The sequence below is a fragment of the Motacilla alba genome, chromosome 2, assembly GCF_015832195.1.
Source record: "Motacilla alba alba isolate MOTALB_02 chromosome 2, Motacilla_alba_V1.0_pri, whole genome shotgun sequence".
Classification (NCBI taxonomy): domain Eukaryota; kingdom Metazoa; phylum Chordata; class Aves; order Passeriformes; family Motacillidae; genus Motacilla; species Motacilla alba.
Window position 1 is genome coordinate 42146858 of NC_052017.1, and position 72089 is coordinate 42218946.

General features: G+C 40.1%; 1 protein-coding gene across 1 annotated transcript; it reads right to left on the reverse strand.

The window, feature by feature from the left end:
* Window positions 1-4359: 4359 nt before the first annotated feature.
* On the reverse strand, window positions 4360-57676 carry ZNRF2 (zinc and ring finger 2). The gene is made up of 5 exons (XM_038126714.1): window positions 56798-57676; window positions 26685-26780; window positions 6904-7009; window positions 6108-6185; window positions 4360-4995 (listed from the first exon to the last, which is right to left on the reverse strand). Exons 1-4 carry the CDS (start codon window positions 57270-57272, stop codon window positions 6128-6130), a joined length of 735 nt encoding a protein of 244 aa, XP_037982642.1. The 5' UTR covers window positions 57273-57676; the 3' UTR covers window positions 4360-4995; window positions 6108-6127.
* Window positions 57677-72089: the final 14413 nt, after the last annotated feature.

The window sequence follows — 72089 nt, forward strand, 5'->3', positions numbered from 1 at the left end:
CTCAAACAAACACACATAGATTAAAAGCTGCCAGAAAGATCAGTGAGTGGGCTGGCTGCCTTCTACTTCTTGTACACTGGCAACTTATTAGATCCAAGACAGAACCAAGTCCAGCCTTTTTCAGGTGCAGGATATTCCTTTTTCAGGTGCAGGATACTCCTATGGTGGTTTACCTGAGCAAGTCTTCAACAGCTAATAATGCCCCACAGTGAGGTCATTTTACAGCTTATCCCATCATCAGCTCTGATGTACTAATTGAGACATGACTTGACAGAGCACAAGCAGCTTGGAAAGCCAGCCTATAATTGTGGAGTAAGATAACCAAATGTAATTTGAGAGTATGGACTGGGTTGGTTTTTTTAACCCTCCAACAGGGTAAACCATCTCCAACTTGATTTTAGAAGCATGTTACTTATGTGGAGAAACAGAAACATCACAGATTTTTCATTCAGGAAACAAATCCTGGACATAGTTCTCTTGCGAATTTCTCACGCAGAGTATTTTGAATGACAAAAAGTTAAGTGGTAGGAGCTCCATGAAAATAAAAACACATTTGGCTGGATTGTAGGAAATCCATAAGAAGCCTTCTCTTACCGTTACAATCTCTTACATCACTTCTGCTGATGCCAATGGAAAGCCTATTCACAAAGGAATATGGCCTAACATATACCTCATCTTCAGCTATGTGGAGAAGAAATTGATACTAAAATTACTTCTAAGCTTGGAAGGGTGGAAAGTGAATCATCAAATATAGCAGTCATGAAAAAGAGATAATCCTCCACTACCAAAGGTGAGCTGCAAGATCCCATAGTAGCACTTCTGCACTCCCAGGCGTGTGGTAGTCTCTCAGCAGGAAAACCCTAACTGCTCAGCAGAGTTAGTACCAAATTTGCACACAAATACCCCTTCAATATGGCTAAAAGCCACAAGAAACTCGGAGAGATCACTGCCTGTATCAAAACCGTTTTGCCACCATTTACAAAGAGAGAATAGTAACATTCAAGTGCCAAGTTCCTTGCTTTTGGTGGAACATGGAAGAAATGGAGCAAGTTTCAGAGAAGGCAGTGCACTAAAAGCGTTCTTAAGCACACCTCACATATTAGACATATCCCTCCAGAGACACTAAAGATCCACATTTCTGAATGAAAATTATATTTCCCATATTTACTGAGATTTCAGTTTCCTGGGAGTCTGTTGTACCAGCTCTCCAGCCTTTCAGCAAGGCTCAATTAAAAACCCAGTGCTCCTGAAATTAAGAAGTAGGATAAATGTATAAATCTTGAGATTCGGTCATAAACTCCCTTGACATCATAAGGGGGGAAGCAGGGAACAAACCAAGGTCACAAGTATCCACCCACATTTCTGTACATCGCCTACGTGTTTTCCATTCCAAAATACCCCCGTACACTTACCCTTGATTATCACAGCTAACCTGACTACAAATAAGACCATCTGTTTTTGGCTTTATCCCTCCCAAAAATAAAATACCAATAATTTGTGGTGTGCTTCCTATTTTTGCTTTTACATCCCACTCAACTCATTGCTGAATGTACACACTGAAAGCAAATGAGCTACCTCCTTCCAAAGGGAAGAATTATTATAGACATCCTGACTCGTAAGAGCCAGGACAAAGGGTGCCCTGTGCTGACAGCACTCTTGACTCCCTTGTTATTGTACGGGGTACGGTTAAATACAAACCAACTCACAGCCACCTCCACTATGAACTTCAAAACACGAGCTGCTACTGAAGAGACATGGGTATGTTACAAGTTCAGAAAAATCGCACATTTCAAGACAGTGTCAAATCTACTCTTCCCCTGCTGGCAAGCAGCATGTTTATGGCAGACCTGAGTATGGGAATTATTTCACACCCTTACATACTTAGGGAAGATATAGGCCAGATGACAGAAAATACTCTGAAACAGCATAGGATTGGCAATCTCAAGATATTTACAGGCAAAGAAGCATATCGCACCGAAATTGAAGTTATTGCTTCTTGTGGACAAGTGTGGTGTTCCTTGTTTGAGACACAGGACTTGTTTGGTGTTTATTTTTCCCTTCTGAAGCACAATGAGTTGACATCCCTGTGAGGACATTTTCAAAATGAAGGTGTTGTCTGTGACTAGAGCTGTGCCTACAGCATGGTCATCACCAGCTGATGGTGACAGAAAGCTTATCTAGGTGAGTTTCCACTGGTGTTTTCAAACCCAAGCATCACTCTCATGCTTCCAGGGTCATTCCAGGCTTGGTCTATGTTGCAGGTTTCGATACTAGAAAACCTCCCATTGTCTTTCAGAAGAGATTTATGGATACCAAGAACATCAAACTAAAGCTGACCTTGTATCAGTTCCTCAAATAATCCAAGGAACTGCTGCTCTACTCTGCTGTTGGAAGCAGCAATGGACTCTTGCCTGCAAAAGCATCACCAGTGCGATGGCTAGTGACCTGCTTTTCCAATACTGTTCCTAAACATGGGACAATAGTCCCAACTGCTGGGTCTTTCAATCAGCTACTTCCATCTCAATACAGAAGATGAAGGGTTTTGAGGAAACAGTAAGTGAACTAGAAGTATCAACTACCAAAACTGAGTTCAAGTTGTACACAGATTTATGTTTCTTGTATTTACGTACTTAACCCTCAAGCCAAAGACTATCTATGACCTCAGAGCACAGGACATCAAAACACTGACCTACCCCCTTTACATGACTACTGGTGAGTTTCTGCAGGCATGAAGCCAACAGTAAACATTAAATCAATGCAAATGGAAAAGTTTTACTTTCAGAAGATATCAGGAGTTTAAAACATTGGGAAAATGGGCCTGCAGGCAACACCACTATTTGAGTATCACAGGTGCTGTAATTCCTCATCCCCTCCCTCCCTCCCTCCCCCAAGATAATACAAGGCAACACAAATATTCTCGTTGAAAAAGGACTCTGTACAGGGAATGACTGTACATTTGATGTGATTACAGAATCGAACGTGTGACAAAATGATCCTGCTCCCACTGAAAAAGAGAACTCAACAGGGCCCCATAGCTTACAGGTTCAGCTGAAACCAGTGATGCAAGCCCAAAAGTATAGAAACTGCACTGGCAATTACAACAATTATCTAGTTTGGACTCCTTTAGATTTGCAGCTTAACAAAGGCATTTTGCAGAGCAACATTCAGGAGAAAATGTTATCCAGGGAAGAACTGCTCTTCAAGCAAGATGGGAGAGTTCAGGAACATGAACTGCACTTCTTCTCCAGATAGCAGTAGTTGCTCCTGTTCTTTGCCCCTTTTGATATAAATCACAGCAGCAACAGAGAGAAATGTGTACTTAAACAAAACAAAGAAAAAAAACCCAAAAACCCAACCAGAATTATTTATGTACAAGAAAAAAAGTCTGAAATGTTGTGCAACTTATTTTAACTATTGAAACTCACTAAGAACACTGTTGCTAATTAAGTATTCATAAACTCTTCCCTGTGTTGTGAAATTCAGAAACTAATACAATTAATTCTAGATATAAAAAGTATGCTTCTAAACCCTGATATCTGTTCCAGTTCATTGTCTTTTTAAAAAAAAAATTATTTTAACTGTGATACTTTGTGGGAACTAATACATATCCACAGTTTTACTCGGTGTACCCACCCAGAGACATCCTATGTTTTGTGGAGCTCTGGTATACCAATATAATACAGTAAAATAATAATAAATTAAACAAATGCAGATGAATTAAAGAAAGAAAGAAAGAAAGAAAGAAAGAAAGAAAGAAAGAAAGAAAGAAAGAAAGAAAGAAAGAAAGAAAGAAAGAAAGAAAGAAAGAAAGAAAGAAAGAAAGAAAGAAAGAAAGAAAGAAAGAAAGAACGAACCCAAACTAAATGAAAACCACACTGTCAAATGCTGGTCTCCACATGAAGACACCAAGGGTTTAGATGCAATGTACTACAGATCCTGTGACCAAAAACACATTCAAACAAGGAAACATGAACTTGTGCATGTTCGAAAAATAAACACAAATCCCACCTCGATGTAATCTCGCCCATGCCTATGAAAACCTCTCCCTGTGCCCACACTTGCAGTTATTCATTTACACCTCAGGAGGCAGCCTGGAGATGAGAGTAGTACAATAAAATAATTACCTGAAACATCTTTAAAAAAATACCCGTTAAACAAATTACCTTAACTGGCAGCACTTAAAATTGGTAATTCTTTTCTTTTTCCTATTTTAAAAAAAGTTGCATAGCTGTAAGATTTTGCTTTGCTGCATTTCTTTCTGTCGTTTTGACTCATGAGCAATAAAAGAGACATTTTAGTTACTTAAATAGCAATACAATGTGCAGATTTCAACAATCTCTATAGCTTGATCAATATAAATTAGTTACCTGTCTTGGTTTTACTCTTTGGACTGCATTGTGACAAAGGTTTAGTTACAAAACTTTGAAATACAGTATATCCTACACAGAGCGGGTTATGTTTTCTGTTCTTGAAAAAAGTGAAGAACGTAAAACAGGGTGTGAATTCAGTAAATTAAGGTCACACTGTTAGATTTTATTTAGTTTGCCATTTACTGTTCTTCAGCCAACGAGAAGGTGAAAACGTTCCCACTCCGATCTGGGGCCGTCCCCTTGCAAGGGTCTCAGATAGCACGTATCGAACGTCTCCGCTTCCACTGGAGGCAGTAGGAAACATGTCCAATAACTCGCTTCTTCACAGAACCAGAAGTTAGGCTGAAATTTGGAACTTTGGCCTTCGATACAAAACAGTGTCAGTAATGTCTCTGGGGAGTCGATTGTTACGGGATGTGCAGCATTTTCAAAATCCCTGTGTGTCCTTTGCATGAGTGTTTGGTATTCTGAGCACTACTGTCAAGTAATGGTGTCTGCAACGCTTTCTCCGTGTCACTGTCCATCTTTGCCTTTTTCAGCCACAAAGAACTAAGTCTCAAGCCAGGCACGCTGTGTTCAGCAAGAGAACCTCACATCTCCTATGTTTTCTGATCAGTGGAAGCAGCTGTTGGAAAAGCAGGGGAGAAAATACCGTTATTTCAGTACAGAAACCATTCAAACAGCATGAGCACAACAACTGAGTTTTCCTTCCCCTTTTTTCCTAAGCTCCTAGTTATCACCATCCCTGCTGTGGAAAAAGCAAATAGAATTTAATGTGAGGCTAGACAGCCATGAGCATGTACAGAGGTGTTCATGAACTGCATGCAGCCTTTTGCCACAACCAGAGATTGGGGGCAATATAGGAGATGTGTTTGTTTATTAATTTTGGCTAACACTGCCCTGAGAGTAAAACAATTATCTCAGTAGCAGGATATCTTCCTTGAGGTTTTCTTTGCTACCCCTACAACACAGACACGTGAAGCAACAGGAAACAAATGCACAAATAAATGCTAGTCATGAATACTTCAGATTTTTTTTTTTATTTCCATCAAAACAACAAAACCAAACTCTCAGCTACCAGAGAGAATTTCAGCTATCTCTATTTCTCTAAGAATTATGGTTGTTGGTGTGCTTCGCAATGCTTAGGGGCAATTATTTAATGTAAGATAAAGTTTCTGAGTCAGTCAAGAAAATAATAAAACTCTCCTTTAAACTTTTAACACAGATTGCAGATCTGCAACCATTAACACAAAACATAAGCTGGAAAAAAATACAAACTTCTGTGAAATGGGATAGAAACATGTCCACATTTTTTATTTATGTGCTTTAAACATTCTGGAATGCATAACATTAAGGTAGTTTTGAAAATACCTAGCTTCAACCTTTTCATATGATTCCAAAAGCCTTCTGTCAGAAATACATGCCAGTACTCACAGAACAATCCAAAATGACACAATTGCATTATTTTAATTTTGTTTCATTTCTATGGAAAAATACTTTTAGATAGTTAATGGTAAAGGTTTCTTGACACTGACTTGCCATTTTCCAGTACTAAAACTGGAAAGACCACGCCATGCAAGGATGTAGAAACCTTCTGCCTATATTGCAATCTACATCAACCCTTACTGATTAATATTGTAGTTCTGAGACACAGTAGTAAATTCACAATTAAAAAGAAATAGTACAGTTATTTCAGGTAATCAAGATATTTATTGTTGGAACATAAATAAACATTACCTAAAAATATGAATCTTGTCTTAATCTGATGGATGCTCAGGGCAAGATCTATTTACTTCAAACCATTCATCTATGCAGCTGTTGGATACAAGACAAAAAATGAGAGAATTGACATGAACACCAGTAATATTTAGCAGTAGGATATGAATATAAATTGGTTTCTCCATTTCAATGACAAATAGAATTTTATATTACTCGAAGAAGTATACGCATATACACACATCACTGGAAAAATTAGTAACCCCAAACCACAGTAATATTTGGGTATTAAACACTGTTGAAAACCTAAATTTCTTAAGTGTTAAAATTTTCTAAGGAAGCATTTTACAAATTACAGATTTTATACACAGGTTAATTAGCGACTAACATTATCATCTTGATTATATCATTCACTGACATTTTACTTTCTGTAAAGTACAGACACCTATGAAAAAAACCCTATGAAACAGGTTAAAAAACCATTCCCCCCTCTCCCTACCTAACTCTATTAGCATTTGACAAAACTTAAGCCCACACGACCTAACTCCTCAGCCATGATACGCATTCCTTCCCCACCCAGGTGATTTTCCAAGAATGAGAAGCTTGTAGCAGGGAAAATTAACTTCAAATACATTTTGTAGAGATGCAGAAAGATGTAATTTTAAAAAACACCTTTAAGGCTGCTACTGCTATTTCTTTATTATTTTTAAATGCAAAAAGCAACTAAGTTTAAGCATTTCTTCAAGCACCCCTTAAGAAGAGTTACCCCATAAATGCAACCTTGTGAAATTTTACATCCATCCTAAGGAATACTTGCCCTTTATGATATATGCAGAGGCAAGGCAGCCGTGCTATAGTATCTCCTTGCTGCAGCTCTTCCAGGCATATTGCACACTCCCCAGCATCTTTACTCAGCACATCCTCTGAGGAAAGAGCACAAAGTGAAATGGTTAAGAATCAGACTACTACAAGCAAAATGCTCTTTATTCAGAACACCAAGGACAGCTATAGAAGAAGGTATTTTTTGTCCTGCAGAAAGGTAAGGAACAGTGACACACCAACTGACTGAAGATTCATGATGAGAACCCATGCTCAGTCTTTAACGTGGAAGTTAAGTTCAAGCTTGAATGTAACATTTCTCTGACAAGGCACTGTAGGTAAATAACTAGGTGAAGTTCATCCTAGCTTCTAAACATTTAGCCTGTCATTTGATTTTTCTACTCTCCTACTCATCTCTCTTGTATACATCTGGCTTTCTTCCACCAGCCTTGCTGGTAACTCATATTTCACACCTTCAACTTCTTCTCACCAAGCTAGCATGTTCTACATCCCATCCACCTTTTTCTCAGTGTAAAGTATGAAACTGCCAACTGTAGCAATGTGAGATTTCCATGAAGGAAAGGTCATTGCTTTATAGTTCCAATGAGTCCTGGAGACTGAATTTTTGGCAGTATTACCAAGTCCGAGAACAAAGGAGGAAAAGTAAATTACTAGGAATGCAAAAGCGTTGGCTTTCACTAAGAATTTTCTGGGAAAACATATTATTTTTAATAAAAACCGTCTCTCTTCGACACTTCTATTAGCCAGAATGTGGGATGCAGAATTCAGTTTTAGCACAAAGAGAAGATCACATAAGGCCCTGTTTGCCAGATACAGATTAGAAGTCCCCGTTAGACACAACCTCACGCTCCACAGGGCACTCCCAACAAGAGACCACGTAGCAACCAGACTGGCAGATCAGAAAGGTGTACACTTGGCAAAGTCAGTCCACATGTTCAAGTTTCCATGGTTTCACGGGAAAAGCTTCCTCTTCACTGCAAAAAGGCACCACGAGTGATTGCTTATGGAGAGTACCTTTTGCAGCTATGACTGAGAAACCAGCAGCTCTATGCTGTTCTCTCCTGTGGCTCCATCACCACTGGCATTCCAAACACAGAGAATGACAGACTACTAAAAAGCTCCCTTGGCAGCAAGAAAGTAAAAGGAAATTAGGTCTACATTGTTTACATTAAATGACAGTCAGCTGTCTTGCAGGTGCTTGGGTTTCTAAAGCAGTGCTTATTTCAGTCTCCACTACATTCACTGGTCATGCTAAAAATACTGTATAATGCCACCTGTGTAGCACCTTCTTGGAGATGTGAAAAATATCTAGCATGAAGTGAACTATTATAAAGAAAAATATTCAAAACAAAATAATAAACAATATACATCCACCACAACAAAGAAAATTTTTAAATGTATTTTATGCACAGTAAAGTCCTGTTGTTCGATCAGAAACTGTAAGCTTCTCAGAACATTAGAGATACTAGGGAGACAAAGTAATTTAAAACAATAGAAAATATTTTAAGAACTCTTACCTGTCAACTTGCCCAGAAGAGGGTGCTAAGGATAAATACTTCCTTGAGGTTGGATTTTGTTATTTGGTTGTTTGGTTTTTTTTTTTTAATACGAAGGTATTCTAATATCTGACCAGGAGGCAAATACTCTCCAGACATTGCCTGGCTAGAGAGATATCAGTCTTTGTCTGATGCTGTCAGACTTCATCCTTCTAGACCACCTCTTTGCAAAACTTTACAAGAACTTCTGTGAGCAGTTCTCTTCTCACAGTTAGGTTGTAGGAAGCAGCACCATTAATAATTCAAGCAGGTATCATACATACAGAGTATACTTAATAAAAGTAACTTTTTGCAGAGTCCCTTTATCAGATCAGCAGCTGCTATCCAAACAAAAATGGGACTAAGATACCTCTAGTGAATTAAATCCCAGTCTCACTCCCTCAAGCACTCTCAAGGGGGAAGCCTTTAGTCAAGCTTTGATGAGAGAAATTGAAAAGCTGTCCGATAAAAACACAGTTTATAAAAGAAAGCATTCCTGTGAACAGCTTTCCCATCGTTCTCTATTGTACATGTCTGGCTTATCCTGCACTCCCCAGACTGCACAATGCCTGGGTCTGAACTCCCACTGAGCAATTTAACAAGGCTCTGCACCTTTTGCTAACATTAGGGCATGATGCCAATTCAAACATTTGTACCTCCCACCAGCCCTGGCGTAAGTGTCTGACACTCCTTTTATTTTCCCTCCAGTAAGTACTGGCCCTACCGCACAAGACCCTGGCAAACAGCTTGCTGCCCTCCCTGGCTTCACCCCAGGCTTTCCAACTGGCACGAGGAACCCAGGCACACACTGGGCTTTGCCCAGTCATGCCAGGGGGAGCTGGTGCGAATGATGGCTGGCACGGACCGGACCTCAGAAACATGGTGCAGTTCTGCCATCCCTGCAGGAGAAGCTATGTTAAGAGGTCTCAGTGCTCCTCTTCCTCTGGAAAAATGAGGAATCAGCATTCCCTACTTGCGTAAACCTCATGTATGAGTGCAAAAAACAACTGCTCTAAATGCCCATGTGTAACTTGCACGTTAACATACTCCAAACCCATATAACTAAGCTTATAATTAAATACGTACAGTGATGACAGCAAAACCAATCCTTCACAGACTTATGACACCTTGGATCTGACTACCTTTTGACCATTTTAGGTGATTTGGATCATCAATCTCAGGCAAAGAAAAATGAATGAATAATCCAGTTAGACCTGGATCCGGTCAGAATTTGTTCTGTACTTGTTTTATACAGCACTCTCCTACACCAACACTGGCTTGTATCAGATGGAAGTCAGTTTAAGGGCCATTTAACAATGACTTTTAAACATACTTGTTACAGAAAAATCTGCATATCATTTTGCACAGAACCACTGCAGTCTGAAGAGGTTTTTTGTTTTCACCTTTTCCTGCAGCAGAGTGATTCAGCAGATACATTGTATTTTAAATTTTTTTCATTAAAAAACCCAAACCAACAACAAAACACACAAACCAAAAGGAGTAAAGCAGCTTAAAACTTCATCAATGTTATGATTAAAACATTTATATCAGTGTATTACCTAAATGGAAGTGGGAAGAGGAAATAAGCAACATTTTTCCATTTCGCCCACATGTGGGTACATACACAAATACCACACCCCCACATCCAAGTGCACTGCCCCTAACAGGAGGTAAACACTTCTCCACCTTCCCAGCTATTTGAGCAAGTACTCACTAGCCAAAGACTGGTGTCAAAGATGAAATCTTGCAAAAGAGCATAGTATTTCCCTCCTGAGTCTGCTCAAATACCTCCTCTTCTTCTCTATCCCTGGTTATACTGTTTTAACTTTGGGCTGTCAGTAATTTTTCCTCCTAAACTTCTGCTTTTATCTTTACTGGAAAATAAATTCTACGGCATTTCTGCACTTATAACAAAATAAGTAGTAGAGGATTAAAAAACAGGCATTCTGGCAATTTTGCACATACTTTACCAATTAAAAACTTTTCTTAGAACTTTTGAAAATACATCTAATAATTATGAAAGCCACTAACTCAGCCATGATTAGGATTATAGGCAATATCTGTGATTAAAGTGTCTTTAAACTGAGGACTGCAAAAGCATATGCACTGCATACCTTCTGGATAAGGTAATTAAAATCTGTTCTGATGCTTTTTGTTTTGCCTTTTAAAACACAGGCAGATATAGCCCTAGGCTCAAGAAACTTGAAGTCACAAATCATGGAGATGTCAATATATTTTGGGAGCTATCACTTTATAGCTGCAGGGTTTTACTTCACTCTGGGCATTCACTGGAAACAGAACACTAAGTTAGAAACACCTTGACCCAATTCAGACTGACAACTTTTCAAAATGTCTGTATTTTTCCTAAAATTTGAAACCTTAAATGTCCATGGAAGCTGCCATCACAACTAGCTTACTAGTGAAGGACACCACAAAGGTCAACTCTTTCAGGAACACAACTGAAACTTAATTGAAACATACCTTTTGAACAGTATTGGCACTCAAACTGGTAAAACATCAGCCATTAAAAATATTGATGAAACTTTATTAAATACTATGTATCGCCAAGTATTCGTTACACATTCATTTAATTTTGGAGCTGATGACAAAAACTGTCTTAATAAAGTACTAGAGACTGTCTCTGCTTGTTTTTAAATGGAATATGCAGAGCTCTAGACATCTAGAAACCAGTATATTTGTTCACATGTAGAGCATGAATTCATCCATATTGCAGAATTTACTCTACATTTTTACTGCTATCACCTTTGCTGATATCACAAGAAGTCAAGGAGGACCTACATGTTTCCACAGGTACCTTACTATTCAGCAGCCAGGAAGCATGTGTGTATGTGATTACACACTTATTAAATGTTACTGACTTCATTTACTAAATCTTTATGGCTTCTGTCACATCTGTTTTTCTCCCCCTCCATTTCTTTCTGGCTGTTTCTTACTATACTTTCCTCCTCTTCACACTCATTTTCCCTGAAATGTGTTCTCTCTAGACCTGGATTTTCTACCACTCCTCCCGCCCTCCATCACCTCATTTCATTTTCTGCTGCAAAGGAGGCACTGGAGGAAGGAGGAAGAGAGAAATATTTAAAACTATCTGATACAAATAATATGGACAGCCTTCTTATATGGGGTTAATGTCCTTGGGAGAAGTAGACACCAGAATGGAATGAAAACTATTATGCACAGGAAGTGCTTTTCTCATGTAGCTCAGTGACTGAGCTTTGCAAACTGGTATTGACTGCAAGTAAAACCTGTCTTTCCCAGTCCATCCTAAGCACAAGGAGAGCCACCAGTTTATTTGACAATACAGCTGGTTTTCAGTATTCTGGCTGCCACAAGAGGAATACTCTTGATTCTGTAGGGATCATTCTTGGATGACCCGGTCAGCCATCCACTGCTGCTCAAAAGTTGAGGCAGAAAGAAACTCTGAAGGAAAGATGATTCTTAAGTGCTCAGAGCTCCCAAAAGAAGAAGGAACATCATTCAGTTGTCACTGCAGATGCTTATTTTGCCACTCAGCTTTCACAGCTACAAGGTCCGTCAGCAGATTGAGCAAGGCAGAGCTGAAGCCATTAGCTTAGTTCACCTATGAAGATTGTGCCTTCACAGCCAGAAGTGGAACTTCACTACCCTCAGCAGGGTACTAAAGCAGTGGGTTCCTAACTAAAGATTTCTCTTTGCTCTAGTATAAGCCACCTCCTCTGGATCAAATTTAAAAGGGAACATATTTAACATCCAATATTTTAACCTGTACCACAGCTAAGCAGTTTTCAGGATTCCCAACACCACAAAGTTGAGCATGTGAATAACTTAAATCCAAATTCCCCTGAACTACTTAAACCCAAATTCCTTTCTATGCTGCTGGAAAAAAAAAAAACAATACCCTTGTGCTAATCAAGCAAGCACAGGTGGTAACTTTTTGTGCATACAATTACCCCTAACACCACTGCATGACTCATGTGGTAATACCTAGAACTGAAGCAAGCCACAAATACCCTCCTAGCCACAATATACAAAAACTAAACCTCTCCAAAGCAAGCTATCAAGCTGCAACAAATGTGACACTTCATCAAATACTGACAAAGTACTTGATGAATTGCTGGGTTGGGGGGGTGTGGTGATATTTTTCGGCATCTCACTCTTCAGCCCTTGCAAAACAGCAGCCCATTACAATTCCCTACTCCAAGTCTAAGCATTATCCTTGTTTTCCCCATCCCTCTCATGTTGCTCAGTGTTGGTCCAGGACTGAGATAGCTATGCACAAACAGATACCCATCATGAAAGACTTCCTGCACACACATTGTCTACAGTCTTTGGTGCTCCCTCCTCTTAAAACACAAAAGTAAAGGGGAGGGAGCTGGCAAAACAAAGGGAAAGTCACACAAGAAAAGAATTTGCAGAATTAGGCCTAAGTGGCAATACTTGTATAGCAACACCAGGCTGTGATGGAAAGAGATGGCTGCAGAAGTTTCATTGTTTCTTAGCTAACCCACATTTGAAGAACTGGATTTAAATTTTTGTGGGACATTCTGAGCTTAGTAAATTCTGAGAAATAGCGAGATGCTTCCTGTTCAGACAGATAACAATCAGGTCTATGGTAGAGAAAAAATACTTCTGGTGAGATAAAGGTAAAAAACTGAAACAGTAGTGACAGAAATACATTTAAGTGAGCGGGATTAAAAAGTCTGAGTTGTGTAGTCATAGTTTAACTAAATAGAATTGTATCCAGGTAGCTAATTAATATAGAAGGCAGAAGCATTTGTACACTGAAGAAAACTGAGCTCTTTTGTAGAGAGATTTAGCTTCAGTGACCACAAGGGAAACCTAGCTGGACCTATATGATACAGGGTGCCAATACAAGTTATGGTTCTGAAAAAAACCCAAAAATTAAATCCCAAGTAGAAATAACACAGGTTTTATACAATGTCCATTTAAGGTATCTTGCTTGCAGACAAAGTCAAGTTTACACCTCAGGGCTCCCAGTGAAAAGCTACACTTTGCAAAAAAAGGCCCAGTTAGTCAAAAAAGCTCCTCACTTCCAAGCATCCACATCCACAGCCATTTCTGTGCTGTTGTTATTGGAGTACCGGCTTTCTCAGTCCATATTTACACTGCTGACAGAAAGTGTTGGGGTGAAATAGGTACTCATACTAGATAAATTCCATTAGCCCAACTGGCCATGAAATGTCTTGTCCTCCCATCTTGAGATTTATTACTAGTGACTGTGCCTTTCCACAGTAATTCAAGATTTGCTCTCAATACAACTATCTGATTGACTCTCAAACTTCTACTTAAGTCTTTCCAATGTCTGTTTAATCAGTCTGCTTGCAGTTTAAGATGCCTTTGGACATTAAATAATCTCAAGATAGCTCAATAACTTTCTCCTGTTGCACTGACTACTAAAGGTAGGTTCCATTCACCACATTTGTAAGTACCATGTCTTTAAATTGTCAAATTTTAGTCTAGGTATGGACCAAAGAGCGTAACCTGTTCATGACTGAACCACAAACAAACAGTCTTGTCCTCCAGAACATTATGTAAAAAGACTTTTTGCCCGCCTTACCCATCTTGTACTAAGTCCCCACTTCAAGTGAACTGACATATATTTGTTTTTTGAATGACCCAAGGGGTACCTTGTTCTTGAAGAGTCTTCCTTGCCACATTGTATTTTGTCCCAAGGCTTATCCCGCTCCTGTTGGAAACATTGCTTCTGGGAGACAAAATATTGTCTTCTCAGAAGGTGATTGGGTGAAAAAGTCTTGAATGCAGCCATAGCAAACTTGTGCCCCACTGAAATCCCATGAACAGTGTACCCTAGCACATGCTGCCTGAAACAAAGCTGCTCACTGCAGCACATGGAATAAGGAAGCTGCCTTCAGGCTGTTTTCTTGGGTTTTCACCAGTATTACATGACCTCTCAGGTTATCGAGTGTTAATCTTGAATGTCAGAAGTTAAAAGCAGCATGTAAAGGGGCAAACCCACAAGAAGCAAAACTGCAGCAAAACAAGATACCTTAGGAAACAGCATAAAGAAAGGATCACTTGGGGAATACATCCTCCTTGGCTCCATCAGGGAAGAATGATTTACACTTCTCAAGGCTGAGTTTACCATCAAAAAGGATCTTGCACCACAAGTATGCTACAAAAGGAGGAGTGGTTGATTAAATGGCCAGAGGCAACCAGAATGTATTCTGACAGAGTCTGCTGCATTTAGAGAGGATCGTTTCTTCCAGGGAGCTGGAGATAGAGCTGGGATGAAAGTAATTTACAGAAGCAGGCAAGAAAGAATAGAAGTGTGGGATCCACACATGCATCTCTTTTATCATTTTTGTTTGTTCAGGAGCAAAACAAAGCAAAATATTTAAGTGCTGCTTACGCATACCCACCAATCCATACCAGTACTAAGAAACAGCTATGACAGATGAAAAATCAGCTTAGGTCTATTGAAAACTTGGGACTCCAGTCCAGAAATCCAGTTCAAAGGCAGGTGAACCATACAGTTTCTGCTTAAGCAATAAGCAGGGTTACCATGCAGGGTACCCTCAAGAAAAATGAGAGTCCCGAATTCCACCTTGCCTTGCATAGCAGATAACTTCTTTACAAAAGGTAAAAAAACCCCACCAAAACACAAAACCAAACAAACATAAACCCAAACATACAAAAAAAACCCCAACCACCCAACCAACTGACCAAAACAACAAAAGAAATCCCAACCCCATCAAGGCATATAACCCCAAGAATATTTATCTATAACAGCTTCTTCTGGTAGTAAATCACTTGGCTATCCGAGTTAATGATTTCATGAAGAAAAGCTACCACTGTTGTCAGGGGAAGGGTGAAGAATTCCTTCCAAACACAGTGCAGAAACAAGTCTCTTCCCATAACTTCACAGTCAGAAGGAAGATTTCACTCAGATGCTGTAAGTCTGTTAAAATGAACAACTTCTGCAAATCAAGACTGGATGCCATCAACAATGTTCTTAAAAACTTAACAGGTAAGGCAGAGCACGGATGTGGCAGAGGAAACAACAGAAGATGACTGTCTGATCAAGCTGAAGGAAAGATCTAAGTTGGATAAGATCTCACAAGTGCAGGATGTTGATGTGGCCGTTCAAAAAGGTCCCCACTGAGTTTAGGAAATCCCTTTTGCATTGTCAGCTTCTTGAAGTGAATAAATTTATTCTATCCTCAACACAAAAGAAGACCTAAAAGATTGCAGAGAAGAGTTTTCCAAATGGCAAGTCTTCAACTGCTCACCATCACTGAAACTACAGCCAGAAGCCAGAGAAATCGCATTGCAAAGATTTTCAAATAAGATGCTTCCTTCTTCATGGTCTGCAATGAACTAGGAGTGTGATGGGGACACACTGACCTAATGAAATGTGTGAGAACTCTCGTATGACAGAAGGCAGATAAAACAAGCACATTAGAAAGCTTCACAGAAGGAAAGGGCAGGGCAGTAAGTGTCCCTGAACAACAGAGGCAGAGAGAAGGAATGAAGAGAAGCAGCTCAGATGAAGTTATCTACCCTATTAGTCTGGGCAATATGGGTTACTTTAATGGTGACTTGTTTTGAAGTTGGATGAAGGATTTGATTCCATGTTTCGTTCACTTTGTCCTTTTTCAGGTTCCTATTCCAGGCTTCCTATAGGTGCCCTAAGCACAAGGAGTTTTGCCAAATCTTTTTTCCAGTCTTTTAACATTGGCCAAGTAACTGACTCATTGCAAGCAGAGGAGTTTGGTTTGATCTGATGCAAAATGAGTGCACAGGGAGATGGCATGAAAGATGAAACTATGAGCCTAAGGTAAAACAGGAGGGGGGAGAAAAAGCAGGTGTGTGTGACTAAGACACTATTCTTAGGGAAGATAGGATGCATTACCAAGCAACACACAATGAAAACACTGGTGCCAAAACCTAGTGTGCATGAAGTCTGGCTTATTAACCCTAGTGCCAGGTGCTAGGCCTAGAAGGTACTTTTCCCAGCAGGCTCCAGATCAGCCTTCTCCAGATTAACACAATGGCTAGTGTTAACATGCATACACGGGACAAGGATATAAATCACTGCATAATTTTTACTTGTCTGTCTTTTTTGTTCACAGCAGACAGACTTCTTTTTACAAGTTATTCCTATTTTAAATGCAATTATCCTTGTGATATAGATGGAATGCAAAACATGTCTGAATGCAAAGGTTCTGATAACATCAGATATTGAGTCAGAGTTTTCAAAGTTATCTCAGTTTTTCTACTCTACACCAACCCATTATCCAGTATTATAATTTATTGCAGCAAGCACAGAGATACAGTATTTCTGGTGCTAACAGGTACCTACAGATTATTACTATCCCAGTGAGATACTGAGTACATAGGTATTGAATTGCAAGAGGATGAAAAAAAACCCAAACAACAACAACAAAAAAGGAACCATCAATAAACATTCCTTTACATTTTAAAGTGACTAAGTGAAATAAAAACCAAGCACAATTCCAACAGTACTCAGCAATCACGATCATTCACAAACAATAACACAAAAAGGTTAACGTGGAAGATGTGTTTAAAAAACCAAACATCCCCAAAGACACTTCTCCCGTATTTGTTCCAAGTTACATGCCCATAATGTGGCAGTATATTTCTACAGCCATTTAAAGTTTTTTTTTCTCCTTGGTTTTTTTTTTCAATTTAGAGGCTGCCAAAACTACTAAACACCATTATGACATCATTTCAGCTAATAAAACCATATATTAAAATAGACTTCCTTGGAACTGGGAGAAGAAAAAAGGTAAGCCTTAACCAAACAATCCCTTCCTCCATCTCTTCATTCCAAACAAATAAACATTATTTATGGGCTAAAAATTAACAGTGAATACTACATTCTTGCTTGGCTACACAGGGCCTATCCAATACCTAACAATACACATGAATAGTACCTAATGAAACTTCACACAAGGAAGGAGGGCATGAGGAACACGGTCAAACTTATGAAAATCTGATAAGGCTTCAAATTACAGATAGCTAGTAGTGCAGGGTTAAAATGGAAGTTGATGTTTTTATGAGGAAGTTTTAACAAGGTTTCATGAGCGTTAATATAATTCAGCACTAAACACCAGTGAAGTTTCTCATGTTTCAGCTGTGTGTTAGAACTTGGGGTTATTTCTGAAGCTGAGGAAACCTGTAGCCACGTGAGACAAACTTATGCAAACTTTGGGGAGCAAAGAGGTTCCCCCAGGGAGGATAGAATAGGCAAATCTAGTATTTTGTACCTATGTCAGTAGGTGTTTTACATCCTGTTCTAGAATCCCTGGATTTTGTTAAAAATACTAGAAACTAGGAATCTTTCCCCTGTGTAAGCAGTGATAAGAATCTCCAGTTTAGAAGAGTACTCTGTCACACTAGCAGTATCCTCACCCAGCTTGTTTCTGAAGAGTTTGCCTTGTTTTATGACTGGAATCCCCTACAAAAACTGGACGGACTTCTTTTGTGCACTGAAGGGCTGAGTCTGCAGCTCAGAACCACAGGACTATTTAAGTAATCAAAGGGCAGCAGGTTTTAAAGCAAGATTTTAATCTGAAATAAAAAAAAAATTACAAATAACATTTCAGGCAGTGGTTTCAAATTGATCTGCCCTTGCAGCAGTTTCTGAGCCAGAAGGAGTAACTCTTATTCTTTTATACTTCTTTAGAGGGGGAAAAAAAAAGGCGAGGGGAGAAAGTTCTGATCTGCAAATAATCTGTATTAGTTCCTGCAAAACAGCGAGAAATTTAGGGAAAGAAATATCATTAAATTCCTACACAGATCACTCAATCTCAGTGAGATGTACTTTGGTATTTATTTTTAAGACCTAATGATTTCAAGTAGTATTATTTCAAAATCCAGCAAATGAAATCCATTTTCTATGATTAGAAAAGGGATATTTTCAAGGTTTTGTCTTCACAGGGCAACTAAGGGAAAAAAAAAAAAAAAAAGGGCAGACTGCTTCTAGCAAACGAGTAAAATCTTAAGGTTTTAGAGGTATCAGCTTTACAGACTGCAGAATTACCACAGAATACTAGCAAAACTAGGAACATTATTTCCCCCGGAGCTAAGTTCCCAGCAGTCACAAGACTGCAGCAGTTGCAGACGCGATTTATGACATCCTCTGAATGACCTCTCCGAGCTAAAGACTGATTAAGTGCAAGGCATGGAAGGTAGCTGCTGTCTGCCCGCATCACATGATGCGGAGTCACAGCACGGCGAGCGGACAGAGCTGTCCCCGGGCTCTGTGCTGCGGGCAGCCCTGCGCTGCCATTATGTAAGAGAGGCACGGCGACACACAGCAGCGCAGGTATCGGGTCCCCTCCCCGTGTCACCCGCAGATGCTCCTTGCGGCAGTGGTTCACAGGTGTATCTGTCATTTTCTAGGACAAGAATTGTCATTTGACTTCAGCAGCGCTGTCAGCGCAACAGCGAGACGACAGAGGTATCTGAGGTTAAGGAGTGGCATGTAAGCAAAAGAAATAACTTGAGCTATTCAGCACACGAATGATCCCAGTTTCTCTGTCCCTTTCAGAAACAAGTGGGCTTGTTCTGTAGCTGTCAAAAGCTTTACTGTATTTATCCAAAATACTCCCATGGCACAGGTATGCATTTAAATAAAGGCGATTCCAGTGTATTGAGAAAAAAATGTCCTGCTCTCAAGAACTGAATTAAGTATGAGGTGACATTGAAGCTATTTTGCCATGGCTTTGTCACAGGAAGTTCAGTCTAGCAGATTTAGGCCTGGCTGAAGGGAAAGTATGCGGAAAATACTTCTCCCCAAAGGTTTGTTAAGAGAGTAAGTCAGATGCACAACAAATCAGAGAAAAGTTTAAGATATTAATAGGTGTGATCTCTGCAGCGTGCCTTTCTCAGCAGGATCCAAGCATGTCCACTTCAGTTCATTACAGCAGAAAGAAAATCCAGCATCATCTATTGAGCATCTCCAACATGAACCATGAAAGTGAGTGGTCATAGCTTCTTTACAAATCTATATCCCACATTTCTCTTGCATGTAAAGTAAAACAATAAGCAATATTGATACTTCAACCACCACCACTACATCTCCATGAGTGTATCTTGCAGAGATAAACGGGGCAGTCTGCAGTTCTGGGAATTGCTGCTCCAGACATTCAAAGTACTTCCCTGTCAGTTACACTGTGTTCCCATTTGATGAGTTTTCTTCACAGCCACACCAATACAAACACACAGCTTACTTTTCTGGCTCCATAGCAAAGGGTTGACAGTTTGTGGGTGTGGAGCAAAGATAAGAGACTGCAGCTTCTAGAAGTTCTGCAACTCCACACTGTAAGAGACTGACCCAGTTCATCCAGTGACTGAGGCTGGAATGGGGTCACTGAAGCAGGTCCTACCTCCTCCCTTTAGGAGGCAGGCACAGGTTGCACAAGTTGAACGAGAGTGTGGTCTTATTTAGTGACATTTATCAGCATTACTCTTCAAGATGAACAACCTCCCTTCCCAACAAACTTGAAATGTAACAGGCTGCTTTTGCAGTGATGCTGTTCGGTGAGGTGCCAAAAACTGTTGAAAGAGAGGTTTGGGATGGTGGGAAGGAAATACAGCATTATTGAACAAAGGGAGGAAGAAATTAAGTTTGCCACTGTTCCTCTTGGCAGCCTGGTTTGGACAAGCAGCTATCTTTGGCCTAGACTGGTGAACATCAGTAAAAGTCTGCTCTTGTTCAAAAATTATCAACAATTCTTAAAGGAAAAAAGTACAAACCAGTCAATATATTTTCATCAAACATTACTTTAAACACCATTTCTCTTCCCTCCTCAAATTTAACAATGACTTGCAAGACAAGTTATGAGAAGCCTGGGCCAGTATTATATTAATTCACAGAAGAACATCTGTGCAAATGTCTGAGATGAAAATTTTATTTACTATAATAATGTTCTACTGTCACCACATTAAAAAAAAACAACTCCAAGTTAAACAGTTCTTTATATTTTCAAGAATTACTGAAGAAAACAGTTTTAAAGCATTGGGGAAACTGAATGAACCTCCTACATACTCTGGAGGATGTTCATGAGAACACAGGATCAAAAGAAAGAGTAAATACTACTATTTTAACTGCAAGCAGGGGGTGTCTTCTTACATGTTCTGTAAACTACCTTTTAAAGTACGCTCTTCTGCCTCCCCAGCATCCCCTGAGGACAGAGCACAGAACCACCTAGGGCAGAGTAAGAAACTAGAAACTTTTAGCCAGGAATCTTGTCAAACTTTTAAAATTACAGACTCGAGAAATTCTATGGAGAATTTTACACCTTGGATAAAGTGGAATGAAATAACTGATCTGCCTTAGCATTATTTTGTACTGCTCTGCTAAAAGTCTAGTCCTATTAAAGGATGAGGACAAGGAGGAAGGCTTAAGCTTTTCCAGGCAGACTGGCAAGATGCCCTTTTGCAAGGTCTTTCAAGGTATGATCTCAAGAACTCTGGCAGAGAAATTAACTTGAAGTTAATAATCCTTTTCATTCCTGAAATTTTGAGTGCATCATTCAAAACAGTTGAGAGCATCAGCCCTGCTGAATACTCTCCCTTGGTGTACAGAAGTGACCAAGCAAATTAAGTCACTGCAGTGGCCAAGACTACCAGAATCATGCATTTTGGTGCTTCAAACATTAGGCTAAGGTGCACTGTTTTTCTTTCTTTCTACTGAGCAGTATGAGCTCAACAAGTTCTGGCATAAGTATCTTGCCCCAAAGATGCTGAAACGGGCAGCAATCAACAAAGGCTGTAACTTTAATTGACCTAAAAATTAGGTGAGCCCCATTCACAAAGAATGCTTCCAAAATATTTTTATTTAATCCTTTACGTGACTCATGCCAGTATTTAAGTCTCTGCTTTTGATCAAAATGCACATTATGGTCATCATTTCAATGCTGACAACTCCTCTAGAAGGATTATTGTTTACACAGATTCCAGCTCAAGATTCTGACACTTGCTCACATGCAAGCCTCAGAAGTCCTAGCAAGAAATGCTTTCCTCAAGACAAAACTTGACACAACACCTCAAACCAATTTAGAACAAAAATCGGTGTGTTTAAATCACAACAAAACTCTGCTTTGCATCCTTGCTCATCTGAATCAATTGCACTGTTGTGGCCCAAGTCAATTTGAGATCAGCTCAGCTGGTCAGAGCACGGTGCTAATAACACCAAGGATGGGGGTTCTATCCTTGTGTGGTTCATGCACTTAGGAGTTGGACTCAATGATCCAATTGTGTGTCCCTTCCAACTCAGAATATCCTGTGATTCTGTGAATTTGGTTAGATGGCATGGGAACATTTCACTATTTGTGCCTGGTGATGCAAACACCCCAGAAAACAAAGTACATTGCCAGAGAGGAAGAGCACATTGAGTTCCATTCCTGTTTTTCCTTCTGGTACACATACCTTAATTTTTAATATTCTGTCTGTAACAGTTTTCCACATAGTAATTCTCCATTTCAAAGAAACTGGATAAACTCTTAATATGAAATCATATCTGTAATCCCTGCTATCTGTGATGTCGGATCTCCTGCTGGTTTTTAATATGATAGGTCTAAAAAATTCACTTATTGCAACTTAAATAGAAAAATTACAAAGTCCTTACTTCAAGTAAGGAAAAAACCTTCAGTTCATGCACTGGATGTCTCAACATTGTTCCTCTCTGAATTAGACTAGTGAAAGCTTTTCCCCTTAAAATGAACCCGAGTAAATATGTTGGCCAAGAGTCAGACCCACTGCCACATGTGAATTAAATGCAGAGTAGTCTGAGCAAGAGCAGCACTGATGTCAAAGCAGAACCACCCCTGAGCGAGGGCTTTGAGGAGATCAGCTTAGAAAGTTTCCAGTAGAACACCATTCCAACAGAAAGTGCTGACTTGATGAAACCCAAAATATTCCACAGGAATGTGCTTATTCAATCAAAACTTTTGAAAGAGGACAGGCTGGCTCGCCAGGCCAGCCAACCAGTCTAGTGAGCTGACTGGCTCTCCCCAGCCCTCCAGGGTCACTGGCTGCCCCATCTGGCCAGGTGCCAGGCTGCTATCCCTGCCCTCTGAGGGGCCCTCTAATAATAATAAAATTAATGGAGTCTTACAAAGTGTGCTGAGAAACAAACAAAAGAATTTTAAAATGAAAACCAGAATTATTTCAGAACCAACTGCAGGGTTTCATCAGAGGATATTGGGTATGTTTGTTGCAAAGCATCTAAAGTCACAAGTCTCTCCTGTGTCTCCTCAATTTTTTATAAAACATCTTAAAAGCTGTATCAATATTGCAACAACACAAGGTAAGCAATAATTATATTCAAAATCTAAACTTTACCAGGCACCTGTAATCATCAGCAAAGAGTTTAAGGTAAGTGGCTTCTAAAGCACTAAGGAAATTTATATAAACACCCATATCTGACCAAAACACATTTTGGGCTACAATTTAAGCAACATCTTTCACAGAGCAGTCCCTAAGTGGACTCCCTGCTTGTCACCATGACAAATTTGAACAAGATGGTGCAAGGGGCCTCATTTCACACTCTGGAGAAGCTCAAAGGATTAGGTATGGCTACACAATATTTTAGCAGTTGGGGTTTTTTTGTGTTTTTTTTTTTTTTTTTTAAACCCTGTCAACTAGCAAGTAACCCCCTTTCTTCAAAAACTGGCTTTTGGCAACCTGTGGTTAACCAGTGCATGGGACCTACTCTGGCTCCTCAACAACTCAGCAAGTAACAGCATTTGCTAACTGCTAGGAAAGGTTTTTAAAGACATCACCACCAAACACCATGATGTTTTCTGCACAATACCATTCATTTAACCAGCTTTTGCATAAAAATGCCTAGATACTGGTTCATACTACACCACAAGTAGTAGAAGGAATGAGAAACAAAGTTCCACAGGAAAAAAAAGAAAGAGCTCTTTTAAAATGCCTAATTCAGTCAGCAATGAGATCTCTGTTGCAGGCAAGTCACATGATTTTAAAAGAATAAGGCTAATAAAATGTACTGATATATTTATATGAAAATCAGCACAACTTCCAGCATAGAACTGAGACAATTTTGTGACCACTCTTTCAGAAAACACATGTAAATCAGACAGCTGCCCGAGTTTGCAGTTCACTGACCCTTTCAACTGCCAAATGCAATGCACAAAGGTAGCTCAGAAAGCAATTAGAGATTGGCTGGGAGGACTCATTAATTTATTTAAACTTCAAATCACAGCTAAGCAGTCTTGTAACATTTTTCTGAGGGAGACTGTATGCCTCAGACTCATATTTAAAAAGAAAGGTTTGTCTTCTCAGAATGACAAAATACATACAATTTGTTCCCTGGTGTTTCTTAGAAGGAACAACTAATACATTTACAGTACCACAAGGAAAGACATCTAGAACACATAAGCACAGTTCAATCCAAGTGTTCAATCTCTAAATATTTCTGCATCTGCAAAGTCTAAGGCTCCTTTCAACTACTTGCAACACAAAACTCAGAGACAAAAGAAGGCGAGGAGAAAAAAAGGAAGAAAAGGGAAAAAAAACTATTTTCCCTTCTAGTGATAACAGGACTGGGAAATATCAGTGACCAACACAAGCAAATGATGCCTGGTTGGCTCTATTCTAGTATATGTGGCATGAAGCCAAGGTAACAATGAGAAAATAAAGCATAAAGAGATGCCTTCCACTTCGGAAGCAGGTATCAAAAGTTGACAGCAGCATCTTCTCTCAAACAAAACTTGAGATGCCCTTGGCCTATGACAAAAAGGCCGATTCATCACTGATCTCATGATGACAAACAGCAAAACAGACAAGAAAAAAAATTCATGCATGTAGACATTCACATGCAGGTCTGGGCCTGAAATCACAGCAGCATTAAGTTACCAATCTGATAGCTAATTTTTTTCATTAGCCTCATTAAAGGGACCACAACTATAACACAAAGTAACAACTGAGCACTGCACAACTCAGAAGCCATATCCTCAATTTCTTCATGCTGCAGTAATTTAAATAGCCAGCTACAGGCTATAATTTCAGATTTAGTCCTTGACTTCAGGAGCTAACCAGGAGCCACAAGGATCAATGCACACTTCTCTGAAGTGTTTATGAAAATGAGACCATACTTCTAAGTATCTCTCTCAAACCAGCCTACCTAATTTGACAGTTTCCTTATTTCACACTTACATAACCATTTCCTAGAATCAGTTTCTGAGGCTCACTGTACAGCAGACATACTCCTAAACCAAGAGATGACATGCTGCTGTTAACTCCTATTGCATTGCCCACAACCGCTTTTGTCATGCTGCAGATTATCCAGAGTGGCTTCAGCTGCCACTCACAGGTTTTACTTCTGCTCATTTGTTGACTTTAAAAACTGCGCAAAGGTAAGCAGATGGCCCAAAGGAGCTCCAACCAGCAGTGTGTAAGCTGAAACAATGCAAGAAGGAAAAAGGAGTCTGAATATGGCACCACTGTGATTCAAACATCATAAACGATACTGAGAGGTTACATTATGTAATTGCCATATCTTCAAACAAAAGTTAGTCAGCTGAGTGCACTCATATGCACATGTAGGAAGCAGCAGGGGAAAAGGATTTCAGTCAGTCAAATTTGTGCACACCCCATCAGGAGGATTAGTGCCAGAGCTTGTTCTCTGCCAGTCTGCCTCCCCCTGCTCCACCCTAACTGTTCCCAAGTGCACTTTCCTGCCCTGACTGGGGTGACTAGTGTGCTTCTCTTCTCACCAGTGTCCAACATCCCTCAGTACACACCTTATCTTGGAAAATGCTCAGACCTGAATTTAAGAAGGAAAAATAAAGAGGAAAAAAAGCCCTCTTTGTTAGATGAAGTCAACCTTCTCAAATATATGTGTGGTAACACCAGGAAGAAAAAAGAAATATTTACTTTTCCTCAGTACTGTGCTTTCAAATGGATTTCACAACTCTAAGCATATGATTTCAAATTATTTTTGCAATTAAGGGCCAGTAGTATTGGATTGCATTATGCTATCCAAAAAATAAGATGGGCCCAACCATTCTTCAAGACTTGTTTCAATAAAATGGTCCAGTGTAGAATACCCTAACAGCAGGGTGCCTGGAGGTTAAAAGGCCCATGACACTGCAGGTTATTTATGTAGTAAATAATTTATGTTGGAAGGGACCTCTGGTGGTCTTCTGGTCCAGCCCCTGACTCAAAGCATGACCAAGTTAGACTAAATTGCTCAAGGATGGAGGTTGCACAACCTCTTCAAGTGCCTTGACCCTTCCTCATTATGTGACATTTCTACTTAACACTGAATCAGATTTTTCCCTGATGTAACTTCTGAGCACCAACTTTCAGCTTCTTGCTGTTCACCTGCAAAAAAAGCCCAGCTCCCTCTCCTCTCTACAATTTCTTTCTAACTGCACTCTATTCTGACATCTGATGACTGGTGAACAATAATTTCATTGAAGATGCACAGTAAGATTTTCTGCCAAAGCAGGCACTAAAATTTCAGTAACTTTCTAATTCCTTGTTTCCTCAAGCCTTTTTTTGTGCTCGCCATAGAACTGAGCATCAGCCTACGCCACAGTGACAGAAAGGTTTGATCTCAGTGGCAAAAGTCATGTTTGCCTTCCATTAAAGCTTGCCTAGAAAGAGAGCTTAGAAGTAGGGGAAAAAATGAGTGCTACTACAGGTGATTCATTTAATATTGGCCAGTTTGATTAAAATAACAAAAACATAACCAGTCTTTATGAAGTATCACATATGGAATCAAGTGAAAAAGGAGAAGTTCTTTAGTTCCTCCCAGACAATGTAATCTTCTTGAATAATGTGCAAATGCACAGCATGTCAAGTAACAGTCCTTAATAAAGTCCCCAGGAGATTCGATCGACCCACCTCACTACTCGATGTCATTAGATGGAACGGTGTGTAAGCTACACATATCTCAACTGGACAATAAACACACACTGACCAGTGGTCAAAAAATGGAATAAACACATTCAAATATGAATAATTTTATGTTTGCAGGACACAGGGCAAATTATATTGGCATGCAGTATATAAAGACCAAGTTCTTAGGAATTAATTAGAAAACAAACTACAAGCAAAAATAAAATACATAATTTATGAGTCCACCAAACCAGTTACCAGAATATCTTATTAAGTAAAGGACTATTATCACACCAATGTTTAAAATTAATAAATAATTATCAGCTTACTTCTTTCTTACCATTGTAGGTTATCCTTGGTTTTGTCAAACACATCACAAGATGTAAATCCATTTCGTCAGAAGATACAAATTTTGAACATACAGGGCACTTGAATCCTATGGAAAATAAAAATATGTAAGTGTGCGCATACTCAACCATGTCGTAAATATATATATATATATTCAAGCCAAAAAGCTATACTGAACATATAAAAATAAAGAAAAAAGAAATCCTGGAGGCTTTTCAGTTTTGACCTGACATTTCTTACATAAATAAGATTCCCTTGATTTCAAAAGATCTCAAAATGGACCATTGTTTCTGGAAATCATTCTGCTGACAATTGCAAACATTGTCAGCACCTCTGGAACACAAACTTTCTCAATAACGTACGAACAGTTTAGGGCAGGAGCAAGAGGATCATATGACTCTACTAAAACAGAAATTACAAATGTGTAGAAGACAGAGCCATTAAAATTTGAATTCGGGCAGGAATCCTGAATTAACATGTTCATTTTTACCAGGAATTGTATTGAAACTTTAACCAAGGATCTTGGTTTTACATCTCATCATACAAGCTGCAGCATCTTTTACTCGTCTGGGGCCCTGGGAAAAGATTAACTCAGGGGTGTTGCCTCACCTACTGAATCACTAATGCTTCCTGTAGCACTGAATTTGTTTGACTGCTCTCATCCGAGCCAAACATGACCTTGTTTAGCTTTTGAGGTCACTGCCTCAGGCAACACGGGGTAAAGAATAATTAAGACAGTCTGGATTGTGATGCAACTGCATAACAGCCTATGACAAAAGTGCTTAATACCTTAATTTATTCATGCCAAAGACAGCAATCTTCCAGTTAAAGGACAAGATCAGCTGGACAACTTTTACAATCCACAGAAGAGCCTGATTGATTTTGATCTGCTGAATAATTAACACACAAGTGAGAGACAAAAGAACCACCAACAGGGATCTTGATGCACAGTAGCTGCTAAGGAGTACACCTACAGGCATTGTCCAATAGGACAACATTCAGCAAAAATATCCAATCTGCATCCACTCTCAGCACAAAGGCACAACTTTTCCTCTGATGCTGTGAAGAGTAATGATGCAGGCCTGTATAAAAGGTCACTGCACCTTCCACCAGCATTCCCATCTGGGCCTGCTCACACTTGTTTTAGTTTGTTGCCTCTTGCTTTTGTACTTCTAACCCTGGGAGTCCACAATAAACCGAGTCAGTCAAGGATGACAAGCAACTTGATGCTGCACTTTCAAATAACTGATGCCTGAGAATTTTCATCTTTACTGTTAATTATTATCCAGATGTAGATCAAGCAACTAACCTGACACATTAGCACTTGGAACAAGTACTGCACTTTCCTTATCAAGAAAATTACGTATTTCTTATGGGCAGCTCATAGGAAGCAAGTCAAAGAGGACAGCTAGTAACAACCATAAGGAACTCAGGGCAGCAGCTGAACATGTGCTAGAAACCACTTCCTGATAAAGTACAGTTCTGCTTCTTCCAATTTTCAATTTTAGTCATATCTATTTCTTCTTTGTGTCAATCTTACACTTCAGTTTGAACATTGCTCTTCTCTCCTTGATTTTATTCCTCCTCCCTCAACCCATATTTTTACAAACAACAGATCAATAAGCATAGCACAGCCAAACACTTCTTTTGGAAAAAAACTAGCTGAAAGCATTAATTTACTTCTGGAAAGTTTTATCAGTGACCTTTCAGCCACAGTGTAGCCTCCTTCATGCAGGGGTGACTTTATGATGCTGAATTGTATCACCATTCATCTGTTTAGCCCAGAAATAAGTTTTGCACCTTTAAGACTGGTTCGGAGAGCAAAGAGGGGGAGAGAAGAAGTGCGCAGTTTGTTTTCAGAAACTGCACTCACTCCTCCACATTCCTGCTCCTGGACTATGTTGTCTGAAGAACAGACAGCGAGAGAGAGCTCTCATTTGCTTTTAGTTAGCTTTTAGCTAGCTGAGGCAGAGAAGTTCCCTGGACTGTGGTTTTTCTTTTTCTTGGAACTGTCCAAACCTGCTCTGGACTGAAGAAACCAGAAAAATGCCAGGAGCTCACTCACACCTCTGGCCCACCGGGCCCAGGACACGACATTCCAGCGCCGGAGGGACTGATAACAGACTGAGTGAGCTGAGCTGCAGCCCACAAAGAGGACTTTCTCAATTTACCATCTCTTCAGAACAGTGAGAGGTTTTGCTGTTTGGTATTGTTTATTTTTTGTGCTGGTGAATGCTTTGCCTGTTAAATGAACTCCAAGGAAATATTTTCCCGAACAGTTGGGGGAGGGGCCGCTTGAATCTGCTTTCTAGAGGAACCCCTTTAGAGGTTTTCTCCCAAATTTGCCCTGAACCAGGACAGCAGGTTGTGTCAACATGACTAAAATCAAAATTAGTATCTTAGTCTTCCCAACAGCCAAACCCACCACCCATTACTGTTCTGTTACATGTTTCTTCAAAAACAGACCCAGGATAAATTTTCTCTCAATCTTTATCACCCTACTGCTGCTGATTGCCAGGTTTTGACTAGACTTAAGAACCATGCATTGTTGTCATTTCTAAGCTTCTATAAGGCATAATTGACAACACAGCTTGATGCGAAAAAGCCTCTAACTTCCTTATATGCTTCAGACCGAGCCCTGCTGTGACAGAAGGGGGTGTTTGCATTACAGCAAGTTAACTTTTATGTTCATGGCTAGTTAAGCACTGAGACAGTCATTAACAAGTTCTCTCTGCTTTCTGGACAGAGCTCTTCTAGCTTATTCCCTAGAGTCATGAGCACGTGTAATTGGGAGTGACAGGGAGCAGGGACAACCACCAACAGGTCCTTAGAACTATTGTTAAAGCTAACAGTGGTAAGAAGGTACCTTTCCCAGGAACTCTTGGAGGAAATATTTTAATCCAAATAAAGTATTGGGGAGAGCTTGAGTGAATAATAATGATAATTTAATAATAATACTGCTTTTACTTTAAACCATGCTTGAAGATAGACAGTGGTGAAAAATATTTCAGGTCATCCCCCTAGAATATTCATCTGAATATGCTTTTACCACCATGCACCTGCCCTTATACCTAGTAAATAATCTGTGTTCCAAAGCACAGATTAGCAGTATAAAGCAATGTAGTAAGTATTTTAACAATACATTTTGTTGTGGCTTGTCCTGTGTCAGGGGGGATGTGAAGGTAATGGTTAAACAACTACAAATATCCTCCTGACACAGCAAGTCTGGGGTACCCAACTGCTGTAGCTCTGCTCAGCGTGCAGAACTGAAGAACCCAAAGAACAGAGGACACCACACTTAAATAAGATCTAAGGAACAACTCAGATGACCGAAGTAAAAGGTGTTTTTGTGGAAAATATGGTTTTTCAGTGATCACAGTCAGCTGTAGGCCAGAGACTAGCATAATAGCAGAAAAAGAGCCTTGGGCTCACAACACTTGCTGAAACATTCTTTAAATACAAGTGAAATCCGATTTCTCATTCCTTCACAATGTTCCACTGCAATCCAGCTCCTGGATTTAGCCATCTTCCCCAAGAGATGCATAGTGTAAGTTTTGTGTGAAGGAAATAACCATCTCCAACTCCTTTCAGTAACCCCAAAGAACAATTATTTTGACTACAGACAAAATATTTACTTTATTCTAACTATATTTGAAAAATATAAATAAGCAAACAATCTACACTGTCCACAGGCCAGTTGAAGGTCCTTAAAAAAGTTCATATTTTCCTACCTTTCCTCAAATCAGAAGGCAATAGTTTCATGACCCAGTTTACAATAAAGTACTAGGAAAGAACAAAGACTCTATTGTACCCCTGCCCAGCAGGCTAAAAACATTTATAGCCTATGTTTGTTTTTTACCATCTTCTCAAGGAACAATTCCAATAACTTAAAGAAAATTTCACATGACTTTAACAATCAGGAATGGGTCAGAAATAAGTTGCTCTTACACGACTTGTTTTACTGGGTTTGTAGATAATTCACAGACATTTGGACAAAAAAGTGGAAGCAGTTATCAGATGAGGTAGCATCACATGAAGTGTCTTCCAAAAACCTATGAAACTCAATCAACTAATCTGTCACTCTTTACAAGGGGAGCACAACAGATATTATACAGTTCTAGGTAAAAATCCAGCTCTTAGGAAGGTGTTGATTTCACAGCATCCCTTATTTTTGTCCCAGGTGACAACTATCACCTTTGCATTAGCGTTGTCACTGTTGGCACATCACTGCAAAGTCCTTCCTTCTCCCATAGTAGAGAACTCAGGCTGTGACCCACCCTAAATCAACTGAAGGACCACCCCTCACCCCATTCCCTACATACTGAAGTACAGCACTAAAGAACTGAGCACCAAAACCGAGCAAGCACACACCTCTAGCTGACTTTTGCAACTGCATCCTTAGGAGGGCAGGGAGCCAAATTCTTACAAGCTCCCACCATCTAGTTTCACAACCCTGACTACAATACTGAAAGTAACACATTACTTAAAACAAAACCAAAATCCTGGGAAAAAATTACAATTACAAGAAACAGAGACGGAACAGAAAGTTGCAGTACAGCTACTAGAAAATCCCAAGGTGACAGAGAAAATCTGAAATAACTAAACCTGCTTATGTATCAGGACTTATAGCAGAGATGAATTCCATCTTAGTCTCTCTTGAATATATCACTTTCTTCAAGCTCTGCCATCTTTTGCAAGTGAACCTCCAGTTAGCCAAGAAATCCCATATTCTCTCACATCCATCTACCAAATTCACACTTTTCCTCTCCAGCAGACTTGGGAACTACCCACAGGGACAGGTTGATGGGTGGCCACTCATTCTATCGGCACCAATTCCAACCTCTTAGTGATGCCTTACTGTGTTTGCCTTGCTTTGCAAACATCAGACTGCTTATGTTTGCATTTCAGTGCACAGCAGAGCAAATAAACATCCAACGAAAAACAAACTCCCGGACTGCTAAGATTTTTAAAAAATCATGCCGTCACTCATTCTGGAAAATCTACTTTGTGGTTAAAAAAACCAAACTGCTAAGAGCTTCCAGACAACACAGTTCAGAGTGTCACAGAACTGCACACAAAGAAACATATTAGACTTGCACAGAAGAGTGGATGATCCTTTCAGACAATATTAAACAGCTGTAGAAAGAAGTAAGCACAAATAAAACCTGCACCAACACAAAAGACTGAATAAGCCTGATCAGAGTAACTTTTCAGCAGAAAACATCAACTAGAACACTGCCAAAGACAAACTAAAAGTAGAATAGGAGCAGCTGCTCTTTTAAAGTATGCAGCATATTACTATTTTAAGTCTTTGTATCCTTGTGTTTTCAAACAAGATGGATAAATCTACCTTGTTTTGCAGTTAAAGAAGTCATAAGAGAAATCCTTGCATCCACACACTTTTTCTAAGGTGTATTTAAAATAAGAAGCCTGACAAATGTTACTTACATATTCACACATGTTCTTTGGTACTTCAAAAAAGAAGTACAGACAATCTGGAAACACAGCATCCAATAAATTTGATGGTATGAGGGTGGTATGCAAAATCACTATCACACAAAGAAAGCCTGCATAATGATGCTAAAAAGGAAACAATGCAACACAAAGAAAGAGTTGGTTACTTATGTGTTCAGCAGACATGGAGAACAGTCAGTAACTCTGCTCAGTATAAAACACACACAGACACTGGGAAATGTGCACCCTTTATCTTTTTCCCCTAGTCTGAAAACAAACAGGGTACTCTAACGTTTCCTCACAGGCCCTGATGCCTAAACCTTTTATTGCTCTTCTTGTCCCTCTGGCCGCTCTCCAATCTTACCATGGTGCACTGCCAAGAACTGGGCAGAGCTTTCAGGCTAAGACTTCCTAAGTTCTATGCAGAAATTAATACTTAGCTATTACATTGTTCCATTACACTAGGTGTTAGTATATATAGATCTAGCTATACACAGTGACATCTCTTTTATGGGTGTATATATAGGTAGGTACATTTTAAACAAACCAACAAGTGATTGGGCTCATTCCTCTCATGTCTCACAACAACCCCATAGTCTTCAGCTGAACTGTTGCTAGCCAGGTCCATTTTTAGTTTTATGTTTCTGCTCACATTTATTAACTCTTATTTATCTTTTTTAATCCATTATTGGCACTTTTTTAAGAGTTATGAATGCAAATTTTGCCCTCCATAGTGCTTATAAGTTTAGCATTTTTAGTTGTTTCAAGTGCCCAGCCTCCAAAAACAAAGTTGACTGAAAACAAACCTAAAGCAGACCACAGTAATATTTGATTTGAATTGCTTTTCTAAAGCATATGTAGAATCTTTTTTCCCCAACTATTTCAGCATCTACTTACTTTTTCACCTAGTCCAAATTCTCTTAGTTGGCTTTTAAGATTATATATCAAAATAGCATGAATATTTTAAAGTCAAAGCATAATGCCTCTGCTTATTCCACTTCTTCCTTTTCTGTTCAACTGTGTAGAAGACTATGAAGTAAAATTTTAAGGACAGCAGAGAAATAAATGGAAATAATTCAGTTTCTCAGTGAAGTAATAGTCCTGGTCAAGATAAAATTCTATTACTCCCTTCCTCTGTAAACTAATTTGTAAAACTTGAAGAAGTTTAAAAAAAAAAAAAAAAAGAAAAAAATAATCTGTCCAGTAAAGGCCACATGGTCTATCAAAGTTATTTGGTCACAGAATTCTCTCTTCTCCTCAGCTGAAATGGAAAAAGAGAATGAGTAATTCTGTAAGCTCAAAACCACGAAGCTTTGTACACTAAAGCATATTGCTTTAACACGGCTAAGATCTTGCCTGGCAAGTTTACTCTAGCCATCAAAGAGAATATGAAAATTATTTCACACTAAATTCAAGAACAAAGAAAGACTTTTTAAAATGTTAGTTAAGTCAGAAAGCGAAAGAAAAAAGAGCATTACCAATTCCAAGGGAACCTTCTACAGGAAAATTTCTAGGTGCTGTAGCTGGCAATAGAAATGGCTACTCAGAGAAAGTTTGCCATTTTTTGGACATTAAGTTTTTTTGTTAAGGAAGAAAATGTCTCAGTGAAAAATCACATCTGGTTATCTGCCTTTCATACTTCCTTCTGTTGTCAATTGTCTAAGCCAGAAGAACACAGCACCACCTGGAAAGACTTCTGGAGATGGAAAGAAATAAAGAAATACTCGCCTCACTTTGGGAGAGAACACGAAATCAAAAAGAAATAAGGAACACAGTACAAACATTCTAAGCTCTGTCTTTTCTAGAAAATTGAGCCACAGTAAGAACAAATAAGCACTTAATGATTTCAGGTTCATAATCTAGTGGGGTTTTCTTCCCCACTTTTGCGCCCTAACACTGAAGTAAAAAAATCTGTAAATTCCTTGAGGGAAACAAGGGATTTTCTCTTGTGTTTTCTGATTTAAATGTTCCACAGAACTCAGTGGAAAAGGGGGATATATAAAGTGGGGAATAAAAACAAATCTGAACCCTTTTAGTTTAGGAGTCCACAGAATAATAAGAAAATATATGTTTGGATAATACTTCATTTCCTAAGCAAAAAGTTATGAGAGACAGAATCTTATTACATAACTTCTTCAGCTCCCTTCATCTTGATAAGTGGGAAAGTTACATCTTCAGTAGCAATCACTGAAAAATAATGCAGTACAGAATGAAGAAGATAAATTGAATAAGACATTTTCTGACTCATAAACAAAGCCTTTATCACACACACAACTTCAGGTGTTTAATATCAATGTAAAAGTATCATGTGATGATGATTAAAATTGACAGCTGCACAGTTTTAGAAACTGAGTGAACACAACCATTAAGAGAGAAAAAAAAAGTCCAATTTTAATCTATCTTTCAAACCAGAAGATGAAATTACAGGCAGGAAAGACCTGTGGAAAGCTTGATATTAACTTTAAATAGAACAATAAGAACAGCTGTTATTAGAGGAACAGCCTTCTAAAAGTGACATTTCAGATAGATGCAAGCACCCAACAAAGGGAGAAGGAGAGACCTTTTTAGCTCCACCTGTTTTGCAGGGTCAGTGTTATTCCCCCCAGTCCCATGATCCATAGGGATCTGTAGTCAAGCTAAAGGAGAGATTGCTCAAGTCTCTGTCATCCAAAGTCCTAGAATACCTGCACTTTCAAATTGACAAGCACATAAACAGGAACAGTTCTTCAAGTGACTTGTAAGCCATTAATTCAGTCTTTAACTTACTACTTCATTGCCTGCATTTGGAACATGTCACACCCTTCGCATCACAGATCCACACCACAAGTTTCTCAATGGATCTGAAGTAGCTGAAGACTGACAAGTGTGAATATAAACTTTGGTTGGGAGCAAGCCTTGGTTTTCATATTAAAAAGGCTCCACCCACACCCTAAACCCAGAAGATTTTAGCTTTTGGCTTACAATGCTTGAGAAGCACATTTTCAACTAGGGACCAAAGAAGGGTGGACACATTTTTGAGCCCGACTGACTACCTTCTTCAGAAAGCAAGTAGCCAGAAAGCACAGTCAATGATTCAGGGCACAAATTTTTTTTTATTTACACTCAGTAGGCAAGATCATCCTGCCAATGTTCGTCTAGCTCAATTATGATAACAACCCACTGCAGGCCAGCTTGGAAGTCTGAAAACTTTTAAGCAAATTAAATGCCTGAAAACTCTTACTTCAGAGATACCCCATATTCCCATTGCTTTTTTCTTCTTAACTCACCAACCTCAGTTCAAAGAGGAAGAATTCTCTCTCATTCCCAATCTCTCCTGAACCTATACATTTGTTTTCTTCTTTCTTCTTGAATTTCGCTAATCCCTCAATTTTCTCTTACTGCCTGGAGCAACATTTTTCTCAAACACCAGAAAAAGGTCTTTCCACTATCATTTCGCAATACAAGTGGAGGAAGACAGACAGGACAACTCTGTTTTGTTGTCAGAAGGCACTTTTGAGCAACTGAGTAATTTGGCAGAACAACTACAAATTTTTAAGTGCAGGGAACCAGTTTGTCTACACTCCCCTGCCCTACTTCACACTGTCAATAAAGTCACTATATTTAAAAACATACCAGGGTTAAAGAAAATTTTCCATCGGAAATCACATCATTGAAAAGAGAGTGTAGGAAGAGCTGCTCCAAGATCAGAAGAATCAAGCCCTAGTTTTTCAAAATGCACAGGTGTAAATATCTTCAAAACTTGTACTGTACAGCGCAACAAATCTGATCAAAATTACACGAAGCACGATAACAAGAGAGGAGAGGGTGGCTATACCATGCTGAGAATATATTTAATGATAGCTAAAGGGGAAGAGGTATGATGTGAAAATGGCTGAATAATGGTTGACAAGGATGACTAAACTGAACATGTGAAACAGAGCATCTTGTTGGACGCAGAGAAGTCTTCTGAGCAAACTGGCCAAAATGCATAAGAGGTCTTACAGAAAAAAAAAAAGAAATGGGAGAGACAAAGTAAACACTGCACTTGAAACGCAGCAGACAGGAACAAAGGAGCAAGCCCCAGGAGAAGGCAGCATCTTAGAAGACAGCACAGATAATGATGCTGCTTGAAAGCATGCAGAAGACAAAGTCTCTCGGAGAATCTGAGAACTATTATTCTACTACACAAACAAGGTGATAATGGAGACCTGAGAAAGCACAGCATTTACAGACAATTAGTCTGTTGCCTACAAAGTTTTTACCAAAGTAAGTGAGGGTAAAAAAAAAAATAAAAATAGAGATCCTCACTGAGGCAAAACTTTGTAAAGTCTGATTTAGTCAAAATACTTACCAATAACCTACTTGTTCCTGCAGAAATAGAGGTAGCAGTGACAAAAACAAAAAAAAAGGGAAAACCAATCAATGACAAAAAAGTCAGAGTACAAAATAAAAAGATTACATCTGGGAAGAATATATGTAAGTAAAATGTTAAATTACTCTGTGGGATGTTCCCAGGAGCTTATATATTAATTCTAAACAGAAAAATGATTCATTTTTTGACAGCAACATAAATTACATACCAAAAGTACTTATTATTACATTTATTACTCAGTATAACAGGAATATTTTACCGATTACAGTTTCAAGAAAGTCAGGAACAAAGGTTTCAAAGCATACTTGTTTTCTTGTGTTTTTCATCTATTTTTTCATCAGACAACAATAATTTTTGTTACTTAAGCACAACAGCAGATTTTAATGTATCATTATACTCTGTATTTTCCCCCTTTATCTCTCCACAATAGCAGTCCTCCGTAGATGGCATCATTTATCAATTCAGCAGGGAAATATCTAACCAATGCACTCTTTTACTTTCATTCACTTGAAACTGGTGAGAGTTGAGTAAGTAGGGCTGGTTGGTTGGTTATTTGAATTTGTTGGGGGGAGGTTGTTCAGAGTTTTGGGGATGGTTTTTTGTGGGTTTTGTTCATTTGGCTTTTTTTTCCAGAGTACGAATATGGCTTATGAATAAAAACAGAACTTATTATAGAAGTCCGGCTTAAAAATACCATTCATTTGTCAGAACAAAGGAATTTTCTTTAAGGATTAACTTTTTTATTTAAAAGCATGGATATTCTCTGCTTATCATAAAATAGCCTTTTGTTTTTAAATGGAAAATTCAGCTAAGAGAAGTTCACTCTACATTGACCCATCTATTCTTCCAACTTGGAGAATATTTACCTTAATCTATGGACTATTGGCCAGACTAGGGTGTTGGGATCATAAGAAGCCAGACATTTAAGATAATTAAAGAGAATATTACAAAACAGAGAGATGTCCAAGGGTTGGTTACAAAACATGTTAATTTCAAAAGTGTACACTGGAATGAGACCATTAAATTCCTCAGTATTAACATAATTTAAGTGTTTAACATGAGCAGAATAAAATTTTGGGAAAATGTATTTTGGGAAAATGCATTGCATTACATCTATGTAATGCATTACATCTATGTAATGCAACCACTAGTTCTGCAGAAGTTCCTATGTCTAAGACAGAACCTTTTAAGAGCATTTGAGAATGTACTGTTGTGAAGAAACATCCAAAATGCCTACTAAGGGGAACAGTAAAGAAGATGCATTATTAGTTCAGAAAAAGACAGAACTGAAGTAAAAAAATAGATAGCCTCCCCCAAGTATTTACTGTCAGTAAAAAGTGAAGAAAAGCTATTGAGTTGCATGCTATAATTTTTCTATGAGAGATTTGTCTATATTTAGTCTTTCACCTCTATTAGAGAGAGTACACAGCACTCATAACATATTCTACAAAATCTTTTAAGAACGTCCATAAATCCCAAACCAACCAAACTTTCAAATTATATGTTACACCACTGCTACCACAGTATCTAATGCAGAAAATCTAATTCTTGCTTCTTCACGGCTAAGAGAACACCATTTGAACAAACAGTTCATATTTTCTGTATCACTCGCATTTTAAATATCCGTGGTAAGGAATGCTACTGAGCATTTCCTATTTTTTTACTGTTTACAACTGATGCATTGGTCTGTCAGTCAAACTCTTGTGAAAGTTTATTAATTACCCATTTTAAACATCTGCGTGTAGAAGAGAACCATCTTGTTTACATTAACCAGATCATGTTAATAAGATGCACATATGCATGCATACACACACAGAGCATGGAATCTAAATCAATTTTAATGGGGATCTACACTTGGAAAAAAATAGAATGAATGATAGTTTGACTTCTCAGCAGTTTGAAAAAATGACACAGTAACTCAAATGTTTCTACAAATCTAATTACACCTTTCACACGTAGGGTGTTACATGTTTTCATTGCTTTGCTCATCCATAAGGCTCCTGAACGCAAAAGAACCTACAACTGCTTAAGAGGTATGGGTTTTTTCTTCACTGTTCAAAGGAAATCATGACCTGTCCTTTGATATATATATATATAAACAATACTCATAAAAAAAAAATGCAGACACTGCCTTGAGTTTGAAAACTCAACTGCAACATGCTAACGAATTATACTTTAATAAGAAAGGTTGTTGAGGATTGTGTTTTTTGTTTTGTTGGTTTTGGTTTTTCTTACAAGCGATTAAGGAGCAATCATAGTTAGTATTCCTGTTTCAGGAGTGTCTGTATTAGATCAGAACTACAGCATGCCAAAAAAATATGTTTGTTCACATATATGTATTAGTCCCTCCTCCAAAGAGCTTACACTCCAAAATAGACAAGAACAAGCAATGGTTACAACGGGAGCAATGTCTCCATTTTATACTTGAGAAAGGCAATAAGAAACTAGCCCTACCTTACTCAGAAAGTCAAACAAGTCTCCTAAGTCTTGTCCATTTTTATATAAGAATGCCTATTTGCCCACAATGACATTGAGACAAGGATCACAGAAAAAGTGAATCAGTGACATAAATTTGCTCTTCCTTTCTATGTAGCAATGCTTTTTTAACCAGCATCTTACCTAATGAGTTAGCCAGGCCCTACCACAGGTCCCTAAATCCAGTGACTGTGTAGTTTAAACATAAATAATAAAATACTTATTGAAAAAAAGTTCATGTTTTGAAAGAATTAAAAAGCTCTTTAGAACAGTTCTTGATTGCAGCATAAAAAATGCGGGAGTTTGAGCCTGTGCTCGCTAACTTATTTACATGTTCATCCCTTCAGCTTCCTTTTCTGCTGTATTAGCCAACTTGCAGACTGAGAAGATCAAAACAAGCCAGACGGCAAAGACCAATAAAGGGCATCCAAAGAAACCCTTCCATGACATAACTACAAACAAACAGTTAAAAAAAAAGCCCAAGCTACAAGAGACAAGCTAATGAAAGATGTGCCCAAAACGTGTACTGTATATATATTTTACCAGCAAACAACTTACAGGAAAAAAACCCTTCCACAATACACATCAAATAACCCAACACCTGGGATTTAACTCTCTCCAGAGAGGCACTCAAATTATTTTTCAGTGCCTCTCACACGCTAGACATCTAAAGCCCTGAGGTAGACTATTTAGGACAACTGCTAGCCCAATGTCAAAATAATTAGAGACACAGATTTGTATCTGTTTTCTCATAGTAGCCTTTCATTCTAGGTTGAAATTTGTAATTTTCCAAAACAGTCTGTGAAGGAAACAGTAGTTCTCAAAATGCACTTTCACTTAATCAAACAATTGCCCAAGCAAGAAAGATTTCACACTAAGTGTTCAGGCACTGAATTGTCACATTGTTAATTCTAACACTTAACATAATTTATAGGCACTTTTCTTTTTCTAATTAAATCTTCTCCTTTATCTAAGAGAATCATTAGTACCCCAAAATTACTTCTATTTCAGTAGACAGGAGATGTACTTTCAATGTCTTATGAAATAAAATCCCCATGATGGTCTTGAAGTATAAATCTCTCATACTTAAACTGTTACCAGTTTTCTAAAATGCTTTCTTATTCTGAATTTTAGGAGAGGTCAAAATAGCTGTTTCCCACATGGACACAAGTTTAAATCCACTCCTTTCATTGTGGAGGAAGCCCTCAGAAGGCAAGGAACTCCACTGCACCCAGGTGAGTGTAAGAGCAGCTGTGATAAATTCCACAGTACAGCCACACACAGAGTAGTGAGATTAAGCCAGGTGTAAGTCATGAGCTCTGGTGAAAAGACAGACTTGTTCCAGTTCTTCCATAGCAAATTCTATCTGTATTTACACTTCTGAGGAGTAAGTCACAGGCATGTAAAGGACAGTCTCTGCCTCCAGGCTTTGTGGGTTTATCAAGTAACTTATTAAAAAAAGTTGCCTTTAACCACCATTTTTGGGAACACTTAATAAAAGCTCCTATGGGAAGCTGGCATTCCTGCCAGTCACCACAAAAGCACCTCTTCTCTCTAGAGGAGGTCTTGCCATACCTGTCCTTTACAGCACCTGTATCAAATCAGAGATTAGTAAACCAAGAGACATTCCACTAAGGGAAACCTATTTTTATTGGATTTCTCCCTTGAAATGAAGCTATACTCAATACGATTCCTGGCTTTGGGCAGAGCAAATGCCATCTAAAGCATTAAACTTATGTCTCTTCTTTCCAGAACTGTGCAGACGTTGTACAATTTATTCTATTAATCCTGCAACCTACAACAGCAGTTTCTGGTGTGGAAGATATCTCTGCAGGGCACGCCACAGAAAATTAACATCTCTCTAATCTTTCAGGGAGTTTCTCCAGCTCCAGGGTGCAAAATGAGTGAATGCTGAACTTGTACAGCGAACAGAAGACTGGTACAATCTCTGTCAGGCACTTTGCCCAGAACGTAGTAGGACAGACTGAAATTCTGCTCCTGGTGTAAAACTGGTGCTAAAACTGCATTAGAATTGTCCAGAAGCTGGCCTAAGAGGAAAAAATAGATGCAGTTGGAAGGGTTATGTCATATATATGAAAATAAAATTCTTTTACACATGAGAATACATTTTTGGGTAGAAGTCAAAACCAAGAAAATTGTCCTACTTCGGTATTGTGTAAATAGGACAATATTGATGTCTGAGATATTCAAAACAACATTGCAAATTAAAATCTTAATTAAGGAAGGATGTTCACAGCACTGAACATCTACACAATAACTTCCAGGAGAAAAATAAAAACTCATTTACCAGGTGTCTACCTGCAATAAAATTCATATGGGTTGCACTAAATCTTGAGACAGACTGATCTTATTACACTGATACCTAGTTACTCTAGAGCCATACAGTGACAGCTTCAAGGGGAAACAGGTGATCTAGGCTCAGAAAAACAAAATCAAATGTGTGTCAGTTCACCCTGTTGCTAACCTACAACACAGGTGGGATTATAACTCCTGCAGTACCTTATTGTTCTTGGCCAGGCTTGTCACGAAGTTGAGGGCAGTGCTTTCCACAAAATAAAACAGCTTTTGGAATCAGTTCCAAATATTAAAAGACTAACACAGTATTCTAATCTATTAGTATTCTGGCAAGAACATGCATATACAAATCAGAATCTTTAAAACCAATTTAGACAAAAAGCCTGATCTCAAATGTATTAATATGGACAGCTACAAAGCTGCCTTATTTCCTTATTTTTCATAGGCAAATAGCTTGTACACAAGCAATTTACAAAAGATACAGGAACATCTTCTAAAGTGCCAGTTATGACAACTTGTATTATCAACTCCTATTCCCTCAGGGACAGTTTTACAGAAAGAAACTAAAAATTAATCAAGGAAAGAAAAACCCTGATAAAACTACAAGCTTTTGTCTTGCACAGGCTAATCTCTTAAAAAAAGGTTTGCAATTTATTTAACCTAAATGTACATGGTGGGTTCCATCCCCAGCCAAGCAAATACAAACAGCATTTCATCCACTGTCCAATCTCTGTATGTTTCTGTAACTATCCAGGAAAAAAACTGTTCTTATACCAGGGAAATAAATTCCAGAATGCAACTTCAATAAAACCCCAGGGTTCATAAATAAAATCATGTTATATATCATGTCTCAAATGAAGCAGGATTAAAAGGAGGGAAAAAATAACACTGAAAGGTAGAATGCAGCTCTGGAAATCACCCAACAACTTGCCACAGTTCCCAGATATATGGCAGGGGTCCAACCTAAACAACCTAAACAAAGCAGAGTTGCCCATAACTTAGGGACAAGTGATTTGGAAATACATCTTTTCCAAGACACTAATAAAACTCAAGTATTAATTTTGTTTAGTGATGGATTTCCATATTTCGTTTAGAAAATACACTCCAACAACTGAAATAGCAAATCCAGTTTATTTTCTTTTCTTCCTGAAATTCACCTTATCTCTTCCAGTAGGCAGTACAAGAAATGCATGTGGGTTCCTTTTTCATTTGTTTAGTAGCAAACCTAATAAAGCTGCCAATGTTCTTATAGAACCTGCTGTAATGATATAGCAGTATACCAAAAGGTCTTCAGCATAAAAAGGAATTCATATTTACTTAAGATTTCTACCCCTAAGGCAAATCCTGCAAGACACTGCTAAAAAGATGATAGCAAGTAGGGAAAAAAGAACATACTGTCTTAAATAAACTGCACTTAATATTAAAAAAAATATTCAAGCCACACAGCTCTCTGCAGCAGGGTTGCAAAAAGAAAGAAAAAAGGTCACTAAAGTATTTACAAAACTTGTTTTCACACAGGAATCGAAGTATTACTGTGTTTTCCATCTGGGCTTTGAAAGCCATTAAGTGAAATTAATTATTCACATTTTGTTCTTTTTCTTCCAAATGTAAGATAGATCTTGTCTTGTTACCTCAGCAATACTGAATACAAAGCTATCCCTTTTCAAAAGTAAATATTTCATAATACCACCTTGTAGATTTTATCTTCTTGTCAAGAAAAACTAATATTATTCCTAAAGGTTAATCTTTCAGTGAGCCTCCTACTGCTCAAGGCATCTTTCTAATGCCAACTCAAAACATATCAGAGGTTTCTCCAGGTTTTTAAACATACAAGTTCAAATACTTTAATTCTCTCTTTTTAAAACATTGGTGTCACAGAGCATCAAACAGTGCTAGAACAGCAAGGGTCTGCATGATTTGCTTTTTCTTTTCTACTTCCACATATTGTGAGGAACCAAGCAGGGAAGTCCAGTTGAAACCACAAGCCTAACAAAACTTCCAGCAGAAAATGAGAACTAGGTCCAGAAAGTCCTTAAACCACACAAAAAACAAACAACAGAGATGAAACTAAGAACAAGGAAGCTGCTGGTTTAGCAATGTTTCGGAAAGCTGTGACAAGAAACCTATTTTCTAAGATAAAAGTGAACAAGTAGATAAACTTCTGATTTAAAAAAAAAAATAAATAGAAAGAAAATAACTGCAGGCCTGTGAGTCAAACTTGGAAAGAACGACTAAGAGCCTTCCAAGGAAGTGTACCTGGTCTACCCTCGGGGCTGTCAAAGCTGCTTGCTGCACCACAGGGCACTGGGGCGAATGAGGGTCTATCACGAACTTTTGCTGTTTTCAACAGGACTGAGTGGCCCAGACCGAAAGCTTTGGGCGGAGCGGCAGGTACAGTTCCCGTGATGTGCTGTGGTTCACCTGCGGGCCGCAGAAGCCCCCGGGGCAGCCCCCGGGCCCGGAGTCCCGGAGGGGAGCGGCGGCCGGGCCGAGCCCGCCTGAGCTGTCCAGGGCGCGGGTGCTGAACAGGTTCTGCCCGGGGACGGACCCGCCTGGGGCGCTGCCTTCTCCCCTCCCTGGCCTCCACACAGCGGGTACTGACTCCGAACAATTGATCCCCATTAGCAGTCTTTTGTTAATCCTGTTATTAAGTGCAGTTAGCCAAATACCACGAGAATGACACGAACATATTAATACATGAGGTCTGTCCTCTGCAGCCAGGCCAGGATCAAGCCCTTTAAGTTTTTACTCTCAGCCTTAGGCCAATATTCGCGGCTTAAAGGCAGAAAGATAAAAACTTCAGTTTGTGTACCAGGATGATGAGGTATACGAAAGTGTAAGAAAAACCCTGAAATTCTCCTCTATTTATACAGCACGAGTGCCAATTGGTATAAACAGTCACAATGGTACTTTCATCTGTGTTATGGAAACAGTTTTTTTACAGCCCAAACAGCTGCTTTTAGTTTAAAGACTAATTGCTGCTGGCTTTCTTGTTTATACAAGAAGCAGCAGCTTCAAGTTTACTAGCTAACACAAACAGTAACACCAGATAACTCTATACACAAGCCTGTTTGCAATGAATTCTCTTATCAATCTATCCTCCTTTATCTCACTAGGCAGGCAGCCACTGACAGAAACAAACAAGCTATGTTTTTAAAGACAGTTACTTTATTGTTAAATGTTGTCTTCTTCATTACCACCCTGGTCCTCGTTTGTCAGACACACCTAACAAATTAGAGTTTTCTACAGGCCTAATTCAAAGTAAGAGGCTATAAAAATCGAGAGGTACTAAGTGCAATAAATGTCCTTTCAGTTACATTTCAAGGCAATATGCATCATTAAAATTGTAGCTAATAGCTAGCAAGAGTCAAGTACAATTAGAAAGGAAAAAAAGAGCCCTTCATTATTTTAATGAGAAAAGAACTATGTTAAAAAAAAAAAAAGCATCAATTGCAAATCTGCATTCAAAATGGGAAATCAATTGCAAAACAGTAAGAGTAATTTGCTTATGAGGAATTTTTCCAATGGTAAAATTAGTTGTCAAAATAAAATACCAGAGAAATTCGATGGTTTTCCACTAAGAAATTAAGGAAGAATAAACATCATCTGCTCGGAATGGGTTAAACCCAGCTGATCCCACATTCCATTGCTAGTAGGAACCCCAAGGTCTCCTCATGTACTATGAGCATCAGAGAGACTTCAGACCACACACCACTTACTAGAATTAATTCTGTCCTTACAAGCCTTTTTGCATAAACTTTTTGGAGAAAAGTCATTGTATGCATAATAATCTAAATATAATAAAGAATTTTTTAAATGATGAATTATTTTCCAAAACACACTGTGAAAAAGGAAAAAGCAATGTTTAAGTATTGCTTACAACAACTGACTGAAATAGCTGGCAAAGTATCTTTCCTCTATACTTACCTCTCTGTGTACAAGTACTTGTGGTGATATTTGCAATCCTCAGTCAGAGGGTTCAATTGCCAGAGGATGCACTGACTTCCAGGGTTAGGAAAGCACCATAACAACTTACTATTTATGAGTTTCTGCAGATGCCTACAAATGGAACAATTTAAGAGCATGAACACTGAGACTGCAGAAAGAGCTCCTTCCCCTTCAGCAGGGGAAGGAATCCTTGTCAGTTATAGATGACAATTCCTGACAAATGGGATTATGCCCTTCAAGGTAGATTTGTGAGCAAACAAGAAGTTCTGCAGGAGCAAGACTCACTGACTGGAGTAAAGCTGTCCTCAGAGTGTTTTGGCTGTACCAATAGCTTAAACACATTGTACCTAGCACATCTATCATCAATGCCTGAAGGAGCATAAAGCTTAGTATGTCAGAGAGAAACTCCAGCAAGGAAAATAAAAGAAAAATAAGGTCCTATCTTGAGGCTTTTCTTCCTTTCCTATTTCTATCTGAAATTTCACATGTCTGAAATCAAATCACAAGTGTGTAATTTTGTAAATTTACAAATCCTTAAGGCATAAACAGAAAACCAATAGGATTATAATTTAATATGTTGACATTTAAATTCCAGGCTATAGCGCCTTGTGCTAGATGTACAGCCTATTTACATGGTTAGCTCTTTGAGGAAGCAAGTTTAATCAGTTTTAACTCATATGTGCTTCAAAACACTGCCAACAAGAAGAAAAATTTACATCACAGTTTTCAAGCTTGGGGAAATGCAAGTTAGAAAAATTTGAATTCAAGAAAATACCTATGAATAGATACCCTAAAATAAATAATTAAACCAAAATAGCCTCTTTTATACAGAACAAATTATCTATTTCAGTATGTTTCTCTTCGGTGTTATGCCTCCATTAATAATACTGACATACAATTGCTAGATAAAACCAGGATATTAAAGTTAAAATCCAAATTATATATAATAACCTAAATTATGTCTTTTAAGAAAAACAAAGAAACAACTCCTAAATAAAACACTGATCTTTTTAAATGTGAGCATATTTAAGATCCAGCTAAGTCAGTATTTCTGCCTATTTATTTTTGTTTGCAATAGCACTGCAGTTGCTAATAAAGGTGTTGTAAGTAAGATGACTCATCCACACAGAAAACAGCAAAAGGGCCAGGAAAAGGAAGAAAAAAGGAGAGGCTCTCAATAAGTGACACAGAGCTTTAGTGTCACAGGACCATAGTGTAAGAGATTAGAAAACAACTCTATCAGTACTCATACCCCGCATCCCAATTCCCTCTAAGTAAGAATGCAATGAACACCACCATTCCATAGAGACCTTTCCTTCTCTCTTGCTTACAAGTTTGGCATCCTTGCCAGATGATTTCTTTTGAGGCTAACATTTCCTGGGGTCCTTACATTTTTCACTCGTTTTAATTCTGCATCTATGTGAATAGTGCTGGGCCAGCAACACATTGAATCCAAACAAATATTTATACAAACAGTTATACAAACATTTGTTTTTAAACATATTTCAAAGAATGCTTGCACACGACAGCTAACAAAGTTTTAGGCTGCCATGGGACACAGCTATTTAACAGCCCAGAGATAGTACAAATCCATGACAGAACAATGATGACAAACAGGAGTCCCTAGAAGTGCATCTTAGAACCAGTATTTTCCAGCACTTTGGAAAATACAAGGGTATTGTCAAACTGTAGTTTTGACCACTGGCTAAATAATTCTTTTAAAAACTTGTTAAATATTTGCCCTTTTAACTTGTTTGTTTAAGCATCAGAGCAAAGGATTTCAAGGACCTTTGTTGTGGTCCTTGCTTTTAGAATAATAAACATTAATTTCTGCTGTTTCTTTTCACTTCTGGCAAAAATGCCTTGCCTTATATTTGTTGTAACATGGCAGCCTGTTCCTGCAACTTGCTTCTTGGCTAGCCAATCCCTAAAAGAGAATCAACAACAGCCAGAATTTAAGAATTAGAATGCTTTTGACAACCACTCCATGACCCCAGATTCCATGACCGCATAAATTTGTGTGGATAGGAACAATCTCAACACTGCTGTCAATCCAGGCTCTCTTCAGAGAGCTTAATTCCAGCTCATTTTCCACAAATTAATGGATTTCCCCAACACATTAAACAGTTTAATGTCAAGAAATTACATCTTCCAAACTTACAATGCTTTTAAACATTTCTTCTAAACAAAGCTTTAAAGCAAAACATACAATCATTAAATATATGTAAAAGGTTGCTTGCCTGCACGCCTCTAGAGAAGTCACATGTACCAGCCCAACCCGCTAGGAGGAACTTTTGCCCTCCAGCTCCAAATGTGTTCATCATTTGAACTTCATCAAATGAATTCACTCTGACTTCATCAGCTGAACACAATTGTGTGCTTTACGACTGGAGAGGCCAAGCGGAGACACAAAGGGAATAACCTGGGCTGAACACGTCATCCATTCCTGCCCTTGCACAATGTAAAACACACTATTTGCATTAGCTTTCTTATCCTTTTGTTTGCAGCAAAACTAGTCCCACATTTCCAAGGAACATTTCCTCCACTCCCTAGTTCTATGCTGTCACTGGATCTCGGTCTTATCAAGTGCATGAAAACCAGTTTATTTTGGTACACGGTTTATTATTCTAGCAATGGCATTTGTATTTCCTCCAAAGCAGAAGCTATTTCAGTACTGTATGTTATTTCAATAATATTTTCAACACTTCATTTTTTTACATCCATGGTTATGAAGAAGCTCAGTATCATGTGTCTTTGAAAATGTTATCACTTACAAAACACACAAATTCACAGATATGGCACACTGGGATATAAACTAATCCAACAGCCGAGCTATAGCAAATATGCATTACTCTTCAATTAATTTTAACTGTATTTCAGTCCTTAAAAAGCAAGGCAATGCCTCTACACTTGTCATCTGGTATTTTAATATTAGATATCTAGTATGCAAATGTTAGGACAGCTGAATTAGATATTCAAAGGGTGTTTCTTTGATAGCATGCAGCCCTTTTCCATATGTGAATTTCATGCTGTTTTCATTCATGTGCTGTTTTAGTAGATCATTTCTCTTCAGCCAGCAACAGCTTTATGGCACTACTGCAGGGGCAAACCAGGTATTTTATTTCTTTACACAGCACTTTAAATATATATAAATAGTTTTACAATTATGCTTTATTATTTTGGAATTGTAATTTGTTAATAGATTGCTAGAGGTTTGATAAAAGAAACCAGGTCATCTTTGCTCTGCTTTGTACTCAGGCAAGCAATCTACTTTCCATTCATTGAGTAATACTCCCAATATAAAAATAAAACAAGTATCTATCCAAACCGATCTGACTGCCTCTAACAACTACACCCACACAGCTAAGAGAGTGAAAAAAACCCTAAAACTCAAACACTTAAACCAACTCTAATCTACAACTGAGTTTGAAAAAAATCACAGCATTGAAAAATCAGAAGGGAAGTTGCACAGCTAACTAAGTGCCCTGTAGCTGGGCACTTCAGGCCTGAACTCAGCCATACCACCTTTTAGAAAACTTCATCACAATCAGCTCTGAAGATGAACCACCATTATCCAATGTAAGATATTATAGGAGCCCTGAAGCACTCATACACATGCAAAGTATGCCTTCCAATATTCAGAACACAGGGGTGTGATTTTAAACTCATTTTTCCCAAAGGACAGACAGGAAAATGGAGAGCAAATTCTCAAGTCTGGCATCATAGGCTACTTGAGTCATCCTTGCTGATGTAGCAAACACACTGAGAAGGAAGAGAACTGCCTCATAGTGAAATACAGTGAAACTGCCTCATAGTTAAATGACCACAGAGAACCACATTTTACTACTGTCATTGTTCTTTACGACCTGGAGATTGTCCACCGTTGTCTCTCTGACATTTGCTTAATTGATGATGCTCTGATCTATTTAGTAGCGGCCACAGCATTTTCTTAAGAGAAGCAAGATTCTTTTTTCCATAACTGGAACTTTTATCCATATTCACACTGAAGAATAAAGGAGTGATACTCTTCATTCTACAATAAGTAAAACTTCTGATAGCTGCAGGAAATCAGGATTCAAAGTAACATGATTTTCAGGGGACTATCTAAGATTCTTGACAGCATGACAATCTAGTTTGTAAGTTTTCTGAAAGACTATCACCAGATTGGTCCAGATTTCATTATAAAAAAAAAAAAAAAAGATTCTCAAAATACTGCTTATGTGTTCAGGCAATCTGCAGAAAGAACCTCTGAGCAGACTTTTCTATTGCTGCATATGGAAAACTTCACATCTGTTAGTGCATGCTATGACAGTTATTCTTTTAGCAGTAGAGAACAACTGCATTTAGGTCATACTCAGTACAACTCAAGAAGAACCCACCCTTCAATTTTGTGTCAAATTTAACACTCAAAGGCAAATGCATCAGTATTTTAATAAGACATGGGATCCTCTCCTTTCTGCATTCAGTCCTTTAAGTGCCTTAACTATACTTCAACTCAGGAAATGGTATATATACCTATACTTCAGGGGAAAAAAAAATCCAGGAGAGTCATAACTAAGCTTCAATATTTTTACCAGGGAATAACCCTTATGGAATATGCTAGCGTTGGTATAAAAAAGACTGCAATTTACTAGTATTGACAGTATTACAGATGCTCAAGTAACATCCCATACCTAAAAACTCCACTTCAACTTTTAAAACCATAATGAAAATGCAGTATAAATCAATCTGACATAAGGAATAATTACAGGAGCCCAACTAGGAAGTGTTTTGGAATACCACTAGTTTAAAAAGCCATTTACAGTTAAAATGTTACTAAATAATTGCTTTATATAAATGACACTTCGTACGGAAAGCCAAACAAATCGTAACAGCTTGCTTCTCCTTGCCATTATTCTTAGGTGAATTTATTATAAGTTACTAGAAGACACGCAAAGTGCATGCCAGATGAGAACTCTGTATTTATAGCACACTAAGTCAGTCAGCAAACAGAATCTACTAAAAATATCCCCGATGGTATGCAGCACACCCACCCTTTGGGGACTGTGCACAGGCTGTGGTGGTCTGATTTTGAGACAGAGCAGACTAGCAACAAAACACCCAGCTGGGTCAGTTCCTGAAGACAACAGAGTGGTAACAGTCAAATCCCACACAACACTCTCATGTGCTCTCTTTGGCAGGCAGTCAGACACCTCGAGCCCTATAAGATTTTCCTGCATGCTTCCTGATCTCTCCAGGTCAATACTATTCAATTTCCATGCAGAAAATAGAAGCACGTCCTGAGTGAAAGGGAGAACCAGCCTCATTCGTTCTATGGCTTACCCTCCCATTTTTGTAAGCACCAGAGATTTGAAGCCTACCAAACAACAGAGGTCAAAAGCCTCTGGATGCACACTGTGATATCCTCATGAAAGTTACAATGATCATTTACAAAAAAAAAGGTGGTCTTGGGAACATAGACACTTGTTTAGGAAATATCTATCTAGATAACAACAGAAAGACAACAAAAACCACTCTCCTAGATGCTTAAGATATGCATTTCTGGTTTTACTCAGGTAGTTGTGGTTTTATACAAATTGTTTTCTTTTGATTGGAAAGATGCATGTCTTTAAAGATGCTCCAAAATAGAAACCCAGAGCACTCAAGGACTTCTCACTTTCTCTTCACGGGTTAAACATCTACAAGAACAACATGCTCCATTACCACAGTAAATGAACACAATCTGTTGAAATGACCATACACCTCTCCTGAAACTAATTAAGCCATTAATGAGCAGTAGACACACTGCAGAAAAATCTTGAAAGTAATATAAAATTTGTTGCATGCAAATAGCAAGGAAAACCTACCCAAAAATTTTCACAACTTTATCCAAAACTTAAAACTTTCCTGCAAGGCTAAGAGAGCAAATCAAGAATGTTTGCATGATGAAGTTTTCCATGAGCAGCTGGCAAGAACAGGGGAGGAGAACTTACCCAAACAGATGCATAGGCAACGTGTTTTAAAAATAGTTTTACATTTCTAGCAGTGACAAAAGGCTTTCTTTATGAGACAAAGAAATTACTTGGGAGGTTGTTGGAGACTAGCCTGCAATTATATGACAGAACATGAGGAGAGACACTGTCAGAATATCAAGGTTGCATAGGTATTCAGAAGACATTAAATAAGAGGAAGGCCTTTGTTTGAACTGGCACTGCAAAGGTTCAATCAGGTATTATCACTACCTCGATAGCCAAAAGAAATATTTATATATGCTATTACAATTAGGCTGTTTCGTTTCCTTCAGACGGTTAACTATTTACATTTCTTCCACAAATGCAGTGCTGCCATTTTTTATTATTTAGCTTCTCCTAAACCCTTTTGTTGACCAAGCAGGAAGAGGTGAACAAAGGAAAAAAAAAGCACTTAAAAAAAAAGAGCCTATCACTCACCTCGGCCTTTACTTCACTGCCTCAAGCTACTCATCATCACAGAGACCTGTTTCAAACTGAAGGAAATGAAAGATGACTCCCAGGGACTTCATGAGTGCCATCAGAAGACTTAAACAATTCTTCTTTTAGCTCACTTTGTCCAAACACTTAATATTTGAGATGATAAGCACTCCCTTGACTGAGCTGGAGCAGGTGGCTGGTGGTGGACTTTTTGCTACTTTTTCTTGTCCCGACTCAGGTGGGTTTACACCTTTGCTGCCAAACCAGGAACTGTATATTATCCACTGAATGTACACAGGAACAGAGCAGCCCAACTAAACACTGGAACAGTGAGACTCTGAAAAGGGACTGGATTCCTCAAACTCATCAGTCAGAACAGACCTTCTAAAGCTTATTATCAGTAGACTTATCCTGGGACTGCTCTCCTAGCACAATGGATTTTTCAATCTGTGTTTTGTTAAAGGGGATGCTAAGGTACTTACAAAATCCCCCATATCTTCAGAGACTGCAAAAGTGACTGTTCTCTCTCACTTTGGAGTCAACTCAATGATATAGCTGAACATATCTATTCCTTGCCCCCAACAGTCCCACTACAAGGCACACTTCCCAACCTTTCTCCCAGTTCAGGGGGCAAAGACCTCAGAGTGCCCTTTAGCTCGCAAAATGCAAGCAGCATTAAGTCTCAAGTGCTTCAGAGTTTCATAATTTCTCAAAGCAATAGTACTTGTGTCATACTGGAAGAGAAGGGCAAGAAAGTGACCAAAAGACAGTGGAACCTTAAAAATACATCCAAATGTATCATATAACTAAATAGATCTGATAGGAAGAAAAACAAGATGTGGCCTTCTAGGCAGTTTGAGAGACATCTAAAAAACTCTTCTGAGAATTCACATAATTCTTCTACTGTTATCAACTTCCCACAATCCAACTAGGAATTCAGGTTATAACCTGAGGCTTTCATAAACTTTCATTTATAAAATGAAGAATTCATTCATTACTTATACTATTATCACAAACAGATGCTACTATAATATACCTATGAGGTTCTACCCTTCTGTGTTATGTACATTGAGTAGCTGGTGATAAAACCTGCACTGTAAAGCACTTACTAAAAGAAGTCTGATCATTATTTGGCTTAAGAAGAATGTAACAAACTTCCTTCTCCTAATAAAGTTGAACAGATGCAACCTTATCTCCAAATCATTACTCCAAATCTTGACAGAGGCATGAAGGTTGTTAACAGCTGTATCTGACAACGCTATATATTTAAAAATCTATCTGTAAAAACATCATATAAAATTGTATACAGCCATATACAACACAAACTGAGATTCTGTATAATACTTGTACAGTCTCTGCTCAGTCATCTTGAAAGAAGAACTGATGTGAAAATTTTAAAAATTCAATATGTTTGAGTTACTGCTATCTTCAGCTGAATTTTTATATATTACTCCCTAAGAGACGCTTAATGACAAAAAAAAAAAAGAACAAAAGAAAAAAGAGTTCAAAGGCATTGTTGTCTTCCAACAACATTCCTAAATTTGAACACCAGAAGGATACTTATACTAGGTGTTTTTGCCAAGAATTCGCCCAGTTATGACCACCCAGAAACAGGAACATAAACACGAAGAGGGTTCTAAGGAGCTGTCAACACTTTAAGTGATGGAAGTAACACATCAGCAGCTATCCAAAGCAAAGGCCATCCCAAAAGTCCATTTTTAGCTGAACCAATTGCATCACTGACAAAAACTAGCTACATTGTAACTACAGTGGCAGCTTTGCTGCAGTGCCGAGGAGTATGTAATCTCTAAAAACACAGTGGAAAAACTAATGTGAATCTGGCCCCGTGGTCCTCAGGGCCAACTCTTCTACACATAACACAAGGTAAGAATATTTACTTTGGGGCTGGAGGAGAGGGGAAGTCCCATTCACTGAGGAACAGAGCAGGGAAACTACTGGTCAAAATTCCCAATAAGTGTTTATCACCTTAAAGGAAGCTGGAACTTGGCACTGTGTTGCAAGAAAGCTCTTGAATGTCACGCACAGGTTTGGCCTCTCTGGGAGTGCTGTAAGATCTTATGGAATTTGGGTCTCACTCTACTTAACGCCCTAAGCCTACTTCAGGCATGCTCACAGGACAAAGTTAAACACACATACATATATATATTTTTTTTTTTTTTTTGGTGAGACCAAGGCACTGATTATTGAATGAACTGAACTCCCCATGAGATGAGACCGAGCTACACAGAAGTATTTACTCCACTGTACGTTGTTCATAAAAGTGCCTTAGCCTGAGGTCAGATGGGAACATGAGACCTTCCCAGACAGGAAAGGCTGTTAGTACCACAGTTCCTACCAAAGGAACGCAGGCAATAAAATAACTGAACATACTTGCCAATACATTAACGTAACTTCCATATTCTCATTCAAATGGTGTATTAACAAGCTTAGTATAGATTTAAGCATGTTACATCAGAGGGTTAATATTTATACATTACTTCAGCATGCAAAACAGCTCAGTAAAAGTGACAATAGAGTGTAATTCACTAATGGCAAATTAATTACAGTAATTTAACAAATGCAACACCCACGTGGCACTGACTGACGAAGCCAAGCAGTATACCTAAAAACATAAATAGCTGGAGATTTGGTTCAACTTTCAGAAGGTATTATTGTTCTTCTTTTTTTTATTTAAATTTTCACAGAATTGCTATGCTAATCCTCACAATTAATTTTGGAAGTTTTCAGGATAAAAAGAAATAATTCAGCTAATTTGCAAGTTACAAAACAAGGGAGGGGACTTCAAGCATGCTCAAGATACACAAGATAAATGCCAGATACCACACCTAAACAAGCTTGAGCTAGTTACCATCAGGACAAAAACAATGCTTCAAGTTATTTTTCAGAATGCTGATGCTATTAATGTATGATCTCCAGTTGGGCTACTTTTTCCAACCATGTAGTTATTACAAGGAATCAAGAAAACACAAAGCATGCAACTAGAAAACGATGGCAACACTGAGTGGAATGTGGAGTAATGTATCATCAACACCACAAAATATTTAAATTGAAATAAAGAATAATGCTTTAAGGGAGGCCTTCTTTACAGGTGTTGCAGTATTATGATTAAGCAGTTATTCATCCCACTAAGATACACTGTCTTTATGTCGTCACAAGATAGTCATGAATGTATTTGCTTCTTTACTAAAAATCTTACTGTATCTTGAAACTTGCCAGTTATACTCCTAACACATGGCAGTCCTTATTTATTAGTGAGTAGATGAAGTCAGGGTACCCCTCCTGGCACTCCTCCTGCACTGGTAAAAGCAACAAGCTCTGCATCACTCCAAGGACAAAATACAGTGTAGGACAGCAATTAAAAAATTATTACATGCCATAGAAAAGTAAGATCAAATTCAGAGTAATTCTGAAAAGACCTTCCTGCATCTGAATACAGCTTCCTAGGTTATTAATCCTCATCAGTTCGTTTACATTTAACCCACTCCCTCCCGGCACCAAGGCCAAGTTGCAGTACAGTGTTTAGGCACTGAGGGGGAAAAAAAAAGTTTCACCTTTGAGCAACAATTGGATACACATTCTAATGATTCCCTTGAGCTTAGCACGAGCTGTACAATACTCCATGACAGCACATCCTTTCATCACTAGAAGAAACGCATGCACCTTCTTCCCCCTCAAGGTACTCTGATGGTGTAATGAGCATCCTTGCAACAAAGCACTCCTGACCACCAGCTCGGTACTATAAGAATAGTTATGCTTTCTTTCTTAGAGGAAAATATTATTTTATCATAATAGGGTTTGACAGCTTTCTGTTGATGTTCAACCACTGGGACTAGGCAGTTTTGGATATAGGAAGTAACAACTATGCTGTCTTGAGGTCACCACGCCAGAGGCAGCAGGCCATGTGACAGAAACCTCGTGTACCCTGCGAGGGTCAGGCTGCAACAGCTCTGCTTGGGCTAAAAACTGGGGGAATTACAGAAAACGAGAAAACCAACCTGCTACAAATGGTATTCACAAATGGATTAATAAGAATAAAGAAACATAGAAATTTTTCATTAGTCTCTTGTTCCCTCCCCCTCCCCCCCAAAAAAAAGCTTTGGGGTATTAAGTTTATACAGGTATATATATTTTTATATATATATATAAATATATATGTGTGTATTAAAAATATCAGTTGAAGAATACATCCATTAAACAATAAAACTTGCGCATTGTTTGACCTATATGAACAGCCTTTACAATGAGCAGTACTTAAAGGAGCCAGCAACTCTGAACGCAGCTGGCAACTAACAAGATGATTTCCAACTTCAAGGTAAAAAATACAGGCAGTAAAGCGCTCGTCCTATACAGCCCAATTAATCTCGGCAGCGCAAGACAGACAAAAAAACTACAACGTGTTCCACGTTTCATGTGCTTCTCAAAGGGCCTCAGCTTCCTGGTTATTTTAGAGTCTAGCCGAGTGTTCCTCCTGCCTCAGGAGCACATGTGCCCATCCTCAAGGCTACAGGGTGCCGGTGCTGCAAGCCTGTACTCCAGCGGCACGGACAGCTATCCGGCTCTGCTCACCCCTTACAGGGTGCATTAACAAAGAAACTTACTTTAACTTCTGTTTTTCTGCACCGACTTTCTGAACAGAGAACCCGAGAACATACAAAGAGGAACAAGCATCAGCCACACATTAATCAGTGCCTAAACAGGGGTTTGGTCCGATTTTAGAATAAACGGCGGAGACACATGATCCAATTAAATTCTAATTATGTAAGTAGTAGGCAAGAGTATTTACACAGACACTGATTACAGCTATTAGAGTCTAAAGTCGCCGGCCGGAGAGGCTCCGCTTCCTCCCCGCCGCCGGGCTCGTTTCATTTTTAACCTCCCCGTCCACAGCTCTCCTTACAGACAATAGGAGACGCCGGCTCGAGAGCCCCGTCTCCAAAAGCGGACGCCAGCCTGGAGGAGCCGCAGCTCCCTCCGGAGCGATGATTCATTACCCGTCCCACCTCCAGGGGAGCCGGGGAAAGACCCTCCACACCCCATCCCACCGCCCGCAACCCCGGCCCCGCAGCGCCGGGAGAGGCAGCGAAACCCTCCCGGCCCGCCAGTGTCCCTTACCTCCGAACAGGTGCGGCGAGAGGTGCGCGGGCAGCGAGCCGATCACCAGCCGGGGCCCGCCGGAGGAGCCGCCGCCGCTGCCGCCCCCCGCGGGCCGCTCCCGGCCGCCCTCCTCCGGGGTGCTGCTGACCGAGTCCTGCGAGCCGTAGGGGCCGCTGCTGTGGGGGATGTTGAAGGCGGACTGCGCCGCCCGGGCCCCGGAGGCCGTGGCCCCCCCTAAGGACCTGCTCCGGGGTGCCGACCCCGCGGCACTCCCCGCCGCCGCCGCTCCTCCGGCTGCTGCGGCCGCCGCGCCGCCGGGAGCGGCGTGAGGCGCCGCCGCCAGGTGCGCGTAGCGCCCGCCGCCGCCTGCCGAGCGCCCGCCGGTCCCGTTAGCGCCGCCGCTGCTGCTGCTGCTCGAGGAAGGCAGATCCCCGCCCGAGTACGCCCGGGTGCGGCCATTGGCGGCGGTGGGGCTGCTCTGCTTCGCGCCCATGGTCCCGCCGCCGCCTGGCGCTGCCCGGTGCCCTTCGCCGCCTTCCCCGCGGCGCCCGGGGGTGGTGGCAGTCCGGCCCCGGCGGGGGCGATCCGAGGCGCGGGTCGCGCCGGGGAGGGGGGAGAGGGAGCGTCAGGGGAGGGGAACGGGTCGCTCGGTGGGTCGGTGTGGAGAGGGGAGAGCCGCCCGCCGGGATCCGGCTCAGCTGGCGGCCCCGGCGCGGCCGCTGCTGGCGGGTCTGGGGCGCCACCATGAGCTGCTCGGGACGGTGCTGGCTCCCGCCGCGCGGCCGCTCGGCCCCGCCGCCGCTGCTGCTGCGCCCGCCGCCGCCGCGCCCGCCACCGCCATCCTCCTCCTCGTCCGCCGCCGCTGAGCCCTGTGCGGGGCACCGGCGGCAGCAGCGCCGCCGAGGCCGCTCGCTCACCCGCGGCGCGCCGTGCCCGTGCCGAGGAGGCGGGAGGGGGCGGTCGCCCCGGCGCAGCCGCTCCTCTACCGTGTCGCCATGCTGGGGGCGGCACCAGCGGGCGGGATGGGGAGCGGTTACGGCGGGCGGGGGCCGCCGCCTCGGCTCCCCCCCCGCGCCCAGCGGGAGACCGGCCCCCGGCGGCGGCGGCGGCGGCGCAACGGGCCGGGCCCGCCGGCTCGCCCCGCCTCCCGCGCCGCTCCTCCCGCAAGGTGCGGGACAGCGCCAGGTGAGGCCCGCGTGGCCTCGGGCCGCGCTCGCCTCGGCAGGAGGGAGAGTTCCCGCGACGGGGCCGCCGGCGGGACGCGCGCCCGCACCCACGAGCGGAGCTCGCTGTCCCCTCGCCCGCAGGCGCGTCCCGCGGGCTGCCCGCCCGCCGGGGCAGCAGAGAAGAGCCGGACCGCCGCTGGCGGAAGGCGAGCGGCCGTGCCTGGGGACGCGCTCGGGCCCCCGTGTCCGCGCTCAGTCCGAGCCCCGGCAGGTGAAGCAGAGGAGCGGCCGCAGCGGGGGCGGCTCGGCGGGGCGGGCAGGGCCGGAGCTGCGGTGCCCTCCTGTGCTCCTGCCGCGCCGCCGCTCGGTTCTCCGCCACTGCGGCTCCAGCAAACGCCCGGATGCCCGACCTCGGCGCCTGGGGCGGCTCCCGGCCACCCGCCTGGGCCGCGGCTCGGCGGGACAGTGGGGGAAAGGACCGCTGGCCCCCTTCGGGAGCTTCTCCCGGGTCGGCGAATTCCAGCCCTGACGGCTGGCTGCGAGTCTCTGTTCCCCGAGTACCTGGATGTACCAGGAGACATACGGGGATATCGGGAAGCAGGACTAGAAGGACGAAAATCTCTGACATCTTTGGTTCACAGGTGATCCAGGAAAATCCTGTATACCTCAGTCTCTCACTCAAAGTCACGGTTTTTTACACTTTTACACGAGGATTAACTAAGCTGTAAATTTTATCCCAGTGAATAGTACCCGGGTGGATAGCAGGCTCAGTTTGATCATAACAAAACATTCAGAGACATACAACTGTTTTGTGCCTTGTTTGATACTGAGTGTCACATACATACATGTTTATTTAAACATTTCCTACAGTCGGTCATCTGAGGAAACTGCTTGTTTTATGGATTTTTGTCTGCTCTAAAATAGGCTATGTCACCATGAAGCAGTGCATCAGGACTCTCCGTCATACTGTCTCAGTAGGGATTCCAGCTACATTCCTTCCTATGTCACAGTGGCACAGTATCCAAGCTATGTTATAACTAATACCATAAAACTGATCCAAACCTTAATTAAAATACAAAGCATTATGGAGCACTACATTTACACTTGTGGCATCTTTGATGATCCTCATCAGATGTGAAAGGCCTCCTGTTCCACCTCCTTTTGCCATGACTCTTACAAACTGCATGTGGCATCACATTCTGGCATCACTGCAGCTCACAGCTGGGTCTGCAAGAAGAGGTGCCATCGTTGGGGGTGGCACAGGAGGGTACTAGCCCTAACTCATCTTTCCAACACCACTTTTCTGGATAGCTGAGACACTCTGTGAATACTCTGAACCCCATTTAGAGAATGCTGGTGTAAACTGTTTGCCCATTTCAGCAAGAGGCAGTGATTCCACAGCTGTCTCATGAAGAGTCTTTTGTGTGCTGGGTGTTGGGCAGACAGCTGGGGTCGATAATCTGCCGTCCCAAGCTATGTCATCCCCACTTGTGAATTATAAGCTGCAGTCTCTGCTGGCAGAGGTAGATACTCCAAAGTAGATCAATCATGAGCACTTTCTAGTTCAATTCCCTGCAGAAAAAAAAAATCAGTGTGGATATGCTGTCTGCTCTGCCACCGCTGGTTATTTTTTAAATCCTTGTCCAGCTTTGGCCAAATCTCTCAGAGACATTAACAGTATAGAAAATAAGTGGTTATGTAGAAGACAGAGATTCTAATGTTCCCACAGAAAGGAAAGCTACTGTAGGAATTCCTATCCTGCTAGATTCCAGGAATCTGCTTGGGCAAAGGATGTTGCAAACATGACTCATAATTTCTGCTGCTCACAGAATGCCTGTGGCATGTTGAGCCCTATTGGAGCAGGGTTACAGGGAGCATGCTCAGAGTCTTACGGAGTTTTTAAAATTTCCACTACTGAGTGTTAGTAGAGCTGTTCAGCTGCTAGAATAAATAGCACTTTGAAAATAGTACATTGCTACACAGTATCACAGCACTTTCTGTATTTTTTTACAGTGGATTTAAGAATTGAGCATGTATTAATTACCCATCATATTTGACTGTGAATATTTTTTTCAATTTAGGATTAAATTATGAAGCCTGTGGTGGAAAAAAAGCCCTAAAAAAAAGACATTCAATTACTAAGTCTTACAGCCAGAAAGTTACATTTAACAGCATAGGATATTTCACAGAAAAGAAATAACAGGGCAGCCTGTGTTCCCTTCTCAGAGAGCATGACTGCTCCCAGTGCAATGTCATTTTCTTTTTTTCTTTTTTTTTTTTGGTTTTTTTTTTTTTGGTAGGCTTCAGTTTTTGTTTTGCATCCAGGACATATTTTCAGCTCTCTCATTATCAAGTGTGAGTCTAAACAAGGCACATCTCTCAAATAACACCTACATCTTCAGGAAAAAAAAACGTGCCATGCCTCTGAGCCAGCTTTCTCCCCTCAATTCTTCCTGGTCTCTCTGAAAAATGAATAGAAATTTTTCCAGATATGAAAATTTGCTTTATATAAGCAACAGTACAGTTAGGTTTTCAAGCTAACATTTCTTCTAACAAATGTCTATTAGCTGTCTAGTCTTGTAGAGGCAAGTATCTGGCACTGTAACCTCCACCCATTTGTTCATTACTACACTCCAGAAGTAGCTTGCATAAAAACTTTGTAAGTTACAAAAGAAAGTCACTAGTGATGAGAGGAAGCATTGCAGAGAGAAAGTAGAATATCCTGGCTGCTGACCATACTTCTACAGATTTCAAGAACTCAGTGGAAAAGCAGATAGTTATATAAAAATTAACTTATATAGGTTTATATGGGTGAATGCTGCTTTTGTTCCTGTAGAAACATATCTAGGGAATCGTAGTCATACTTAAATAAGCACTACTTGTTCCTTGTCCAGGATAGTGGGAAAAAACTGGTTTAGACAGGCAAATATACTCGCTGTTCTTTGTTATAAGCTGCATACCTCCACTTCAGTTCTGGTTGCACCACTTTGTCTATCAGCACGTGAAAATAATGAACTTGATTCTTGACCAGTTTCCTTGAACATACCCGGTGACAGGTGTGCCCTAAGCATACAAAATCAGGTGTAAATTCATAATATTGCACATTTTGGAAAATGTGTGCTGATAAATGGAACAGGGGCCTGCATTTTGCTTGACAGTGTGCTATGCAGACAGATAATTTTCCCTCTCCCCTTCTGCCCCCTTCTTTGATGGCTTTTAAAGGCACACTGAAACAAGGATTTAAGCAAGGTTTCATTACTGACAGAAGTATCTGACCCTGAACTAATAAAGCCAGCCGGAGTTTCATTCTGCTCAGAACCAATCAGACACTCTATTCTGAAGGAGAAAGATTTGACAAGTAATGGCATACCCTCATAACATACAGCTTAATTTTATAATAACTAGTGTGGGCTTCTAAAACCTTCTAAAAAGGTTCAGCCAGTTAGATTTTTCCAAGCAGGTACCAGGCTAGAACTGCACATTGTTGTTGGAAGAGGTCAGTGGAGTTTTTACATTACTGTGTATTTCATCTGTTTGAAAGAAATAGCTCTGCACACCACTTCTGCACAGATAACTGAAAATAGAGACTTCTGATGTGTTTGGTTGCTCGCAGGGAAAGCAAAACAGAGCTGTTTTATCCCCCTGAAATAAGACATGTAAAATGCACATGCCTTACATCTGTAGCTAGAGTAAGCCATCCAGCAGATGAGGCTGTTTTATGTTCACATCTGTACCCTGAGGGAAATAGGTCCCATATAATCCCTCTCAGTGTGACTGCAAACAATACATAAAGCAACTGCAGGAATCCCTTTAGATAGATTTTGGTGTCAGTGATGCTCCAGCTGGTGTCTGGTGTTTTTATAGATGCAGGAGACCCCATTATCCAGATTTAGATTTTTATTTGCATTAAATAACTCTTTACACATACTGATGTTAATCATATGAAGATTTGGGCGCATGCTTGCACTGACACATGAAAAACAATTCTGCAACATGTTGAGATCAATCTTTATGGAATGAAAAAAACAAGCTGCTTGTCAAACTCAAGGTTTGATTTCTAAAATTGTTTTGTAAATGTGTGGTGATGCTCACAAGGGTATTTCGCTTTATAAAAATTCTATTTAAAGCCTTCTATCTTTTGTTTGAAGTTTATGCTTATCTGCAGTTTCTATCACCCTGCAAACAATATGCTGTATTTTGTACTCTAGAGTCACCCGTAGAGAAAACTGATGTTCACAAACAAGATAACTTAATCTTGAAAATAAACTGACATTTTGACTGCACTTATTGATTGACCATTTTGTACAGGAAGAAATACTTGGAAATAACATATTTGACAAAATGGCAATTTGTGCTGTGCACTTCATTACCACATGCTGTAAAGTAGTACTTTAGGAAATATACTTCAGTCCAAGGTTCTCATAGGAAAGGGTATTCACCTTAATAATTTCTATGCTGTCCTACACTCTCAGTTATATTATCATATCCACTGAGTACCTTTGTAGGTATCAGAGGCAATACCAAATGCTATTCATATGAATTTACCTTTTTGCTACATGATCAGGCCAGTACTGTCACTGGTTCTGCCATAAACTGTATCAGTTTTACTTGTTGGTGGGGTTTTTGTTGTTATCAGCTTTGCATTAATCACCTTCTGTGTAGTTTCCTGATCTTTCATGCAGTTACAGCCCCACCCCCAACCCTCATTTTTATTACATGCTTAAGAAGCGAGAGAAGACAAATAGCTGCTTAGGCTATGCCCATTTCCACACTGGAGGAATCTGCAGCATTTCATCAATGAAGTGACATCGGTGCATGTTTATCTGGGCAAGGCATGATACACACATCTGTGGGCATGCCAGTCTGGGCTATAAAGCTGACATATAAAGGTGCCATCCAGCTCATTTTTCTGTTTCTGTGACTTCCGAGAGGGGGTGGAGGACAAACTGACAGATAGGAAGCATGTTTACTCTCTCTTGTTTTCAGATCTCGTGTCAGTACCCAGCAAGGCCAGCTGAGTGTGGATTTGGGAGTTGGGGGAGGACAATTGATCTCCTTAAACTCCTTTTAGTCGGGCAGGGGGAAATAATGGTAGTCTTTCGAGGTATATCCCTGAATTACACTAATTTGTTTTTCAATGCAGGGTGTGACCACAGAATCCTTCTGCACCTAGAGAGGCAGCTGGCTTGACAGAGAGCTTTCTCTAGAGCAGTTCATGATAGTTAATAATAAGGAAGACACTTCAAGTCGTGACACAGTGAGAATTACACAGGTAAATCAGTCTTCAGAAGCTGATTGCAGGCACAGCTCTTTTACAGGATACATCTTTCATTATTGATACTAATTCTTTGAATGCCAGACCTCTATAGAAAGAGGTAAGTATATGGAAAACAGCATTACAGAAAAATAACAGCGAAAAATGTAGGAATGAGAGCAGGTGGTAGAGCCATGTGACATTAGATTTGCCAAGTACAATCTGTATTCTCTCAGGTTCTCTACTATCTACCAAATATTACCTTAACTTCTCAGAGCCCGGAAGAAAAAATGCCTTTGTCCTTATTTTTGCACAGTATTTGCTAATATTTTGTATTAATTATTAATTGATATTCTACAGCCCCCTACTTGCAGTCTGCTACTGATAAGCTTAATGATGAGAAACAAAAACACCTAGGAATGTTAAGCACAGCTGCTTGGGCAGTCACATGAGTCACAGTGACTTTGTGCAGCAGGAGTCAAAGGGACAGTAACAACCATAAAGCACAATAAAAACTAGGCACACTAATGCACGTATCAGGATAATACTTCATTAGCTAATGCTTAGTGAAGAACACAAAGGCATGTGAGTGGATTTTTCTGAAGGCCTAGATCACAGCTACAGCAGTACCGGGTCAGGAGGATGTCAGAGAGCTCAGCGCTCTCTGCCAGAAACGTTTTCTGCCCCGGCTTCTGTGCATCACGCCTGCTGGAAACCAAGCACGAGGGTGGTGTAAAAGGCTCCATCTGTTGTGTTGGCTCACATCCACTCGACAGAAGCCAAAACCCATGAACGTAAGAGATGAGAAATCAGAATTGTGAACCCACTTCCTCATCTCTCTGCTTTGCCTTTCCCCAGTTTGTACTTCTCCAGGAGCTAGAGGAGCTGTGTCTTGTTCTAGATTGCTGCTCGCAAAATGAGGGGAGTCAGGGTTCATCCATCTTCCTCAGCCTCCCCATAACAACACAGGGAGTGAGGGACTTAAATTTCTTAAAGAAGCAAAATGTTTTCCAAAGAGTGGTAGAAACCAGTCATTTCATCACTTCAGAAAGCCAACATACACTTCCTGGCTGCTTGTTCTGCCCCAAGCTGGTTTCAGTTCAATATTCAGAAAATGCCAGGCAAATAGTAAATCAAGTGCAAGTTAGAACAGTCCTTGTAACTGCCTGGTGTAGCAAATCACTTCCAGATGATGCAGTATCTTTCTAGGCAGTAGGAAAGAAAATGCTCAGTCTTGTCAGTAGGTTCTTGTTGAGATGAGTACTCTTAGCTGCAGCATTAACCATTCCCATAGACCACCTGTGCAATTCTTTCTTAGCAGGGTCACAAATTACCAAGATAATTCAGAACCATTCCTTTTTCTTTATTATTTTCGAAACAAAGCTTTTCCTCTGGACTCATGGTAACTGCTCTTTAGCTCAGTCATGATATGATCACAATTTAGATGGGGTCCTTTTACAGCTGTAATAATCCCAGTCAAGGACAGAAAACAGTTCTACACTTTCCACGTGGAGTTTAAACAGCAAAAAAAGACCTGTTTTGTAGAAAGCATATAATGAGGCTGGAGAGGCTGGGATTCATTCTGGATAGCAATTCTTCCTCTGTTGTTAAAGAAAACTTACAGAGCAGTCTGGTATTGCAAGTCCACACTGACATCTAGTGCTGAAAAAATTGCACTAGCCAGTGAGGAAACAAAGAAGGAAAAAGGTGTTGGGTTAGGAATGAAAAATCTAAAAATATAGCAAAGCATCCTTCCTGCTTTATAAAAATGCCTGGCTGTTTGTGGGTCTGTTCTGTGGGCAGGAGCTGCTCTGTCTCCGTGAACTTGGGTGCTGACGGGGCATCCCTTGGAGAAATGCATGGGATACTGCGTCTGACAGTCAGCATAGCAAGCCCTGGCTGCTCCTGAAAACTGCTCTTGAGCTCATCAGGAATCTTGAGTTGTGATTTACTTTAAGTTTGTTTTGTAGCCACTGCTACTGTAGGACTTGGTCCAGATCAGCATGACTAATAGAGAACTGCTGCCAGTGGCCCAGCAATCTTGATATTATAAACAAAGACTTCACAAGATTAAAATGTTCTCACCTTCCAACCTGAGAAGAGAATTTCCTGGTACTTTGGAAAGATTCCTTCTCTAAGCTGCTTCTAGGGAAGAGGGGATTTTTTTTTTTTTTCCCGTGGCTTTTAGTTCTTGATGTTCTCTTACCTCTCACTTCAATACAAAACATTCTCATCATTTTTACGCACACACAAAAATTTGCACTTTACAATATTTGACTGTGCCTTTAAGGGCAAGCAAAGATTGTAAACCAAAATATTTGTGTTTTTATATTGTAATTTCTACCTTCTGTGGGGAAGTAAAAAGTAATAATAATATACAGAATAATGAATGTTTTTCAGTGTCTTAGCTGCCAACACAGTTCCTTCCCTGTCACCAGGGAAATGGTGAGATTAAAACCATGTGCTCTGTGTGCTTCAGAAGTGAAATATGCATGTCAGTGTTGTATAAATCATCAAAGGAGATGAGCAAAAGGACAGATCCAAAGCCACCAAGATCAATGGACTGTTTTTTCCCCACTAAATCCCTTGAGCTTTGGATCAGGTCCTGGCGGATGTCAGAGCTCTGCCAACCCCACAGAGAAACTGTAGTCCAAATGCTGGTGTGCTGTTTGGCAAGCCCCAGCTGTGAGGTTGGCAGATGTATCCTTCGTGGAGAGAATCCTGGTGTTGATGAGCAGGATTTCACAGTGGGCCCCAGCACAGGGGAATTCTTGTTTCTCTGCATGGAGGCAAAGCAGGGCTTGCCCTACCAGGGGTTGCTGTGTGTGAGGGCATCCTGTTCCTTCAGACACACCAGCAAGCTGCATCTCCTGGTACCGCCTGGGGAGCAGCTCTTTCCTCCTCCTTCTTGACACACAGCAAGCAACAACTGGCAAGATTTAGCCCTTACTGCCTTGCCAGTGTGAAAGCCTCAGAAGAAAATGTGGCTTTTGTCCTGTACATAGTACCCTTCCTCCCCTTATAATCAGAATCAGCCCAGGTGCTCAGACATAATTTATTCTGTCAGTTTTTTGCAATTTTTAATTTTTTTTTTCTGGGAAAAAAATGATACAGAAGCAAGCATGTTGTCACATGCTTATGCTGCATTTTTTTTTTTTTTTTGCCCCTATATCTCGTAATCAACAACAGTATGCAGATTTTAGAAATGTTTTCAGACTTTTGTGTCTGGGCTGGACAGATTGGGATGTGCAAGGAGGATTGGCAGACCCAATTAGACAGTAAATAGCATAAGTAGCTGTCAAAAAATAAGGCTAAAGCAGGAGAAAGCATGTGGCATCTCTCACTAGATAAGCTAGAATGATTGGCATATTCAGTCAGAAACAGTCATTTTCTGATTTAATGGGGGCTTAAGACAAATTGTCTTGCAGCTGAGACCATGCAAATCATTAAAATGTCAGGTTAGAGTCCGATGTCAGCTAAAATTCCCTTAATATCAACAGAATTGCACCAAATTTATCCATCCAACTTTATAGGGTGTGAAAATTGACCCATAATTATTATTAGGAGCAAAAGCATGCAAAGCTGTATCACATGTATCACACTTCAGAATTTTCTTGAAATAAAAAGTAATAGAATAGTAAAGGCAAGAATGTATAATAGACTTAAGTAAAAAAGAAGAAGAACAGGAAGAGGTGAAGGAAAAGGAGAGGAAGGGGAAAATGGAAAGAGGAAAGAAAAAAGGGAAAGAGAATAAAAGACTGAAAGAAATGCCAAGAAAGGAATGCAGTATATATGTCCCTGAGGAAATTTAAAAACATGGAAAAAAAAATCCAAATGTATATTAACATTGAATTAAATCACTTCAACATTACTGTCATCATGTCATGTTCACATTCATCCTTTTCCTTTTTGCTCCTGAGAAAACCCAAAGGAAACCTATGAAATCTGGTGGCAGCAATTCATTCAAGAAGGTGCCACTATCATTTTAAAGGTGACTAGTTTGCAGAGCACGTTTGGTGCAGTGATTGAGATCCATTACAAACACAGTCAGCTGACATGAGTTCCTAAGCCTTTAGGAACATTCCGAGTGTGTGGAAATCAATGTTTTTGCAGTGTGGTACTAGGCAATAACAGATCCATTCCCAGCTAAGAGCACCGGCTTGCTTTGTGCAGAGCACAATCTGTTTGAATTTCAAATATTTGGGGGGATGCAGCGAGTTATGTTGAATGGTAATAATTTAGTATTTGGTGCTTAACATCAAATCCCCTACTTGATCCTTTGCCTTCTGCTTAGGAGTGGGGTTCAGTGAAGGGAACACTCCTGTTCATATAAATAGGGCGACTTGGGTGGGGCTACACCCACAGCCCAGGTCAGAGAGCCTCCTGGGGCTTCCCAGTGACTCAGGACTTCGACAAGTCCCCAATCTGGGGTGAAAGAATAACTTTTGTAAAGTAGTAGGTTGGTTTTACAAGCAGTAGCTGCCCAGAAGACAGGAATGACAGAGTTTTGGCAGTGTGCAGACCCATGCAGCAGCAGATCAAGCTGGGGTGGCTGACACAAGTACCAACCTTGCCTCATCATGCTGCCCTTATCTTAGAGGCTGGCATCTTTGCCTGGAGCTGACAGAAGGATACAGACAGCTTGACATGTTAGAGGAAAGCAAAAAATATGTCAGTCAGGAACAGTGGCAGCTCAGGAGCAGCTGTGTGACCGACCCATCAACACCCTCCCCTGCGAGGTTGGGAGAAGGGGTGGGACAGCCCTGCTTTAATCCCTTGCCACAGACAAGTTAATATCCCAATTCTTCGAAATTTGGCTATGAACACTTTCTAATTCAAGCTGGCTGTCCTCAGCAACAAAGGAAAATGTAAATACACAGTGACACTTATGCAGTGTGGTGTGTTAGACAGGGACAAAAGAACGCTTTAGAAAATACACAAATACACAGTAAAACCCCTAGAACTGAGGATGCTCAGGAGCTTTTTTTTTTTTTTTTTTAGCTCCTTCATTATAATTGGAGTAATTCTCCTTGCCTTTATGTGAAAATTGTTCTTTCCAGAATCCTTTTAGACTTCAGACTTCATTTAAGATCATATTTGATGATCTGATAGTTTGCTCTGTCTGACAATATTACAGAGCAGGTTTCAACAGCTGTAACCCACCTGAACTGATGTGCCTCTACTAATAGTGTTCAAACCAGGGCTTTGGTTCAGGTCCCTATTTGCAGTGGAGGCTGAAGGAGAAATGTTAATGCAATTCCATTATTATGAAGGGCATTTTGCAAAGGGAAAAGAACAAGTTAAACTGAATAAGAATGAGCGAAAGGATAAGGATGCTAAAAATTATTAAAAATACGTTGTTAAATCAAAAATTATTTACATGAAGGAAATCTTCCCAGTGGAAGAAAACTGGAAAGACAGTATATTTTCCCAGAAGAAAAGGAACAAAAGGAAAGAGGGTACAATGCTTGAGGAGCAGCAGCATAGGTCAGAAGAAAACCTGTCCTTGTTTTTCAGCTATCTGGCTTAATTATTTGGGCAACTTGTAAGTCAGTCTAGTCTCTAGCTGATTCCATTCCTCCCTTCTGCTCCCTACCTCTTTATCATTTTGTCAGGATAAAACACATTACAAATTGCAAGAAGCTCAAACAGTAAATAAAAACATGTTAATAAGCACACAAGGTCAATACATTTTGTCGCATATCCTTATGATAAGAAGAGCTTTGGAAACACAGAACTTTTAGGGAACTCATGGTATCCAAGTTATGCAAATGCCAGTCACAAAAAACACATGTCACTAATGCTCACCTAAGGAGAGCCATGGAGCACAGAACATGAAATAAATATTTCTGCAAAAATACCTTGTAAGTTCATATACAGCAGGATATCTCTGAAAAAATGAGTCAGAGAAATCCATTGTCATGTAGAGATTGTAGCAGCCTGAGAAGCCACTTTTGAATTCACGTGGTGATTTATAGATATGACCTGTGCTAGAGGAAAATAGATATTTTTTTTTCTGATCAGCAGCTGACATAAACCAAATGTATTTACTGTCAATGCTGCACAATTAATCACAAAATCCCAGAAATCAGATGGTACAGAAACTACTGGTTTTTGCTAATATTGCTATATGGTACATATTAGGGCTTTCTCCAGTAAGAAATTAATTCTTATTAAAAAGTCTTGTGGGCCTCAAAACAGAAGTAATGAGACAAGAATTAGCTGTGAGTCCAGAGGCAAATGAGGTGGGGAGGTCTATATAGAACAGCTCCTTAATAAACAGTAAAAATTCATGAGAAAGCAGGAGGATGCCAAATGAAAACAGCTTTGCCTATGGCCTGAATAGTCTTTCGCCCCATTTTAGAGAGGTAGGGTGAAACATTGTCAAGGCTGATCTGTCCCACAGGCAGGCAGTAAAGAATTTGGTCTGTCTCTTTATTAGTTCACTAACTGAGCTGACTGCCAATTCAGACCACTGGTGGAAGTTTAATTATCATCCCTGTTGTTTTCATTAAAAACTGCTGTTCCTTGGTGGTTTATCACTTCAGTTTTTAAGGCCTTTCTGTGTGTGGTTTGGTCACAGAGGTAGCAGAGCTAGATTGATTTAGAAACAGATTTAACCAGACTGGTGCTGAAATTGTGGTTAAACTAGCCTGGCATACTTCTTCACCTCTTTCTGTAACACACATGCTAAAAAAACTGTCCTTGTATTTACCACAATTAAACATAACTGGAATTACATCAATAGTCTTCGCAGAAAAATCTCACCAAGATGCCTCTTTGACAGGCATATGATTAATCTGGAATCTCTTAATGAGACTACAGCCATGGCTCACATCCAAGGTACAGGTCAATTGATCAACATTTGCAAGAATTCCTGAATTAGATTCCAAATTTAGTTTTTCATGGAGCTCAGAAGATCTTTTCCCTATCCTTCTCTTCCGGACTGGAGATATGCCAGTCTCCCAGTTCTATTGGTTAATAAAGATCTGAAAGCATAGCTGTTACTGAGAGGCTCATATGTGTTTCACATACCAGCAAATATGCTTGAAAAGTGAGAACCTGAAAGGACATAAAGCAGATTTCTGTAGACAGTATTGCCTTATGCTGGTTTTCAAAGAAACATGGTGGATTTTAAGGGGTTTTTTTCCCCTACATAAATCAAAAGGTTATAGAAAGGGTGAGTCGTTCCTCTTCTTCTCCACAGCAGACTGTGCTTTTGAAGGCCTTTCAGAGTACTTGCTAAAAAAAGTGCTTATCACCTACCTGTTCAGGTCTTTAGAGGGCAAGAATATATTATTTTTGGAAGGTGTAATTATATGGTTACAAATCTGTCATGCTGTGTGGCTGTTGGTGAAGGTAGACATTATAAAATGCTTCCAGTAAATCTTTTGACAGTGGCAAGAAAAGAGTTGGAATTGATGAACCAGGTTTTCCCAGGCCACGTTGTTCAGCTCTAGCCCCTCAGGATCTGTCTCCACTCTAGGTCTAATTCAAGTGAGCAGCAGACCCAGCCAGAGCCTGTGCAGCCACACTGCAGGGCTGCATTCTCATGCCATCACCAATCTCCATCCTAGTGCCTTCCAGTGAGAGAGGAGGCCAGGAAAACAGAGGTGGAAGAACTGCACAAACACTTTGGTTATCATTTGTGTTTGGTGTCAGAGCTGCTGTGGGTGCATCCCACAGTTCTCAGCCTTATATTGACCCAATCTATTCTGTCATTTGTTTCCAATGAATCTCAGGCCATGGCTGGAAAACCCTCATTTTAAAGGGTTTTCTTGCAAAATGGTGTTCCATGTGTTGCTACTGTGACTGTTGACAGCAGAGGGATTTAGGGTTATTATAACCCAGCCTAGTGCAGTGCAAAGGAAACACTTGGATGAGCTGGCGTGTATTTGTTGTTACATTTGGGCATAGCATCCAGCTAGGGCCCTGAGTGAATCATCAGGGGTCACAGACTATGTAGAGGCTTCTGTGAACCCTCAGGGATCACAGAATCACAGAATATGCAGAGTTGGAAGGGACCCACAAGGATCATGAACTCCAACTCCTGCCTCGGCACAGGACACCCCAGCAATCCCGCCACGTCCCTGAGAGTGGTGTCCAAACACTCCTTGATCTCTGTCAGGCCTGGGGACATGGCCACTGCCCTGGGGAGTCCGTCCCAGTGTCCAACCACCCTCTGGCGTGGTTGGGCCCTCAGTACTGACAAGTTGTCCACAGAGAGACTGACACCATTTCTCCTGGCAATACAAACTTATCAACATCTGGCTGCGGTGGTCCTTTAGTTGTATGAGGGGTTTGACCCCAAAGGCACATGTGGCTCTTCCCACTCTGATCTGTTTTCTGCAAACTTGTAAGGGCAATTGGAGGGTTACAGGCTTTGTCTCAATATCTTCTTCCTCCTGAAGGCCCCTGTCCAGAAATGCTGGATTTAAACAGCCCAGGCAAGGAGCTCCCCAGTTTCTGGAGTATGGACAGCTCTTTAATTAACCTCATTTGTGGCCTGACCTCTCCTCGCTGTCAGATCTGTTTTCACTTTTTATTTCCTCCCAAACATGACCCTGATATTTACAACTTCAGAAGCGTAGGTTTAAGTAACTTCAGGAAATCTAGAGATTAGCAGCCTTGATGGAGAATTGTATAACTTCCAGCAGAGAGGGAACATATCCCAAATGGTCTGAGGAAATCAATCTCTGTCTTCCTTACAATTCCTTGTCTTGAACGTGTGCCGTCCCATCTCATGTTCATCCAGGAGTGTGTTCTCACCAGGCAATACCTTTTTTCTATATGCTGTTACCATTCACATATCAATAAAACTACAGAATTAATATATTCATCTAAAATAGACTTTTCACAGTGTTTCTTATATACTATTTTCACTAAGCAC

Coding starts and splice junctions, on each gene's coding strand:
- ZNRF2 (XM_038126714.1), bottom strand. CDS start 57,272: ATGGGCGCGAAGCAGAGCAGCCCCACCGCCGCCAATGGCCGCACCCGG. Junction 26,781..56,797: donor CTCGCCGCACCTGTTCGGAG/GTAAGGGACACT, acceptor TATTTTCCATAG/GATTCAAGTGCCCTGTATGT. Junction 6,186..6,903: donor CTCTGCATATATCATAAAGG/GCAAGTATTCCT, acceptor TGTATCCAACAG/CTGCATAGATGAATGGTTTG.